At 38.4% G+C, this 72,089-nt stretch overlaps 3 protein-coding genes across 3 annotated transcripts in view; 1 reads left to right on the top strand and 2 right to left on the bottom strand.

The window, feature by feature from the left end:
- The window catches only part of LOC121522159 (von Willebrand factor A domain-containing protein 5A-like), a 34,368-nt gene extending 32,992 nt beyond the window's left edge, over window positions 1-1,376 (top strand). The window contains exon 14 of the mRNA XM_041806288.1: window positions 1-1,376. This exon is cut by the window's left edge and continues 1,883 nt beyond it. The gene's annotated coding sequence lies outside the window, so the exon portion shown is untranslated.
- A 116-nt stretch (window positions 1,377-1,492) lies between these two features.
- Window positions 1,493-26,086, bottom strand: LOC121520818 (collagenase 3-like). Its single transcript, XM_041804414.1, has 11 exons — window positions 25,838-26,086; window positions 21,056-21,169; window positions 20,788-20,915; window positions 17,385-17,533; window positions 17,069-17,194; window positions 15,496-15,657; window positions 12,213-12,354; window positions 12,001-12,125; window positions 9,808-9,973; window positions 9,575-9,678; window positions 1,493-2,057 (listed from the first exon to the last, which is right to left on the bottom strand). Exons 1-11 carry the CDS (start codon window positions 25,958-25,960, stop codon window positions 1,954-1,956), a joined length of 1,443 nt encoding a protein of 480 aa, XP_041660348.1. The 5' UTR covers window positions 25,961-26,086; the 3' UTR covers window positions 1,493-1,953.
- An 8,516-nt stretch (window positions 26,087-34,602) lies between these two features.
- Window positions 34,603-68,217, bottom strand: LOC121522152 (collagenase 3-like). Its single transcript, XM_041806277.1, has 11 exons — window positions 68,095-68,217; window positions 56,501-56,527; window positions 56,254-56,381; window positions 52,680-52,828; window positions 52,366-52,491; window positions 46,810-47,010; window positions 45,683-45,791; window positions 45,471-45,595; window positions 38,955-39,120; window positions 38,719-38,822; window positions 34,603-34,706 (listed from the first exon to the last, which is right to left on the bottom strand). Exons 1-11 carry the CDS (start codon window positions 68,215-68,217, stop codon window positions 34,603-34,605), a joined length of 1,362 nt encoding a protein of 453 aa, XP_041662211.1.
- Between the last annotated feature and the right edge of the window lie 3,872 nt (window positions 68,218-72,089).

Below are 72,089 nucleotides of genomic sequence, written 5' to 3'. Positions count from 1 at the left end.
TTGGACCGTATTTGTTGGTTGCACTGTCACTATTTAATGTTTTTGAGACGCGTGTGCTGGGGCATGTTTTCACCACTAGATGGTGCTACTGACTCATTTCTGTTTCTCAATGCTGCAAGGTGCTTTGGTCTGTGAGTATTGTGCTTTTCTGTCTGTAAACTGATAATGTGATACAAGCTACTTGAAAAATATTTTCAGTTTAACAATTCTGCATTTCTTTTTGATTGTATATTACTCTTATGAAACCTCCAAAGTACTTTATTTTTGTAAGAGATTTTTTGTTACCTTTTTGTATACTATTGATTTAACATTTTCCTGTAACTGGACAAATTATACTACTATAAGGTCACTGTATAGTAGCAAACGGTCATGTGTTGTGTTCTGGGTGGGAACAGATACCTGAGAGACTTGCTGTTAATTAATTCTGCACAATTATAGTTGTATGTGTGCGCTGTCCCATGTTTTCCAGAATAAACCAGTCCAAGTGCTCCATCCTGACTCTTGTCCACTGTATCACAACAGCAGCAAAGCAAGGTAAGAAAGGTCACACTAGCACATGGCTACTGACAACAATGCAGGAAAACTACGACATGGATGGACTTTGATTTAATCATCAGTGATATAATGAAGCTGAAACCTGGAGGACTGCAGACAGATAAGTCACATAAACACGAAGCAGCAGCCATGAGCTTTGCTTCAGCCAATCTATTGAGTAGAGGACAACACGGAAGTATTCTCTGTGAAAGTTTATCTTTCTCTTCTCCACATAACCACCATGGTTGGATTTTATAGTTTCTAGTTTTAAGTGAACAGCTGCAGTTGAGTTAATCACCTTAAGGTAGCCTCACACCTAATGACTTTTCCTCCGATGTCAAAGTTACAGACGCAATTCCAAAGTTGTACAATCATGGGAGCACTGATAGACAGACAGACAGACAGATAGATAGATCGATCTACATACAGTACCTCATTATTTACCATTTCAGAATGAAATACAAAAACTAAGAGTCATTTAATAATATCAATCTTTATCTTATGAGTAGGGATGCATGATATTGCATTTTTGCCGATATGCCGATATTTATAGATTCATTTTAGCCGATACCGATATTTAAGTATGTTTGACATAACCAAAAATTTAGTCCTCAGAACATATTTTAGGGTTTGAGGATAAAAAAAAGAAACAAACTGTTTTTCTTAAAACACACTTTTAAGTTTAAAGAATGACGATAAATACAGAAAAAGATTTTAACTTACCAAGGTCTGTTGGTCCAGCCTAAAACTCCACTAATTTATCAGTATGGCCAGATTTTATATTTGATGCATGCTGATATCCATGGCTAAAATATCGGCTGCAAATATCAGCAGAAATTTTGATATCTGCCGATACCAATATTTGCCGTTTTTTGGCTAATATCTGCCAATACCAATATCAGGCCGATAATATCGTGCATCCCTACTTATGAGCACAGAACAACATAAGTTGCAGAGATTCAGGTATTTTTAGATTTATTGATTCTTTTCATTATGTGGTTAAAATTTAGTCAAACAAGCTCTATGATACGAAGTTTCAAGAATTCAACAGATGAATGTGTCAAACACCAGCGGCTCAGACATGATCATTACAACATAAGAATAACCTCTATGCAATGTTTACTTGTGTCTACTTTTATATGTGATAACTTTAAATCCTAAAGTGCTTTTTAACATCATTATTAAGTAAGCATCTCTGATATTCATTAATTATAGCAATGCCATTTGTAGTTAATGGTAATATAAGTTTCAGATTGATTATTATTACTCCCTGATGTTTGCAAACAACTCAGCAGAAGCACAGTGTCTCTAAGGATTATTACAAAAATAATGATTAAAAAAAAACTTTTTTGTGATAGTTTTCATGCTAAATGTAGTTAAATCATTGACAATTAGACGTGTTGATATGTTTCTGCATCTCTAATAACAGCCGAGCCAGCCGTAGTTGAGCAGCACTCGCATCACTTTCCTGCAGGCCAGGTTGTACTCGCTCTGTCTGGGGCCGTTTGAGAGAAACAGATTTCCTGTGTGAGAGAAAATAAAATTTATGTGAAAATTTACAATGAAGGTGAAACTGTAGTGATTAAAGTTTTTGGCAACCTGGAAGCAGCATAAACAGTCAGTAAATACAACATCAACAGTCCCCCTATAGAGTTATCACGGCAAATCTGTCACCGAACATCTGACCTATCGCACATTTAGCAGACATACATGGAGACATAAGATGGAGATAAATACAAACAGACATACGTATGGTGCTGCGAAAAAGGAATTGCCCCTTCCTGATTTCTTATTCTTTTGCATGTTTTCATACTTAAATATTTTACCAAGCAAAGGTTAATAGTAGGCAAAGATAACCAGAGTAAATACAAATGCAGTCCTTAAATGATTTTTTCATTTAAGACATCTTTAATATCCTAACACATTTGTCCCTAATGACAAAAAATATCACCTTCCCAAAAACTGCTGAAAAATTAATGTATATGGTGTTTTTTTTTTTCCTCTTTAACCATTTAACACCTGAGTTTATGGACTCTTCTTATTTTAACCATAAAAGGCCCAGAAAATATCCTGTGAGTACGTGCTTTTGCCCATTTTTCCACAATACTTAGAACTTTTAATATATGGCAGTTATTAACATTTTACTGCGTGTTGGGACTTCCGGTTTGTAGATGAGACTGTAGACAGCTAAAACAAGGAGCTCCCGGCAAAATAAGTTTAAAAAACAGAGAAACCTTTATAACCATAACTCGACAATGGAAAAATAATTAAGATGGATAAAACACATTTTACTGCATGTTAGAGTGTTTTAAGAGTTTAAAATGAAAAACAAAAAACGGGGGAACTGTATTCTATAATCTTAGTGAGAACAGGGGAAATTACAGTAATAACCACATGCTGGCTGTGAAGCACAGTTTCTCAGCTTTCAGGACTGTTTACATTTTTCTGATAACAAAAACAGTCATGCAATTATGGTCATGCAATCAGCTGTGAAAATATCGTATATCAATATTGTTTTCCCACTTTAAACAAGTCAGTCTTTTAAAACGACTTCAGCCTGTAATATACATGTCAAATTTTAATTTTATTTTTGGGATTTAAATCTGTTACAGTTCAGTATGTTCACACAATTTAACAGTTTTTATGAAAATAATAATAATTTCCATGAAATACATTTCAATGATTATTAGATTTTTATAATCATCAGGCCCTGAGATGGGTCAGTGGTTGGCAGCAGCATTTATACTTAAGCACTGTTGTTTTCTTGCAATGTGAAAGAAAAACTCACATTTGTGGTCCTAACAACAAAAATTCCAACTTCCTAAAATCAGTGGCAATAATATTACATATAAATATTGCTTTTCCCACTTAAACCAAGTAAATCTGTTAAAACTGCTTCAGCCTAAAATATGCATATCAAATATTAATTAGATTTTGGTATTTTAACCCTTTAAAGGCCAGTATGTTTACACAATTTAACTGTTTTTAATAGAACAAAATTATAAAAATTCAAATAAATACACACACACACACACACACACACACACACACAATTAGCCAACATCAATAGCGACACACTTATTACTTCAGTAGCAAGGCACCCTTGCAGAATAGTAAAAAGTGAAATTTTGTGTCATGCTTTGAAGTAGCGCTATCTTGTGGACAAATATAAAAATTGAAAATTGAAAGCTGGTAGACCAACATGAAATCTTAACATAAAGGAATACATTAGTTTATGTAAAGATAAATGTGGGATTAAAAATGGTATTTATTAGTGGTTTTCAATTGGACCTTATTTGTCTTTTGGGGCTTTTCCTTTACCACTTTTGACGGCGCTGAGCCAAACCGAGCTGTGCTGATTTACTTTTCCATCACCACTGGCCTAGCTGCGCCATGCACTAATGGCCCTGCAAAGCGGGCCATGCTGACATCAAAGCAGTTTGCAGGGCGTGATTTGCCAGGAGGATTTACTCCTTCTGCTACTGATACCCCCCTCCATGATTATTTTTTAGTCTACGGGGAGATATGTTTTATCCCTGGCTCTGCTCCAGCTGTCTGTAACTCTGTCACAGTGGTGGTCTAATGTCTGCATTCATTGTCCGACTTAAACATTTATGACACAAGACAAAACTCGAGATTTATGTGCTCAATACTGCGGTCAGATAGTTGCACATGGCTGGAGTTCTCACACTGACGAGAGAATTCAGGAAGGACCAAGCACAGATCCAGGATTACAACTTTTTTTGCACCTATTAATAACAAAAGTTAAACCCTTTCTCCTTCTTATAGATGAATTAATTCTAGACTTTCTAGAAAATAAAATGCTGGAGAAGTTTGAAACATTCAGCTCATGACAGTAAGTCTTTAAAGCGTGCCGTTCTTAATGCCCAATCCAGAAATATGATTATGTTAATTTTCTGCTATGTAAAGACCCATAAACCAATTTTCAAAGACTGTTCTTTAACTTCTGCAGGAAATTTCTCTCTTTTTGATGATAAGCGTGAATCTTTTTTTTTTTATTGGTCACTGAACGAAAGAGGAGAGAGAGAGAGAGAATGTGAAGAGAGCAGCGTGCAGTGCTGTCGGTCTACATTTTGATTTTTGCTTTAAAACGATGTAAAGTCAAACAGATCAGACAGTGTAGAGAGATCAAGGAGGGCTCAAAACACTGCATCATCAGCTCTAGAATTTCCCTCAGATAGCTGGGTTGTGGTGGAAAAGCAAATCCCCTGCCATGCTGGGCTGCCATGTAATGGAAAAGCCCCAAGAAGGATAAAATGTGTCTGTTATCGTATAGCTTAGCCATTTTAGGCTAATTCAAGGAACTGTGTCGACAATTCTAAAAAAAAAAAAAAAAAAAAAAAAAATTAAAATGAATATCCTCTGGCAAACCAGAGCTTTAGTCTCTCAGCTAAGTCAAAAATGGCTTGCAAATAAAAAAACTGAATGGCACTAAATGCCCCTGGGATCTCTTAAGTGTTAAGGGAATAATCTATGCAAACCTAACTGTAAATAATTGCCCCCTAAACTTGGCAGCAACAATTATAAGCCTTTTTGGTAACTGGAAATAAGTCTTTCACATCGCATCACTGTGGAAGATTTTTAATTGTGACCAGCATGTTAAAGGTCATGCCACAGCATCTCAAACAGATTTCAGTCCAGACTTTGACTAGGCTTCTCCAAAACCTTTTTCACTCTCTTTTTTTAAGCTATTCAGAGGTAGGCGATCTGGTGTGTTTCAGATCATCGTCCTGCTGCGTAACCAAAGAGCGCTTGACCTTGAGGTCATGAACTGATGGCAAAACATTCTCCTTCAGGAGTTTCTGGAAGAGAACAGAATTCATGGTTCCATCAGTTATCGCAAGTCATCCAAGTCCTGAAGCAGTAAAGCAGCCCAAGACCATTACAGTACCACCACTATGTTTGATTGTTGGTATGGTGGCCTTTTTATGAAATGCTCTGTCAATTTTACTCCTACTACTTGATGCAGTCTCAAAGTTGAACAGAAAGGTTGAACTTTTGTCCTGTCAGTCCACAGAATATTTTCCATGTGAGAGGTGCCTGTGTGTTCTTTTTGGTCAGCATTGGTTTTGGCCTTGGAACTCTCCCATAGATGCCATTTTTGCCCCGTCTCTGTCTTATTGTTGAATCATGAACACCAACCTTAACTGAGTCCAGGGAGGCCTGTGGGTCTTTGGATGTTGTTCTGGGTTCTTTTGAGACCTCCTGGTTGAGTTGTTGATGCACCCTTGGAGTAATGTTGGTAGGCTGGCCACTCCTGGGATGGTTCACCACTGTTCAAAGTTTTCTCCATTTATGGATAATGACTCACTATGGTTTGCTCGAGTCACAAATACTTAGAAATGGCTTTGTAACCCTTTCCAGACTGATAGATGTCAGTGACTTGGTTTCTAATCTGTTCTTGAATTTCTTGCAATGACAACATGATGTGTTGCTTCTTGAGATCTTTTAGCCTACTTCACTTCATCAGACAGGTTCTATTCAAAGGATTTCTTAAGTAATTTTTACCAGGTGCACCATCTCAGTGACCATTTCTTCCTTAGTGACAAACATGCAGGTCAAGCCCGCCAAGGTTGAGTGCAGAGGGCCAAAAACCAAATCAGGTGTCCAGCACCCCCCGACCAGAGCTTTTATGAGTAACTTCATAGTAACAACAGGATCAGTTCCAGGAACCAGATGGATCCTCCAGGGTTTAGAAAGGTTAATCACCTGGGCCAGGATATGCTTTAAGCTGGAAATCCTTGGTATTGAAGGGAGGAGAAGTGACCTGCCCATTCCACTTCCTTATCAGGTGGGGCGCACCCAATCAATCACAAAGAACCCCATTAAGAGCTTTGGGAAAACATCTGACTGCACTCTGAAGGTCACTTCATCAATCAAGGCAACCAACCAACAACTGGAAGGATGGTTTGACAGCTGTTGCTAGGTCGTGACTCCCTAGGAAATTCAAAGCCTGGGTATACCTGTATGATCTTGTGGCCATTGCTAGCGTATGAATTCATGCTGTCCACTATGGAGAGCTTTGAAAGGAGAATCAGCTGTCACCTCTGAAGGTGGCTGGGTTTGCCCAGAAGCCTCAGCAGCACAGCAATCAATGGCAGCAGAAGCAGGCTGACACCCTCAGTTAACTTCATCACTGAGGAGCTCATGGTGGGATGAGCGAGGGACATGCTGCAGTAGAAAGAATCTGAAGACCTAAAGTTCTGCAAGGCTGGCGTTGAGGTGAGGACTGGAAGAAAGTGGCAGGCAAAGGAGGCAGAATCCTTGGTGCACCATAAGGTGGTGGTGTGAACTGTGGTGGTTGACAGAGCAGGGCTGGGCAGCACTCCAACAAGCTGTGACAGGGAAGCCAAGTGCAAAAAGAGGCCATATCTAATCCAGATGGAAGTGAGATTTGGGGTAAAGGAGGTGCACAATGCCATAAGGTGGGACTGTGGCAACAGGGTGCATGGACCAGATGGGAACAAGCAGTAGATCAGAAGATCCCATAATCTGAGCTGTGGAGAGCAGAACCCTTTCTGATCAGGTTCCTCATCCAGTCTGTGTTCTGCCCAGCCTTTCGAACCTCTGGTGGGGCAAGGTGTAAGCATTGTCGTGCTCCTTGTGCCAGGGAAGAGGAACAGTGGAGCATATCCTCAGTAGCTGTCCTAAAGCACTGGGGGAAGTCTGCTACAAATGGTACCATAACCGGGGGCTGAAGGTAGTTGCTGTGTCCATCTGCAGCCCCATCAACTAGGGCAAAAAATCTCCAACAAGCAAGGCACAGAGTCACTGTAATAAAAGCAGAAGAACAACCACCGAGACAGGCTTCTTGGGAACAGTAACCACCTGGTGGATGAATGTGCATCTGGGTAAACAACTAAGATTCCCTGGGAACATCATTGAGTCCACACTCATACCAGATACTGTGTTTTTCTCTGAAACATCAAAACAAGTGGCTGTGCTGGAGGTCACAGTACCCTGGAAAGAGCGAGTGGATGAGGATAGGGAGTGGACAGTGGTGAAAGTATGCAAATCTGGTGGAGATGTGCCACAAGACAGGGGTGGCATGGACGACGTATAATCGTTGAAGTGAGGGAGAGGGGCTGAGAAGGTAAGTGAATCCGCAAGGCCTAAAGCCTAGGCATTACAGCGGCACGCAAGAGACATGGGTATGAAGCGGTTTTAATTTTGGCAGCTATTTTTAATTTTAGTCTTAGTTTTAGTCTTTAAATGAAATGCATTTTAGTTTAGTCACATTTTAGTCTTTCTATCCTTTTTAGTTTTAGTCTAGTTTTGGTCGGCAAAAACTCAACAACATTTTAGTCTAGTTTTAGTCCACAAAAAGTCCTCACATTTTAGTCTTTATTTTTGGTCCAAGCATTTATTTTCTTGCCTAAATCTGGTACCAAATCATGGTAGTGTGTTCTATGCACCCTTCTAAACCTGAGGTTCCTGTTCTCTACAGCTGAGAGGCAGAATAGGAACAGCTGCATTGTTTTTTGACAGATTTACCCACAGTGGAGAAATATCACTGATTTTTTATGTCCGACGAAAACTACATTACATTTTAGTCTAGTTTTAGTCATCCTGACAAAAAACTGAACTTAGTTCTTGTCAGTTTTTTTCATCACAAATCTATTTTTGTTCTTTGTCTAGTTTTTGTCATGGAAAAAAAGGCAGTTGACAAACATTTTTAGTCAGAGTTTGAGTCGACGAAATCAACACTGGTATGAAGTTGAAAGAACCCTCCATGACCCCAGGCACTTTCACTCATATTTTATCGAATAATGTTGCATTCACTCAAGCTTTGCTTGTGATCATATTGTTCAAACAAGTGAAACTTTGAATTGAATTAATCAAGTTTACCCTGAGCTAACCTAAAATGCCAGACGGTTTAATATCTCCACTGCATGGACGAATTTCATATTCCTCTGGGAAACCTATGAATAGACTTTGGGAGTGGCAGGACTTCTCTAAAAATTCTCTGGAGGTGATTGAAGGAACGTTCTGTCTCATATTCATCATGGGACAACCAGAGTGCCAAAAAAATGACGTTCTGCATATGTGCTACTCTTGAGCAGCTATTGCTGCCATAGATTGTTAATGGCAGAGCTTTTTAGGGAAGAAAATTGATGCCCCAGATGGTCAGGAGATGCGCATTAACATCTTCACTGCCAAGACGAGCTTTCTGTGTGGACCTATGCTATTGTTTTAAAAAGAAATGCGGTCCAGTTCAGATTTAACTACCTCTTTCCCGTGGCTACATCTGAGCTAACTGCTACTACTGCAGCAGCCACTGGATACACTGGCAAACCCTACCTGCAATGATTGCAAACCAATGCAGAAACAGACCAGGAGGACAGTGAAAACATCATTTCTGTCATGACAAGCTTTCAGTGGTGCGCTCTACCCTTGTTTTAATAAAGAAATGTTGTCCACTTCTGACAACAGTGCAGCTGTGGCTATGCCCAAGCTAATCACTCCACTAACAATCATTGTACACAACCACTCACACAATTCACCCATTCCCCCCATAATGATCACGAACTCGTGCTGAAGCAGGTCAGCAGAAAAGCAAAAAAATCTTTAACATCATCAAAAGCTATTTGTGTTGTTTATTCTTTAATTCATACAGAAACATTCCAGTAAAACTGACACTATGCTAAAGCTACATCAGACATAATCATCGCATGGAGGCAGTCATTGCAAGCGGTCTTAAACACGACAAAACCCTGCCCATCGCAACCACCTTGTTCTTCTTAAATAATGCTGATTGGTTCGAACAGTGTTCGGTTTAGAGCTTTTCAAAATGGATTTGCCTGATGACAGACATGGAGTCTGGCAGACGCATCTGCTTTTGGAGGTTAACCCAGAGCCACCACCTTCAGGCTGTTAAATTCTCCACCTTCATCGCTATCGTTGAATCAGGTGGTGGTAGTTGTATCAAAGCTAGACTCATTTTCTTTCACTCTGCCAAAGAGCAGCTGTGGACCTCAGTGAAATGGGCTGAATGACCAAAGTGAATGTCATATCTCACCATAATTCTCAAAGGCTGCATCCACCCTGGAGCCTATGCCAGGAAAGTCCTTTTTAATGTCTCGTGGGTATCCAGGGTCCATTTGGTTACTTCCGTCATCATATCTGCAAGACAGAAAAATGCACTGTGAACAATGCTGTCAAGGTGTGTAACAGTACCAAACAATATATTTGTGCTCTTTTTATTGCATATGTTAACGATCATGAAAGATCATGGTCATTGCCAGCACTCACCTCCAATACTGGCTACCAGAAAATATGAATGTTTTTTTAGTTGTTGACTCATAAACAGCTGCATCCACTTGAGTGACTGAAGGTGGGAGGCCGAGGTTGGTAAGAGGCTGTGGATATCCTGACATTACTGTCTCTGAATCAGCTTTTATTCCCCAGTATTGAGCACCTTTAGAGGAAGAGTTGAAGGTTATTCAATCACAAAGTAATTTTCTGCAGAATGTCAAAGTGATTTTTGAATCCTGTGTTGGCTCTCTGATTGATCTGCTGACCCACCAATCAGAGAGCTCCTTCTCATCACAGCCATTGCTGGGCAACTTCTGGTTAAATCCCTGTTCAGACCAAATATTTGCGACAATTTTAGGATGCCACTGGTAAAGGTTGTTGCATTCTGAACTGAGTTGTTGTAGCTCAACTGAAGTCATCTGATGATGTTGCCATTGATTCAGCTTGAAAAGTAGCAGACAGCTGGTTGCAGGACAGTGCATGCAGATAAATTTGAAACAGGGAAACAGAAATCCATTTTGAAGACTGTTTTTATTTGACTCAAACTGACCCAATGGTCAGCTTGAATCATTTAAAAGTTAGTCTGATTATGTTTGTCTTCAATGATTTCAAATGGGTAAAACACGGGAAGAGACCTCGGCTCAGGCCAATGTTTACTTTTAAAATCAGCCCTACATTACATGTGCCCCCAAGCTGATATGACGCTCTGTCCCATATCTGTGTGAATTTGCATTCACATCTCATCCGAACCGTGCCAGAGTACACCTCCCCAAGCGGGCCCGGGCCTGGTGCCCAGGCCCAGTTCGTTTGCATTCACACTACCAAAACGAACCAGACTTTGGGCTCAAGTGCACTCAGATCCCCTAGGGCTCCTAGTGTGAAGGCCACCTTATAAACTAACCACAGTTTTGTTGTTGGGAATGTATTTGCTATATATCATGTACCTCTGCTATAAGATGAAACACATGCTCTTTCTTTTTCCCTTATCAATGATCAATATCAGCTCTCCTCATAATAAAGCTCCTCTCTGTGTACATATGAAACACTACAGAGACACAAGTCAGACTTCACTGATAGAGACAAAAACTGAGACACTGGAGATTAAATGCTTTTGTTATTTATCAGATATATTTCTTTAATGGTAGTAATTTTATACTAACACAAGAACACTAAATGTTAATGAACTGTTTATTCTGACATAAAATAAAAACTCAATGATCATTTCTAATTCTCACTCAGACAGATCTTCAACAGAGTACGCTGAGTATTTCTCCATTTTCCATAAGAGACTTCTGTTATCATTCATGGTGTAAAAAAAATTTCTTTATATGGGTAAAATCAAGCTAAATTTGACTTTATTCAGCTGAAATCTCCTGGCCTCATTAGTTACTCATTTAACTGTTACATCCACTTATTCATCTGTCTCTGTTTCTCGCTGCCTCCATGAACCGTATTCAAAGTTTTAATGTTCCTATCATCTTTGAAGTCTGTTCATTATCAATAAACGGCAATGCAGAGATTCTAACATTAATTTGTTCCCCACAAACATATGATATTAAGGTATTATTGACCAAATAATATTTTAACATTGTGCACACTCCTGGCTAACACGGGCGACACAGAGACACACACAGCTGGAGTGCAAACACAAAGCTGACGTTTATCCTCCGTAGTCAGAGAGAAGCTTTAATGCAGGAGATGTATTCTGAAACTTTTGCCCTCAACAGACTGAAGCCTGAAGTCTGCACTTCCAACATTTTAGTGTGCGTTTCAGAGTAGGTGTGTGCGTGAGCTTCGTGGTTGTGTGCCATATGCAGCATGAAAGAAGAAGAGGAGGAGAGGAGAGCAGCCGTTGTTGCTGCGTAAAAGACGCATGAACCGTCAAACAGAAGGGGAGTAAAGGGGAGAAGAGTGACAGGGGGACAAGAGATCATGATGGAAAAATTAAAAACCGAAGACTATGCATGAGTCCCAAATCATGAGTCTGAGTCCAGTCTCAAGTCTTATGCGCACGAGTCCAAGTCAAGTCTCAAGTGACTGATGTGTAAGACTTAAGTGCTATTTGAGTCCAAGTCGCAGACTCAAGTCCCCATCTCTGGCCTTTATCTAACTTTGTTAGAGTAACAGGACTTTACAAATGGTCAATTGAATATAGTAAAAATCAAAACCTTTCAACAATGCGAACATTACCTTCAAAAAGATACACCGCATTCTTGTGAGGGACCTCATATGCAGCGTCAACAATGTAGATTTCTGACCATTTTGAGTTCACCTTGGTCAAATCGATGCCTTCTGAACTCTTTCTCCAATAGTACCTGGTTTGGATTATACACTGGAATATGAGAAGATTCATGATGATATTCTTTATCAACATAAGAGCACAACAAATGCTGAAAAAGTACCCATTTTTGAAGAAGAACAGGTCTTCTCTAAAGGAGGTAGCTGCGTCAAACACAAGAGTGCGATTGCACTGCTCATCTTCAGGGCTGGGAAAAGGGTCCTCTGTTGGCCTCTCTGGTTTTGGTGTAGGCACTTCACGGGGGCCTGAGAGAAAGATTTGTAAAACCACAAAAGGGATGAAAATATGGCTGTCAGTAGGGGTGGAAAGTCACTAATTATATTTACTCAAATTACTGTAATTGAATATAGTTTTTTGTGTACTTGCTGTTTTGAGCACATTTTGAAATTGGTACTTTTACTTCTACCTAAGTACATTTTATCCAGAGTAACTGTACTTTTACTTGAGTACTATGCTCTTGCATTTGTTTGGTCTCTGTTTACTACACAGTAGCACATAATTAGAGAATGATTCCACATCACATCCAAAAAGCAAAAACTGGAGCACTGATATCTCAGGGCTAAACATTTTGAGTTGTTTGTATCTCCAATCATCTAATTTTTAACTCCATCCTGAGTGTAAGGGCCTTCAGTGTTGGAGTTATGTGACAATGTTGATCCACCAGTGTTAGTTCAGCTCTGTAAAGAGTCATGTGAATTAAGCTCCACCCACTATTAATTCAAACCTGGGGGAATATGCACCTAGGCAGAGTGTTCAGATTTGTTTTGTATGGGTTTATTTGTGTTATTTGTTAGGGTTATCCCAATCAGCATTTTTTAGCCTTCCGATCTGATTTCAATACTGAATATCTGCCAATACTAAGTCCCAATCTGATACTCATAATTACCTAGATCAGAGTTTCAATTGTTACTACGAGGTATCTCAAACGTATTCAGTTTAACTCTGTACAGCCAATACTGTTGTTAAAAACATAAAATCACATTTCTGCTCAGAATGGTATAATAGCTCTGTTTCCCTTAATTATCTGTCAAAAAATGAATTCACATATTCACTTAGTGTAGTGTTTAGTATTCAATCAGACAATCAAAATCCACCTAAAGTGGTCAGCTGAATGACCTGAGCTGTCAAAAAAGTGAACTCAAAAAACCTCAAAATCACTTAGAGGTGGTGTAACAGAGTCAATAGTCACAATAACATATGAATTCAATAAATTAATTTTAAATATTATAATTCCACTTAGAAGATAACTTGACTCTATTAGTCACAACAAAAACTAAACTCAAAAAATGAATTAAAAACATCCTAACTCCACTTTAAAGAGGTGTAAACTGTTTAACTTTAATAGGATCAAAAACATATGAATCATACGGATTCAAAACAACAGTCTTTATTAAAATGTAGCAGCTTAATCTCAGATGTAAACCAAAACATTAATACTGCAATGAACCCAAATATTAAAATACTCTTGTTTTCAGTGCAAAAGTGCAACTAGAGCTGCTACTTCACCTCCCCCCCTCACTTTTATTTTTCAGAGACTCAGCAGTGACATGGGGCAAACATCTGAGCTCCAAATATCTGTAGTGAAGCTAGCGGCAGTGAAGTTGCTTTTCTCTAGTATGCTATCACAGCGCCGATAAAGCAGTGAGTAATGTAATGTCGAGACAGCGTTGCATCGGATGCAGGGTTTCCTCCAGGATTTTTTGAAACAGTGGGGGAGGGCTTTGCCTAATCCCCCCCCACCCCCGAACATGACATACAGTAACATTACCATGACTTTTACAAAATAAAAAAAAAAAAATCACTGGGGTCTCTTAACTAAAAAATAGAACATGGATATTCCAAAGCTGTCAAAATAATGTTAAGAGTTTAAATGTCTATATTCTGAAAACATTTTTTTTTTTTTTAGTTCTGTTAAATTAAATAACTTGGACATGCCACTGAATAGACACACTCAAAAAAGATTTAAAAAATGAGAATGATATTTTTTATGCTTTTACTTTGCCTCCCTCCATTCAAACATACAAAAACACTTTAAGATCATACTAATGACAACAGCCTGGGAATACAGTTTGGATGAAAGACTCCTATAGTGGGGTTCTGCTTACATCCTCTTGCAATTATTTCATCCCAGAGGAGCCACAGGTAATCCTCAGCCTATAAAAGTTATTCATGATAACTTATAAACATCTATCACTCATGTATTCAACAAGCTAACATTAGTTTGTTCATGCTTGTTGCCAGACTGACCCGCACTCATGGACAGACACACAAACTGTCTCTCCTCTAGTCCAACACACACACATAGACACACACCCAACTGCTCCAGACAGGAGCCTGGCAGATGCTACAGATGCTGCAAGTGGCTGTTGGACTGTTTTCGCTTTCACATTTGAAGTATTTCCACACTGCTGACCTTTCAACACATGAAAGCAGTAGCTGTCGCTACTGCAGCTCTGTTGTGTTACTGGTGCGTTTACGGTCTGTCGTAAATTGTGCTCCATTTACGGCAACTGACGTAAATGATCAGCTGGGCTGATCAGATCAAATTGCCGATCGCCAATCAAGTAAAAATGGTTAATATCAGCTCCAATCTGATGCATGTGATCGGGATTGGGACATCCTTGTTTTCAGTGATCCCTGGGGTTCTTTTGCACATGTTTATGGAGGATTGTTCTTGTTGATGTGACTCATTTGCACCATGGGTGAAGTTATCCACTGAGTTAGAGAGTCTGTCTGGAACATTAGGTGATCCTAAAGGACACAAAGTGCATCAGCAACCTTTTCCTTACTATGAGGATGACTCTCTGCTTGGCCACAGATTTTCAAGAGTTAATTTCATTGCACACTTTAAAGATTGTATTTTACTGTGCAACACCTCAGTATCAACTAAGTACTCAGTAACTTCAAATGTAACACTTAAACTTGTACTTGAGTAGATTTATAGTCGTTTATAGAGTACTTTTTCCACCTCTGACTGTCAGTTATCAAAACCACAACATTAACCTCTATAAATAGATTTGCTGAACACTTCAGTGGGTGTGCAAGAATTTAGATGTGCAGACAAGATCAGCGAGATCTGCTGATGCTAAGGCTAAGCAACATCAACAAATATGTTTTAAGGGACTTTGAACCTGCCATGGTTTTTGGGGATTGGGTTGACTTTCATGTTGTTGATGTCCAAATTCTGACCCAACCATTTCAACGTCACAGCAGAACTGATAATTAATTTATCAATAATCAGTATTATAATTACATAGCTAATGAGATATTTAGTAGTTGTATATTTTACATAGAAATGTTTTAAGAGCACTGGCCTTAAACTCACTATAACTGTCTTACTTTTAAACCCAGTATTAAAATAAATTGTTGTATGGATGTATTCTTACCATAGAGGGCTTGAATCCCACGTCTATCATCATCTGGCAGCTTGTATCCATTTGTGTCGACATATTGATAACTGGGGAACAAAAGTGCACTGCTGTCCTTGGAGTGCTCCAGGCCCAGGGAATGGCCAATCTCATGGGCGGCCACCAGCAGCAGATTAAAATCTTAAAACAGCAATGACCATAAAAACAGTCACATATGTTTAGTCCAGACGACAACCAATCTTCCAAAAAGCTGGGGCACTGTATAAGACCTTAATAAAAACAAAAGGCTATTATTTGCAAATCTCAAAAAAAATAATGATAATAAATAAAAAATAAAAATAAAACAGAAACCACATAATAGATGTTAAAAATGTGGACATTTTACCATTTCATGAAAAATATTGGCTCATTTTGAATTTGATGGCAGCATCACATCTCAAAAAAGTAAGGACAGGGCCATGGTTAACATTGTGTAGCATCCCCTATTCCTTTAACAACTGTATGTAAACTCCTGGGAAGTGAGAAGAACAGTTGCTGGAGTTCTGGGAGAAGAATGTTGTCCCATTCTTGTCTGATCTAGGATTCTAGCTGCTCAACAGTCCTAGGTCTTCTTTGCTGGATCTTTTGTTTAATGATGCACCAAATTTTTGCCGTTGGTGAAAGGTCAGGACTGCAGGCAGGCCAATTCAGCACCTGGATTCTTCTACTGTGATGCTAGTGTGTTGGATGTGGTATGTGATTTCGCACTGTCTTGCCAAAATATGCAAGACCTTTCCTGAAAGAGATGCTGTTCAGATAGGGTCATGTTGTTCTAAAAATACTTGTTAGCATTGATAGTGCCTCCAGATGTGTAAGCTGACCTCGCCGGGTCATACCAGCAGAGATGCAGTTTTTGAACTGTGTGCTGATAACAAGCTGGATGATTATTTTCTGAAATTTTTCTACAACGTTCAGATGTTCTCTTTAACAGACACATGAATCTCTGCCCATTGATGCTTCTGAGAGACTGTGTCTCTCTAAAATGCTCCTTTTATACCCAGTCATGTTTCTGACCTGATGCCAATTAACCTAACAAGCTTGTGAAAAATGAAACGCATTCAGCTCACGTGTGATGTCATTCCCAACACAGACACACACAGATGCGCCAACAGTTGTAGTACTAAGATGACCTGCAAAATGTTCCTCCGTGTTTTTTTTGTTTGTACCACTTACTTTTCCAGCCTTTTATTCCCCTGTCCCTACCTTTTAAAGATGTGTTGCTGCTATCTAATTCTATGAGCTAATATTTTTCATGAAATGGTAAAATGTCTCAGTTTCTACATGTGATATGTTGTTTATGTTCTATTGGGAATACAATATATGGGTTTATGAGATTTGAAAATCTTTTCATTCTTTTTTAATGTACATTTTACACAGTGCCCCAACCTTTTTGGAACTCTAGTTGTAATACATTGTTTTCATTGGTATGCTTTTCTATTCTCACAAACCCAGCAGTTTGTAGCTCGTGGCTTTCAGCAGTTTGTAGGTGAAAATGCATGAATCACATCAGTGAACTAGACAGATTCTTAAATGAAGTGTACACACTATTTACCTTCGTTAGTAACAGTCCAGGTTTCATCTTCATCAAAGTGTACAAACCCTCCTTTGCCTTTTTGTGGATGGATTGCATGAGCCAATTCTCCGTTTTTCCCATCAAAGGAGTTAAAGTCCCCGTGTTCTGCAGCACAACATATTCAAACAATACATCATCTGATTGCATGCAAAGAGGGGAATACCTTTGAGACTGTTTGAGGTCAAATTAATCCAACAAGGAGGCAACAAGACTAACTTTAAAGTCATGTCATCTTATTTAATTTGTGAGTAGGAGTTAAGACTGTGTCAGAATATCTGATTAAAACCAGACTTACCTCCAGCTGCGAAGTAAATCTCGATGTCTGCAGTACCAGAACGGATTTGCTTGAAGTCCAGAGGGACGACATCACTGTAGAGCTGGAAGGCCTGAGCAATGGTTGCATCTGCTGTTAACCGGGTCAGATCTGGAGTGTACCTAGTGATCCTTTAAATCATACCACACAATCAGTCATCATCATCATTATTAGCAACAATCAGTACATTGACTCACATGCAGTTAGAAAAAGTAAAATTATTGTGAGTCCAAGTAAAACAGGAACTTTTAAAATACATTTAAACATCTTAGTCCAATTTAAATGTACTCAATCAGGGACTGATTTAATTTTGCAACAAACTCCTTTTCTTAGCCACCAGGATACTTTGTGTGGGTGGTGAAAGCAGTGTTTGGGTTAACGTGCAACAGAGTAATCTGTTAGAGTACTCTGATTACTTTTTTGTTGTAATGAGTAACTTTGGGTCGGAACCCGTGGCTCCAGAGCTGCATGCGTCTCTTTTGCCCCTCCCAAGTGGCGCTCTGCAGCTGTGCCAAATTTGAAATAAACATTAGACAAACATTTTTTTTTGTAATGCTAAATAGAGATAGTTTTGTATATTTCATCCAAAAAAAATGTAGCTCTTTCATTCATTTCTAACTATTTTTACAAATAGCTTATTTTATCAACTTAAATATGCATCATATCGTGCCTCTATGGTGCAGCGCATACTGGCGATTTCCTGTCTTGGGAACAAAGGTCTGAACGCAGTCTTGTCACAGATGACACCTGAAGCAGGAGTTTTGCTCATCATGCAAGTTAAGTTTTGAATTTCTGAAATCTTGTTTAAGTAAATATTATCATTCATAAGATTTGAGGATTACATAAAAATCTTTGCCATTGAATGAATGCAAGGTTGTATATGAGTGTGCATTTGTGCTGTAAAAGATGAGATTGTTGATGTTTGAGCTGAAAAGGTCACATGTGTTATGTGGAGCTGTCCATGGTGCTGATATTTGTCACTCACAGAGAGGGAGAAAGGTTGTAAACAGCTGATTCTACTCTCATGTATATTCGGAGTGATTATCATGATTGATCCGGTTTGTTCTTCTGACTGTATTTTTTAATGCAGTCTGTGACCCAGTGATCATAGATGCTATTGTTTATTGATCATGCCAAAATGCGTCTTTCCTTCTGCACACCTGTATGTGACGTAGACAGACAGACAGAAGCATTAGGGAGGGGAGGTGAAGTTGAGGTTTCATCCATAGGTGAACTCTAAGCTACTACAACATCCTGCATCAACTCTGTCTGACAGCAGGTGTAAGGAGTGTGTTTTGATGAATAAAGAAGACATGATAATGATATCAGTATGATTAAGGATAAAAATAAATTATCACTTGCTGATAATAGCACTTATAGATAAACATTAAAAATTTGTACACAGTTTCTATTGTAGTTCTAATTACATAAATGCATCAAAATGAAAATGCTGAACATGCATAGTAAGAATAAAATAACTACTAAGTGGAACGTTATCAGTGAGATCAAACATATCAGTGGATGGCCACATATCAAAATTTTAAGACCAGTTGAAAATTTGCAAGATATTGCATTTTGCACCGTTTGATCTTGAGAAGGTTCTAATTAGAGCTTCAAAATGCATAAAAGAAGAAATGGGAGTGAGACAAAAAAAAAATTGCCTAAGCAATTTATTGACAACAACAATATAACTAAAATCAGCAAAAATGTGGATTTAATGTTGTTTTGTGTCATGACCTCCTGATAGCAAATGCAAAAAAGCTTTCTGTCTTTGAATGTGGTCGGATTGTTGAGCTGCATAAGCAAGGCCTCTCGCAACGCGCCATGGCTCCTGAGGTCGGATGCAGTAAGACAGTCATTTTGAATTTCTTAAAAGATCCTGAGGGTTATGGAACAAAAAAGTCAAGTGGTAGACCCAAAAAAATTTCACTGGCACTGAGCTGGAGGATCCAATTAGCTGTCGGTCAAGACACAGGACGATCCTCGACCCATATTAAGGCCGTTACTGTTGCCAACTGCAGCCCAATAACCATCAGATGGCATCTGCGAGAGAAGGGCTTAAAAAACTACAAATGTCTTCAAAGGTCTCATCTCCTTCAATGCCACAAAATTGCCCATTTGGACTTTGCAAGGGAGAAACAAACATTGGACATTGAAAGGTGGAAGAAAGTTTTATTTTCTGATGAGAAAAATGTAACCTTGATGGCCCTGATGGCTTCCAGTGTTACTGGCATGACGAGGAGATCCCACTGGAGATGTTTTCTAGGCTGCACACTGGAGGGGGCGCCATCATGATAAGGGGGCTTTTTCCTTCAATGGAATAATGGAGCTTGAAGTTGTGCAGGGGTGTCAAATGGCGGCTGGCTATGTAGAGATGTTGCCGTGGGCATCTGTCATGACTGAGGGTCCTCGTCTGTGTGGTAATGACTGGGTTTTTCAACAGGACAACACTGCAGTTCACAATGCCTAACTGACAAAGGACTTCTTCCAGGAGAATAACATCACTCTTTTGAACCATCTTGCGTGTTCCCCTGATCTAAATCCAATTGAGAACATTTAGGGATAGATGGCAAGGGAAGTTTACAAAAATGGACGTCAGTTCCAGACAGTGAATGCCCTTCTTGAAGCCAACTTCAACACTTGGGGCAATGTTCCCATTAGCCTCCTGGAAACACTCGCATCAAGCATGGCGAAAGGAATTTTTGAAGTGATCAACAAGAACAGTGGAGCCACAGTTGAAGTATTGTATGTGTATATATATATAAATAACCAAATTATTAGAATATCCATTAATGTTTTCCCGAATGCCATTGTTCATGGGGAAAATCAAATTGTTAATAATAAAAATGCATAAACGTCATTTTAAGAGAACAAAACTTATTGAAATATATACATAACATTCAACTAAATGTAAAAAGCTCTCAAAGTAACATTTTTTTAATCATTTAAATTTTTCCACTTTTTGAAACCTTATTCGTCACTGACCCTATGATGCAGCAGAGGTAGATTATGGGCCGTAAAGTAAGCTTTAGAAGGACAGAAGAGTCAGCACATTTAAAGGTCAGACATACCGTCATGTTTTTATCACAGCTGACATGTGGAGCTTGTAGAAAAAGTTAAAGGATTTTATTTTCATGAAAAAGTACTGACCCATTAATTTTTCTCTGCAGGAACATCCCCCTTTCCATAAATTGATTCTCCCACTGTGCACATACAGTATACTAATGGGAGGTTGTTTAATTAAACTATCACCATAGGTCATCTTTACTCTGCCTGCAAATCTTTTGATTGTCTTTTGGTCGTGCATCAGCAAAAAAAAATCAGGCTGTGGTAGTAAAATATAAAGAATATTCACATGTTGCCAGATAATGTTACATTTAGTTACCTGTATGTAATCTGTTTTTTCAGCCATTTGGGTCTTCCTTCATAGTGTATGTATCGGCTGACATCTGGCACACCACACCTCGGTCTCTTCATCAGCTCAAGTGTTTCATTGTTCAACGCACCAGTCACCTGATGGTCAGAGCATAATAGTGGGAGATTTTTTTTAAGTCAAAGTTAAAAAACAATTCTACACATTTTGCCAAATAATTTCTGGAGTGAATCTTAGTGTTGAAGGTAGTAAGCCTAATTTCTTTTCTTTGTTGTTGTACCTCAAGGCCATAGAAAGACTGCATGGACTTCAGATTTTCAGTGAAGCTTCTCTTCGAGATTCTTCGGGGTGAGGGGTTTGTCAGCCAGTCATCACTGTACCGACTGATAAATCTCTGTAACAACAGAGAAAGCAAAATCGTATTAAAAGTGATTATTATTTTCTACTTATCTGATGACACCAGTGTTTGAACCAAAAACATCGGTCTGTAAATGGAAGAGTTCCCATTTGAGACGTATGTTGTTTCCTTTTATCAGCATATTTCAAAAGATATAAAGACTAGGCATTATTGCATACGTGTACAGTGCTTAACAAATTTATTGGACCACCCTAACCCTAACCAAAGTAAGGTTTATGCCACAGCTGCCCTAAATTAACAGCACTGGTAATTACCAAAATCAGTTTTTGTTTCTGCAATGGTTAATACAACAATATGTAGAAGCTCTTTAACCCAAATGATATTTTTAATGCTAAAATATAATCATTATTGTTATCCATGAATTTTCAAATTTACTGATTTGCAAAAACCTGAAAAATTAGTAAAGCACATCATTATTTCTTGATTAATATGTCACATTATAGTTATTTACTTGCATTCCTGAACAGAAAAATGAGTTTTAGTGGTTGAATGTTATGCTTGATTCATTTCTGACTTCTCAGAGAAGCCCAGTGAGCTGGCTCAAATTTGGGTGAATTCAGTTTGAAATTCCTCATTCCTGTTCAAAATGGTCAAACGTGGAGAGCTCACTGAAAATGAAAGAGTCTGCATTAAAGCACTTCATGATGCTGGATGGTCTTTGAGACAAATATGACAGGTGGTCTAATAAATTTGTTAAGCACTGTATATAGTTTCTCTTGATTTGAGAAAATATACATATTTGTCTAAAAGCTACAATAAGGAATGATATGGAATCTTTGAACTGAAACAACCGATTTCATTTCAAATGTTTGGATTTGCCCCCCCCCCCCTTATAAGACACTCTAGTTCAGACACTGCATGTTGTATTTACTTGGGTTATATTCATGAAATACAAACAAACGTTTGATGATCCAAAACATTTAAGTGTGATGAATATGCAAAATCTCAGGAACCAGAAAGGGGGCAAATACTTTTTCACAGCACTGTATGATATTAAACAGTGTCCCTGAGCTGGAGATCAATTCAGGAACGAAAACAAATGTGAACCGTCAGATACAGAGTGAGTGGAGAAGACGATATTTAACTGCATGTAGAATAAATATTAAGAGGAATTATGAAGGGGAAAATGTAATGTATGGAGCTCTTTTTATTTGACTGTTTTCAATATCATTTTAACTCATATATATATCTATATATATATAGATATATATATAGATATATATATATATGAGGGGCTGTCAATAGATTAAAATTTTTAATCGTGATCAATCTCACAAATTTCATAGGTACCTGGAGATTAATCGCAAATTTATCACACTTTCTTTTTTATCTGTTCTACTGTACCACACAGGAATATTGAATATTTCTCATTATTTAAATACTCTTATCAACACAAGTGAACAAAAATGCTTTCTTTATGCAAATGTTTCTTCATATCTTCAACCCAAAACAACAACTGATAAAGTCGAGTAAATTCTCTAGACTAAGCTCAAAGATACTGAATGATCCAAAAATCTTCTGAGAGCATAACATGGTAAACTCAAGCCCAACAAGGACAACAGATGGAGATACTGACCTACAGTAACATTATTGAAAAATACCATAATGTAGTGTTCAACTTTAGGCTTGTAGAAGTTAACTCCTCTGTTCTCAGCAGCAGAAGGGCAGATCTAATCATCACACATGGACATACAGAGCATGGTCAGTCAAGTTTAAATCACTTAAAGATCATTCCTGGATCCTTCACACTAAAGCAGAGAATTTCAGCCTCACATAGGGAAAATAAAGGCTCACAGAAACATCCCTGAACACCAAGAGGACTCACAACAGGATGATACAAAAAGAGACTAAATACAGTTAGAGAATTACACTACAGATTACTGGAAGAAGTCTCCACTGAGAGCTCAGCAGTAAGGCACAGACACATCTGATGGTGTTTCACTGTTCTGATGCGTGCAGAGGTGTGTAAGTAGGACACATCTGCCCTACCCATGAGAAAAAGCAAGTCATTACATAAAAAAGCCTGTTATTATTTTTTATTGTTTTATTTTCAAATTTAAAAATGCACAAATGTAAAATACAGTCATGGATGAAAGTATTGGCACACTTGAGTTATAGCTTGGATTTGTAGTTTTTTTCACAATTTAGTTGACAACATATATGTTGAAACTTATGAAAGTAAAGAAGATGGATGGTCCAGGACACCTCTGAGAGAAAAAATGGTAAATTTCCATCAAGAAAAACCCAGAAAAGGTGAAAAAAAGACCTCAGTCTCAGCTACAACTCCTGGCTAGCTTAAAAGCTAACAACAACTGCCAGTCACTGCCACAGAACACTGCCTGATCAACAGGAGACTACTGAATGCTACCTGCTGAGATAGCATGGGGTGGCATGTAAGAACACAGAGGCCCGGCACTCCATCACTAGCAGCAAAACAAAGCCCCACACTTACACCAGAACTGACAGAACTGACAGCATGCCCACGGAGTTTACATTTTTCCCAAGGGAGACTCGGAGACTGAAAGAAGAAGGACGTGGAGCAGCAAGACACCTACAGCCAGTGGGGAGGAGGAAGAGTTGGCATTGTGCGAGAAGGTGGAAGTGGGTCAAACAAGCCGGGCTGCAGGCTAGGCTAAGAGGGGCCCTTCACAAACCTGCCTTACCAAGCTTCTTTCTCCTGGGTGCCTGCTCCTTCACCAGCAGGATGGATGACGTAAGGCTGCGGATCTCTAACCACCGCTTGGATGACTGTTTGTTGCTACAGAGGAGACTGCCAAACGTAATTTCATTGTGTTTTTACAATGCAATGACAATAAACATCTATCTATCTATCTATCTATCTATCTATCTATCTATCTATCTATCTATCTATCTATCTATCTATCTATCCATCCATCCATCCATCCATCCATCCATCCATCCATCCATCTATCTATCTATCTATCTATCTATCTATCTATCTATCTATCGGCACCCCTGGAATTTTTCCAGAAAATACACAATTTATCACAGAAATTGTTGCAATTACATATGTTTTTGGTGTACATATGTTAATTCCCTTTATGTGCATTGGAAACACACACACACACACACACACACAAAGCAGAAGAAAAAAGCCAAAATGTACATAATTTTACACAAAACTCAAAAAATAGGCCGGACTAAATTGTTGGCACCCTCAGCTTAATATTTGGTTGCACACCCTCTGAAAAAATAACTGAAACCAATCACTTCCTCTAACCATCAACAAGCTTCTTATACCTCTCAACTGAAATTTTGGACCACTCTTCTTTTGCAAACTGCTTCAGGTCTCTCAGATTTGAAGGGTGCCTTCTTGCAACAGCAATTTTGAGATCTCTTCATAGGTGTTCAATGGGATTAGATCCAGACTCATTGCTGGCCTCTTCAGAACGCTCCAGCACTTTGTCTCCAACCATTTCTTGGTGCTTTTTGAGGTACGTTTCAGGTCATTGTCCTGCTTGAACACCCATTACCTCTGATGCAGACCCAGCTTTCTGGGGTTCCCCTCATCAGATGACCACGTATGGTCCCAGCTGACACTTTTGCACCCTGAGTCTGCAGGACAGCCTGAATTTGTGTGGAAGTCGACTGAGGATGTTTATCCACCATTCCAACTGTCCTGCGTTGCATTCTTTTGTCAATCTTTCTCTTCCATCTGTTTCCAGGGAAATTAGCCACAGTTTATCATGTTTTAACCAGCCAAAGAGGCAGTTAAGTGTGTTTTGGGAGCCAAGAGGGCATTTTGGCGCGTGTTTTGGCTCCAAAGAGGGCATTTTAGAGTGCATTTTGCCTCCCAAGTGGGCATTTTCAACATTGTGTGCACTCCTAAACCTTGTGGAAAGCCTTCCCGGAAGAGTTGAAGCTGTTATAGCTGCAAAGGGGGGACCGACGTCATATCAAACTCAAAGTCAAAAGGCATATTTACTAAATAATAGCGGTGTCACAAAATTTCTTGTCAACACAAAATAATGTCTTGTGAGACTATCAGGCTGAATTGCATGGCTGCATCAGTGGCATGTGAACACGTATGGATGAGTAGGAATAGGTTCAGTTAATACTGATGGCAGCTTTCACCATCAGTGAGTGGATGGTTAAGTGTCACCTGTGTTGTACGTTGATGCATCAGATGACTAAAAATGTGCTATACAAGCTCAAGATCACTTTCCAAGTCTATTAACCAACTGGCAAGGAGTGAGGTTGTTTTGTGCAATTTAGATAGCCCTTGCTCTAATAAATAAAAAATGAATGAAGATCATTAAGTTTCTGTTCTTTTTGATACCACCAATCAATAGGATAATGGAGATTTTTTCACCCGGAAACACATGGTATCAGGAGCATTGAACATTTTAACATTAATGACAGGAATGTTGGCAGTGTTTGTGCACAGTTTAGACAATATGTAGGTGTGTATTTGAAATGATCGTAGTCCAACACTGAGTGTCCAGGAGTTCTATTTTAACCTCTGTATCAAGCAGGTTCCAACATCATTTGATTTTTACCAGAATTATATTAAAGTTTATCATTATTCTGACAACTGTGACGTGTACTGTGCATTACCATTTAGCTATAAATATCAAGATAAGATTTTTCTGTATTAAATATTTTGAATTGGTGCTGAATTACCTCAGCCAGGACTTCGTCCTCTGGTGAAACTGGTGAAGAAACAGGTGCTGCATGGAACAGGGCTGGCCAGCCCAGCAGAAGGATCCAAAAACCAGCAAGAGACCTCATGCTGCAGTGGTTCATCCTTTACATCCGATCTCCTTGCATAAAGGAGGCCTAGATGTATTACTGTTGTTAATGAATCCTGAAAGAAGTATGTCGTGTCCTCTTGTGCTTTCTGATAAAAACTGCAAACATCCTCCTACACACTGTTTGATATTCACACTGTCTGTAAACAGTGACCCCTCTGATCACACAGTGGGAGGAGATAGTGATCAGTGACCAGGTCACTTAACAGGCAATGACACATTTGTAAGGCAGTTTGTTTTTTTGTTTTTTTTCCAGAAGGTTTTCGGTGTTTGTTTTTTAACTCACCATATTAATATAATTTATCACATGTGAAAATGATAAGGAAATTGAGTAAAAACAATGTGGATGAAGCCAAAATCAGAAGTTATAATAACCCTAATAACTGTATGTGTATAGCACTTTTTAAAAACAGGGGTTTACAGATTGCTTTGACAAATGTGACAATTGTTGAGCAAAGCATTAGGACACAACAGCAAGGGCCACACACCTTTTCTCCTTGGGCAGGCTGTTACAAAGTCGAGGGGTCCTGATGGAAAACACTCGTAGCATTAGTAAAGTAAAGTTGCATTAGTAAAGACTGGTGGTTACAAAGAACAAACTTGCAGACTTTATTTTTGAACACTATGTCATAACATCCAGACATTTATCAACATTAGGTTGCTTTTTGTGCTACCTTTCTCTGCTTCCATAACCTTTTCTGTACTGCAGTCACAGTCAAGTACACATCCTGATGTCTTGAAATATGCTTTCACTAATTAACCACCGCCCCCTACTTTAAAGTAGACAAATGCCCCCCAAATCAGACTATGTAGTACAAACACATTTCTATGTTGAAATATACCAGGCATTAAATCCCTATTCTCTAACTAACCTGCCTGATTCTGGGGCCAAATCACACTACTGTGCTCTATGCACCCTGAAAACCCTGGGATCTTTGCCCTCTGCACTGTCATATCTAGTTATTTATTCCTTATTTATTTATTCGAATCCGGCCCAAGGCCCTCCACCCCATGCCTCTCCCCACTCACCTCCCTGTTTCCAACTCTATCCACTATCCTCTCTTCTATCAAATAAAGGCACAAAATGCCCAAAAACAAACCTTAAAAAAAAGAAAATGGTAATTTTTTTAAAAATCAAAAATGAACTGATAAATATCTGTTTAACATGCATTATATTTGCTAATAATGGCTTACAGATGGATTTCTAAAAAATGGATGAAACATAAAATGATCCCTGATTCCTGAGTCATTCTGATTTCAGTTAATATGACCTCCGAATGCTGCAAATTCAACAAATGATCATTTTCAGCTCTGTACAACCTATAAAATGTTTTAAAACTGTCGTATTTAATAATGTGGAATGGTGCATTTTGAGGTTTCTATTTTTTTTTTTTTCAAATAATGTTTATCATTATGAAATTTGTTCAAAAACATTTGAATTACGCTCTAATGGCTGATGACTTGAAAAATACTCTGACTGTCATTTGCATTAATATTTAGGAAATATACAAGAAAAACATTATTTGCATAATAATGTGGAACTCTGTGTATTCTCTGGCCTTAATCTGGTACCAAATCAAGGTAGTGTGTTCTATGCACTCTGCCAAATCAAGGTCCCTGCTTTCTACAGCGGACAAGCAGAATAGCAGATGCATTGTATTCTGACAGATTTACCCACAGTGGAAAGATTTCACAGATTTTGAGTGTCTGATAAAAACTAAATTATATTTTAGTCTCATTTTAGTCATCTTGATGAATACTAAACATACTTTTGTCAGTTTTAGTCATTAAAGATCTATTTTTGGTTAGTCTTAGTCTAGTTTTTGTCATGGAAAAAAGGCTGTCAGTGAGTATTTTGTTCTGTTCTAACCCCGTCCTTCTGCTTCCTCCTCCTCAAATGTTCAGTCCTTTTAACTGTTATTAACCTATTTCTAAGCTCATCTTGGAGAATATCAATTCCCTGTCTCTCCTCCACTTCCCTATAATCGATCTGGCTGTACTTTCTTAACCTTATTTCTATCATTAGCTCTGACTCTTTCTATGCCATATGCATAAATAACATCCCCCATCTTGTTTGATTTACTGCTGTTTCTTTAATCCCCTCTATCAACATTACAAGGTCCCTGTTTACTGTCGCCCACTCTTTCCGATCACTTGCCCAAGGCCATTTCACTCAAACTTTGTGCTCAAAGGTTCTTTCTTTAACTGGAGGCCTGGCCTCAGTGTCAGCCACCTTCCCACAATGCCATCCTCCTCCTCCCCAGTGCCAGGGTTACTGATATCCTGCCAAATGTGGTTTTCTACCTGCTGCTGTACTTTGACTGACTTCTTGGAAAGTACTAAGAAATGCTGCAACCCTTCATTCCTTTCACCACACACTTCATACGTACGCCCCTGATGGGTTCTAATGCCTTTGATTGTTGTTTCCTTCTGACAGCCACTGGGACAGACCTGGAGGTTTGTTTCCTCTCTGTTATTCTCCTCCTTTCCTCCACTGATGTGTTCACTCATGGGGCCTGGACACTGACTGACGGCCAGAGATGCCAGCTGGACTTTTTCGTGAGGACTTCCCTTCTGAAGAATTTTGAGAATCATTGGCTAGACCATGTGTCTAATGCTAGCTCTGCTGGTGAATTTACAGCTACATCATGTGGAGGAGGAGGGGACAGAGCAGGAGAGGCTGGTGTGTGACGAGGGGTGGAGGTGCATGCAGGTGAACATGGGAGTGGAGCAGTGAGAGATCTGTAGAGTATCATAATATAGGCTAACAAGCATTATTACACTGTGGGTCCCCTTTATTCATTAAGAAAAGATGGTCAGAGATTAAATCTGTAGCTCTTTTATGAGCTGAAGAATAAAGAGATGTTCAAGTCCTCTCACCACCTTAAAAGTCTTCCATTTTTAAGTGACAGTCCTGAATTCAGACTGTTTTGTTTAAAGATTTATTTTTGGCCTTTTTTTGATAGGACAGTGGATAGAGTTGGAAACAGGGGAGAGAGCGGGGAGAGACATGCAGGAAATAGTGCCAGGGGCTGGATTTGAACCCGGGTCACTTGCGTATATGGCATGTGCCTTAACCACTCGACTACCGGCGCGCGAGACTGTTTTTTAAATTTTGTGTTCATGAGTTTTGAAAAGCAGCTTCAAATTTGTGTTTATTGACATTATTCTAGTAATTCTACTGAACTGATGACAGTAATTTCTTACTGTCAGCATTTATTTTACATTTGGGCATTTTTATTTAAAAAAGGATGTTAATGATAACAGAGATTTTTTTAAGTAATGACACTGTTTTTGATGTGTCCACCATGCTCACCTCTGACCACAAGGCAGTCAGTCAGAACAGAGTGGAAACACCATTAGATGTGTCTATGCCATTCACTGCTGAGCTCTAACTGTGAGTTTACTGTGTTGCGCTCTCAGCATATTTGTGGAGCATTCAGTATCTTTGGGCTTAATCTAGAGAGTTTTTTGGACATGATCTGTTGTTGTTGTGGGTTTTTGCCATAAGCAAACATTTGCATAAAGAAAGCATTTTTGCCCACTCGTGTTGATATGGGTGTTTAAATCCTAAGAAACATTCCTATATGGTACATTTAGTTCAGAAAAAAATATGACCTAAGTTAGAAATGTAAACTTGAAACTGGAACATTCTTTCACTGTGTTTGGGAATGCTCTTTAGTCAGACTCCTCTGGACTCAGATTCTTAACATTTTAACTAATTGGTACAGTTTAGAAATTCCTTTAAACCCAGGACTTTGCTTATTGAAGGATTAATTTCTAATACCTAATATATCCTACGTGAGTTCTCTATCATTATTGTGGGAACTAAAACAGCCTGCCGGGTTATTCTGAGACACTGGAAGACATCAAAGGTCCCACAAGTGAAGGAGTGGGTCAGTGCAATGACTGAAACTACATCTTATGAATGCATGCTGGGTAGGTTAAATGATTGTGGGGGGAGGGGGTGACCCTTTGGGACAGCTTCTGAGATCACATAAAGGTGGAGGATAAAAACTGACGTGCTGATCTCCTGTCATGAAGGGTCTTGCAATTTTAGAAAATCCCTGTAACTTGATTATGGTTAATGTTACGGTAGAAATATTTTCATTTCTATATGTTGACATATACAGTGCTTAACAAATAGACCACCACCCAGAGTAAGGTTTATGCCACAGCTGCATCATGAAGTGCTTTAATGCAGACTCTTTCATTGTCAGTGAGCTCTCCACGTTTTACCATTTTGAACTGGAATGAGGAATTTCAAACTGAATTCACTTTTTAAACCCAAATTTGAGCCGGCTCACTGGGCTTGTCTGAGAAGTCAGAAATGAATCAAGCATAACATTCAACCACTAAAACTCATTTTTCTCTTCAGGAATGCAAGTAAATAACTATAATTTGACATATTCATCAAGAAATATTAATGTGCTTTACTATTTTTTCAGTTTTTTTTTTTTTGTAAATCAGTAAATTTGAAAATTCATGGATAACAATAATAATTATATTTTAGCATTAAAATATCATTTGGGTTAAAGAGCTTCTACATATTGGTGTATTAACCATTGCAGAAACATCAAAAATGATTTTGGTAATTACCAATGCTGTTAATTTAGGGCAGCTGTGGCATAAACCTTACTTTGGGCGGTGGTCTAATAAATTTGTTAAGCACTGTATGTTCAACCTCACTAGGATCTACTGCAACGACATCAGAATGTCATGTGGACAAGATAAGTGCAGGCGGGTGGTATCTAGAAGAGGGATGGTGATCACCACTGAAGGGGCTGAACTACCAGAGGACTACTGCAGATGTTCAGGACAGCTATAAATTCCTGGGGATCTAGTAATCTTGAGGAGATGGCACTGAGGTCATCCACAGCCAAATACTTCCAAAGAGTCAGGCAGGTCCTGAAGAGTCAGCTGAATGGGAAGAACAAGATCATGGCCATTAATACCTATGCTCTACCAGTAATCAAGTACCTCACTGGTGTAATATCCTGGTCATTGGAAGGGATGAAAGTCATTGATATTAAGATGAGGAAACTCCTTACAATGCATGGAGGGTTTCACCCTAAGTCCAGCATCCTGAGGCAGTACACTAAGAGAAAGGGAGGAGGGAGGCTAAGGCAGCAGGCCTCCAGGAGTACATCAGAAAGATGGCCCCCAGTGAAGACCTGCTAAATAAATGCCTCAGGCAACAGATGCCCAGTAAGGAGGAGAAGTATCATGGCAAGACATGCCCCTGCACAGCATGTACCACTGGCAAATTGAAGAAGTGGCTGGCATGGGGAAAACATACCAATGGCTGGAAAAGGCTGGACTGAAAGACAGCAGAGAGGCATTCATTTGTTCTGCATCTCACAAATGTTCCTCTGTTTGATCCAAAGACCTCAAACTTGGACTCCTCTGTGCACAACACCTTGTTCCGTTCTTTTTCAGGTATTCACATTGTCACGACAGCGAAACCTGATGGCAAAGGCCAAAAAGCTTTCCATCTTTGAACGTGGTCGGTTTGTTGAGCTGCATAAGCAAGGCCTCTAGCAACGCACCATCACTGCTGAGGTTGCAGTAAGACAGTCATTTTGAATTTCTTAAAAGATCCTGAGGGTTATGGAACAAAAAAGTCAAGTGGTAGACCCAAAAAAATTTCACTGGCACTGAGCTGGAAGATCCAATTAGCTGTCGGTCAAGACACAGGACGATCCTCAACCCAAATTAAGGCCGTTACTGTTGCCAACTGCAGCCGAATAACCATCAGATGGCATCTGTGAGGAAGGGGCTTAAAAAACAAAAAACATTTTCAAAGGCCTCGTCACCTTCAACGCCACAAAATTGCCCGTTTGGACTTTACAAGGGAGCACCAAACGTGGGACACTGAAAGGTGGAAGAAAGTTTTATTTTCTGATGAGAAGAATGTAACCTTGACGGCCCTGATGGCTCGCATCATTACTAGCATGACGAGGAGATCCCACTGGAGATGTTTTCTACAGACACAGTGGAGGGGACGCCATCATGATCTGGGGTGCTTTTTCCTTCATTGCAACAATGGAGCTTGAAGTTGTGCAGGGGGGACAAACAGCAGCTGGCTATGTGGAGATGTTGCAGCGGGCATCCCTCATGACTGAGGACCCTCGTCTGTGTGGTAATGACTGGGTTTTTCAACAGGACAGTGCTGCAGTTCACAATGCCTGACTGACAAAGGACTTCTTCCAGGAGGATAATGTCACTCTTTTGGACCATCCTGCGTGTTCCCCTGATCTAAATCCAATTGAGAACATTTTTGGATGGATGGCAAGAGAAGTTTACAAAAATGGAGGTCAGTTCCAGACAGTGGTTGCCCTTCATGAAGCCATTTTCACCACTTGGAGCAACGTTCCCACTAGCTTCCTGGAAACACTCGCATCAAGCATGCCGAACTCATTTTTGAAGTGATCAACAAGAACAATGGAGCTCCTCATTACTGAGTCCTTGTTTGAAACTTTTATTTCTGTTTTGAGGGGGATTTCAGGGTATTTTGAACTAAGGTCTTAAAAATGTGATCAGCTGATGAAAAGCTAATTCCAGTTTAATTGCTGTTTTCAATAAATTGCTTGAATTTATTTTGTCTCACTCCCATTTCTTCTTTTTGCATTTTGAAGCTCTATGTAGAACCTTCTTAAGATCCAACAGTGCAAAATGTCAATTCTTGGAATTTTTCAGTCATGGACAAAAGTGTTTGCGCCCCTGGAATTTTTCCAGAAAATACACAATTTCTCCAGAGATTGTTGCAATTACAAATGTTTTTTGGTATACACATGTTTATTACCTTTATGTGCATTGGAACAACACAAAACAGCAGAAGAAAACTCCAAACTCCAAAACTCCGTCAGAGTTTTAACGACAAGATATTCTTAGATCGCTAGTGTCTAATCTCCATCATGAAACATGGTTGTTGATGAATATAACTACTCTAGTTTTCCGCTAATCATCGGATTATAATCAGGTAAGTACTAAACTAAGCGAAATTCATACAGTATAATTTACATTTGTAACATCTGATAAAAAAAGATTATAATTCTGAAGGCATGGCGACTTTTTTTTTTGGTGTGGCAGTGCGCCACGATCAATTACATGTAGCAGAAACCCTGTATATATATATATATATATATATATATATATATATATATATATATATATATATATATATATATATTAGGGGTGTAACAGTATTTGTATTCGTCATGTACTGTCATGGTTCGGTACACAGAGTAATACGACATATACGTCTGAGTATTAAAAAACTGTTGAGTTGTCACTTCAATCCAGGTGGCAGCAATGAGCCTAAAAGCTGCCAGCAACCGTCATTACAGAAGAAGGAGCAGTTACAAAAACAAACGAAGAAGAGTGATGGCACATGTGGAGTTAGAAGTGCCGTCAGCTTCATTTAAATCACCCGTATAGCAATGATGCTCTGGCTCTGTGAATCATATTAACTTTACCTTCAACTATCAGCCTCAGAGGACTGAGAGAAGGACTCTGCAGCTGTGTCACAGGTAAAGTTATCCTCAGATTTCACATGGCTTTAACCTCTTTATCCTCAAAGGTGGGCTGTGAAAAGTTCTTCCAAACTTTGTAGTAGGTCCCATTGGTTAAAAAAGTAGGCCAGTGCTGTAGTCCGTTTTGAAACAGGCAAAAAAAGATGCTAATTTCCATACTTAAGCTAACTTGCGGTTGTGTGATGATGCATTCAAGTTAGCTGGAAAATTTTAGTGTTTAAAGAATGGATAAAAATATGTCAATATATCAATGAAAATAACCTATTTATTCAAAAATTTATTTATTAATATTTTTAATCATTGAAGATCTTTTGGAGGGAGGTCGCAGCATTATTTATAATTTAAATGTAATTTATTCAGCCAATTTATTTTAATACAATTTAATAAAAAAATTAAACTTAAATTTTATTTATCCGCTCCATCACTGTACCAAAAACGTACCGAACCCTGACTTTAAAACCGAGGTACGTACCGAACCGAAAATTTTCTGTACCATTACACCCATAATATATTTATATATGTATACACACACACACACACACACACACACACACACCGTGTTCAGGTCTTTTTTATGTGGTTAAAACTGAGTCAAAAAAAGCTCTATGATACAAAGTGTACAGAATTCAAAAGACGTCACAACCCAACATAAAGGATAAACTCTTTGCAATGTTTATTGTGTCTACTAAGGTAATCATGCAGAATATTTTCAAATGTTCCGTATTAAAGAGAATCAGTGTTATTTCTTGAAAGTTCTTGCATAACAGTTTTAACAAATAATCATAACTATAACTTTAATCCTTCAAAAGTGTTATTTAACATCATTATTAGGTAAATACCTTTGAATAGATAGAATAATTATTAATAATTAATAATTAAATTAATCAATACTATTTGCAGTTATCAGTAAAGTCAGTCTCAGATTAGTTAAAATGATTTATATTGTATGAATGATTATTACATTCTGATTTTTGTAAACACTTAAGCAGATTTAGCATTTCAAAGAATTGTTATCAGAATAATGCAACATAAACTTTAATTTTTGATGGTTTTCTTGCTAAAATCATTGACAAATCAGATGTGCCAATGCATTTTCTTTTGCTCAATAACACTCGAGCCAGCCGTAGTTGAGCAGTACTCGAATCACTTTCCTGCAGGCCGTGTTGTACTCGCTCTGTCTGGGGCCGTTTGACAAAAACAGATTTCCTGTGTGAGAGAAAATTAAGGTATTAATTTTGCACATTTGTCACAGTAAATATATTAGACAAAGATAACCCAAGTAAATACAAAATGTAGTTTTTAAGTAGTAATTACATTTATTAAGGGAAGAAAGCCATCCAAACCTACCTGACCCTATGTGAAAGAGTAATTGCATTTTTCAATTTTAACAGGTTTACCAGAACATATGATGAAACATAGAGATGGGAGACTTGTCCTTCAAAATAAAAGCATATTGTGGAGTTTTGATACATTTTATTCCAGAAATAAGTCCATAACCCATTGGAAATGACTTCAAGACCCATTTTTAGGTTCTAACCCACCAGTTGAGAACCAAGGCCTTAAACCTAATAACTGCTTGTGCCACCCTTGGTGGCAACAACTAACCAGGCACACCAAAAATCTTCAATACTAAATCATTTGGGAAAGGACAGAGGCTTTGGAAAAAGCTCGGAGGGTGACTGGATGAACACTCTGTCACATTTTTATGGGCCAATCAGCGCAACAAAACGTGACGTAGCCACTACCAATGTGCGCTTGCGCAGCTACCGAGGAATAACGCAACCATGTCCTGAAGCAGCAAAGCAGCAGCAGACTATCACAATACCACCACCTTATTTAACTGTTGGTGTTCTTTTTATGAAATGACGGTTAGTTTTACTCCAAATGAATTGGACGCACAGCTTCCAAAATGTTCAACTTTTATCTCTTCAGTCCACAAATTATTTTCCATGTGAGACGAGCCTTTTAGTTATTTTTGGTCAGCAGTGGTTTTCGTCTTGGAACTGTTCCATGGTTGCCATTTTCTGAGTCACTGATGCACCCTTGGAGTAGTTCTGGTAGGCCAGTCACTCCTGGGAAGGTTCACCAGTGTCCCAAGTTTTCTCCCTATATGGATAATGGCTCTCACTGTGGTTCACTTGAGTCCCAAAGTGATTTGTAACCCTTTTGAGACTAATAAAATGTCAATAACTGTGCTTCTAATTTGTTCTCGACTTCTTCAGATGGCACCATAATGTGCTGCTTTTTGAGATGTTTCAGCCTACGTCACTTTGTCAGACAGGTTCTATTTAAGGGATTTCTTAAGTGATTTCTACAGGTTGCACCATCTCAGTGACCCTTCTTTCCTTGGTGACAAACATGCAGGTCGAGGTTGAGTTCAAAGGGCCAAAAACCAAATCAGGTGTCCAGCAGCCCCCCATCAGAGCTTTTATGGAGGACTTCACAGCAGGGTCAGTTCAAGTAACCAGATGGATTCTCCAGGGTTTGGAGAGGTTAATCACCTGGGCCCGGATGTGCTTTAAGTGGGAAAATCAAAGTACTGAAGGGAGGGAAGGTGACTTGCCTGTTTCACTTCTTTATCAGAGGTCTCACATGCAATCAGTCGCAGAGAGCCCCATTAAGAGCTTTGGGAAAACATCTGACCGCACTCTGAAGAATACTTCATCAGTCAGGGTAACTAACCAACACCTGGAAGGCTGATTGACAGCTGTTACTAAGGGTGTATTCACACCTGGCTGGTTTGGGGCAGTTGTTCTGAAACAATGAGCGAAATCAGTCGTGGCTCTGTGAGAAAGCACATCTTCGTTTTAACAAGTGCATCAGCACATTAGCGAACACTGGTACATTAGCCAGATGAACGCTTTAAAAAAAACTAGCCATGCACGCTGCTGATGCTCCATGGCTGTTGTTTTCCCTGTGGAAAGCGGTTAAGAACCTGAATGAATGAATGAAGATAAGGAAACTCCCCCGCCTTCCGAGTAAGATTTCTGACCAATGAGAGACGAATTGGAGCGCACGTGGCATTTGTTTACAACTTTGGACCGCAAGAGACTTTTGCCATGTGAATAGAAACGAACCAAGTGACAACTGAAACAAACGTATCAGTTATGCCCCTGAATCGGAACAAAGCAAACGAGCCACAGGTATGGATACACCCTAAATCAGGACACCAAAGGCCTGCAAATTCACCACGCTATGAAATAATCACGGAACATTACGAGACAGAGATGTTTTAAAGTTAAATGCAAAGCTGGAACTACACTCAAGACATGGCTGCTGCACTGTGTCACTCCGCCCAGTGGTTTACTCAAGAAATAGTTCAGAGTGTTTCCTTCATGTGTCGTAATGTTACATAACTATATGTTATTATTTCAAAGCGTGGTGAATGTGCAGGTCACAACTTGTCCACAAAAGTGTTTTGGAGTTGTTGGACTGTGTATTTGATAAGTTTGATGAGGGAAAGCAAAAAATACTGTCTGCTAACATAGCGTTAGCTGTGCAGCTGGTATATCGGTCCCCCCAGATCTAGAAACAGCTTGCACCAACAACTAAAGGAAATGAACCTATTACTAAGACTATAGGAATTATGGCTATGGGTGAATTTGCCAAAATGTTGAATTATCCCTTTAACTAGAGGCTGTTGACAAGTTTTCCCTGGCACAAAGTTTTGTCATTCTTTATCTGAAGAAAGTCCTTGTAGCCATCAGGGTGACAGTTTTTAAGATGTAGAATTAAACTGGCGGCGGTAAAGGTATGTTGCCAAGCTCCTCCACGCATCACATACACTTTACAAGCAATGCAAACAGCTACTTTGCTGTCTTGTTCCCATCCCTCAAACATCACACACACAGTCGACATGTTGAGTTTGTTGTGCGCTGAATTATGATGTCACTTTATCAACCATACAGATCAGCGTAAATTTTATTATTGGCCGATACCAATAATTAACTTTTTAAGCTGTTTTTGGCCAATACGGAAATACTGCCAATGATATCATGCATCTCTAGATAATTTCTGTCTGTAGTCCCAGACCAGGTTGATGGTATATACAACAAAGAGTCCATTGAAAATCTACATAAAAACCAGACAACTACAAGATACCAGACAACATAGACAGGATGATAAAATACAAAGACCAAAATATAACAATACAGTAGGTTGCTGCATAACCTTAGCTTAAGACAGACCAGGAATAAAGTGACCATTACAGTTAAACTGCATAAGGCAGACGGTGTGCTGATATTTTGCACATATCTAGTCTGTATATGATATTCTGCCCAGCCCTTCAAACTTATTCTTTTGGGGTAAGGCATTAGCACCATCATGGTCCTTGTACGAGGAGAGAGGAACACTGGAGCACATCTTCAGCAGCTGTCCTAAAGCACTGCTACAACCAGGTGCTGAAGGTAGCTGCTGAGTCCATCTGCACCATCATCAACCAAGGGAAACATCTCCAAACCAGCATGAATCACTTTCATAAGTGCAGGAGAACAACTAGCCAGAGAGGCCTCTTGGTAACAGCATCTGACTGGCAGATGAATGTGCATCTAGGAAAACAACTTAGATTCCTAGGGAACATCACAGAGTCCACACTCAGACCAGATATTATGCTTTTGTCTGAAACATGAAAACAAGTGGCTTTGCTGGAGGTCACAGCACCCTGGAAAGAGTGTGTGGAGGAGGGTATGGACAGGGGGGAAAATCTGGTGGAGGTGGGCCACAGACAGGGGTGGCATGCACGGTGCATTCTCATTCAAGTGGGGGAAAGGGGCTTGGCAGGTAAGTCAATGTGCATAGCCTACAGCCAAGGCATTTCAGGGGCACGAAAGGCACATGGGTGTGAAGTTGAAGAACAAAAACCCTCCATGACCTCAGGTACTATCACTCATATATGACCGACCAGGGTTGCGTCCGCTTCTCCCACAGAGAAGCTTGAGTACTCACGAATCAGGCTCGAGTCCACCTCCCTTCAGCTCAGGTCTTACTTATGTTCACATTGTTCAAATGAGTCAGACTTTGGGATCAAGTGTACCCTGAGACAAGTTGTGTCCTAAATGTGAAAGCACCTTCAGCTGTTAAGTTCTTCACCTTCATCGCTATCTTTGAATCAGTGGTGGTAGTTGTATTAAAGCTTGACTCATTTTCTTTCACTCTGCCAAAGAGCAGCTCTGACTTCAATGAAATGGGCTGAATGTCCAAAGTCAATGTCATATCTCACCACGATTCTCAAAGGCAGCATCTACTTTGGAGCCTATGCCAGGAAAGTCTTTTTTAATGTCTCGTGGGTATTCAGGGTCCATTTCATTACTTCCATCATCATATCTGCAAGACAGAAAAATGCACTGTGAACAATGCTGTCAAGGTGTGTAACAGTACCAAACAATATATTTGTGCCCTTTTTTTTGCATTACATGTTAACAATCATGAAAGATCATGGCCATTGCAAACACTCACCTCCAATACTGGCTACCAGAAAATATGAATGTCTTTTTAGTTGTTGACTCATAAACAGCTGCATCCACGTGAGTGACTGAAGGTGGGAGGCCGAGGTTGGTAAGAGGCTGTGGATATCCTGACATTACTGTCTCTGAATCAGCTTTTATTCCCCAGTACTGAGCACCTTTAGAGGAAGAGTTGAAGGTTATTAAATCGCAAAGTGATTCTGCAGCGCGTCAAAGTAATTATTGAATTGACCCAATGTTGGCTCTCTGATTGATCTGCTGATACACCAATCAGAGAGCCCCTTCTCATCACAACTATTGCAGGGCAACTCCTTGTTAAGCCCTGTTCAGACCGATTTGAGCTGATTTAAGAACTTCGCTGGCAATGGTTGCAGCAGTCTGGACCAAGTCGTTGCAGCTTTACTCTAATTAATTATTTTCAGAAGACAGCTGTATTATAACAAGACTGAGCTATTAAAGCATTTTTGTGTTTATCTGTGCCAAGAAATTTTGCTGCCACACTACAATGGTGATGACAAGCAGAATTTAGTGATGAGTCATATACAGTGCATTCAGAGGATTCAGAACCCATTCCCTTTTTTCAATTTTCTTATGTTACAGCCTGATACTAAAGTAAAAAAAAAAAATCCCTTCTGTTCTCATTAATCTAGACTCACTGCCTCATCATGGCAGTAGAAACAGAATTATGTTGTTTTTGCAAATTTATAAAAAATTATAAAAAAATGAAAAACTGAAATATTACAGTATTCAGGGTATTCATCGTTCAGTTCCTTTGCAAAAACATAAGGTGTTTCAATGGATTTAACTCATAGGCAAAGCCAAGGAAGAAACTGGAACACACAAATCTCTTAATGCATTCTAATCAGGTGCAGAGGACTAACGTTTTGACATGCACTGTGTCTTCATCAGAGTCGTTTGTCTAGTGATGCACCGACCAGACCTCGAAGTTCAACTTAATATAAAGTAGTTTAACCAGATCAATTAAATAGTGGATCCCTCCCTGCTGTAGACTGGGGACAAAGAGGCATGACACTGTCAGCGTTTGTGCTCCAGGTCCAGGATCAGCACATCTGGCAGAGCAAGGTGACTCTGAGGTCTCTAATTTTCATGTTCTCTCTGGTAGTCCACAGCAGAACTTAAACTATCAATGACATTTTTATGTTGGGATTCTTATACTCATGGGACTGCAGAGTGTTTTTCTATGTAAGGACAGCTGACAGAACCATTGGTGTGATGTCAGCGCAAATAATCAAAATATTTAAATGACTATTTAATGCAAACTGTCATGGACTGAAATATTTAGTTAGGTCAGCACTTTCTGATCACACATTAAAGCAAATGTTCAAGTCCTACATATTTCCTGGCCTGAGTGATTACATTTCTGAGCAGTGCATAAGAGCCACCAGCAAAATAATAATAATAATAACAATAATAGTAATTAATTAATTAAATATAAATGAATAGATAAATAAATTTTCCAGACACTGCAGGAATCAAACCCTGTACTGCCTGATCCTGAGGTCATGTCAGTGCCATTTAGCCATCCCATCTACTCATAACTTCAGGTGTCTTAATGTTATTTAAATGTATTAGCATTATTCAGTGCCTTTTAGCGTATCTGTTCAAGGACGGCTCTCTTTCCCTTCATCTGTTATAAATATAAATGTTACAGACCACTCTAACAATATTATTGCTAACATCACCCGGCTCATAAAGTGTTATATTGGTGATTTCTGTCAATTCAAAAACTGCTGATACAATTTTGGAGAAAAGGAAGTCATTATTTTCTTCACTCTTTCAATGAAAATAATAACGATAATACAATAATATTTCTGCTTTCACGCTGATGTTATATGAAGCCTTTATTAGGTCTAAACTGCTGCCTACTGTGTGATGCCTATGCTATGAGGAAAGCAGCCTTTCCTGGGAGCCTGCGCTGAGGGTGATAAACCCACTCCTCACGTTTAAGGATCTGAGTACATATTTGCAGATCATGCGCGGTAGAAGTGTTGCACAAGTTGTGTGTGTGACACCCAACTGAGAGGCGGTTTTCAGTTGTAACTGATGGCTTGTTCACCTGGCATGCCAGATGGATGTTTCACACATCCATCTGGAAAACCACTCATAGACAGCATTTGGGAAAGGGCAGAGCCTTTGAAAAAAAAACTCAGAGGGTGACTGGATGAACATTCTGTCACATCTTTACGGGCCAACCAAACAACAAAACTCATGACGTAGCTGCTACCAAGCTGCGCCCCTACAGAAGGAGTAAACTTTATACAGCACTGAATAGTGTGAACCATGATGACTGGAGACATGTCAGTACAGACTTTTGGCATTTTTAAAAAGAAAACAACTCACTGCTGTGCTTTATTCTTTAATAATTATAGACCGATATCCAATCTCTCCTTTCTCTTTAAAATCCTAGGAAAAGCTGTCTTAAACCAACTGCTGTCCCATCTTACTCAAAACTGAATTTTTTTCAAAAATTCCAGGCCGGTTTCAGAGCCCTCCGTAGTACTGAAACCACTTTATTGAAAATAACAAATGACCTCCTTCTAGCTTCAGACTCAGGAAACTGCTCTATCCTTCTGCTCCTTGATCTAACTGCAGCTTTCAACACAGTTGATCATTCCACCCACTTAAACAGGTCACACCTGGCTCTGCTTTCAACTGGTTTTCATCATATCTATCCAAAAAAGCATCTCAATTAATAACTAGTCCTCCTCCTCTGTCCCTTTATCCTGTGGCGTCCCTCAAGGTTCCATACCTGGCCCAATTCTCTTCTCCATCTACATGCTCCAGTTAGGTGAGATTATTCAAAAACATAATATCTCTTTTCATCTTTACACAGATGATACCCAGATCTACCTTCCGCTTGACCACAACAAATTACACGACCTCAATAACTGTCTCCATGATGTTAAAACCTGGATGGCAACCAACTTCCTTCAACTAAACAGGAAAAAAACTGAGATAATCATATTTGGTCCACAGCATCTCATTGACAGTATCTCATCTTGGTCCACTATCCCTCTCTGTAAAACCACATGCAAAAAACCTTGGTGTTATATTTGATTCAGGTTTAAAATTCGACAAACAAATCACTCGTGTAGTCAAGGTTAGTTTCATGCAGCTCCGTATTATCTCCGAACTCAGACCAATTCTCTGCACCTCAGACTTAGAAAAGATAATCCATGCACTCATTTCATCCGGTCTTGATTACTGTAATTCACTATATTTTGGTATCACACACTCCTGTCTATCCCGGCTTCAACTCGTCCAAAACGCAGCAGCAAGAATCCTCACAAGGTCAAAAAGACAGCCCACATTACACCCATTCTTTCTTCACTGCACTGGCTACCTGTCACCTACAGAATCAATTTCAAAATCCTTCTGTTTGTCTTTAAAGCACTAAATGGATTGCCCCCCCAAAACACACATCACTGATCTCCTGTCTCCATACCACACCGTCAGACAACTAAGGTCATCCAACAAACACCTCCTGTCCATCCAGAGAACTAAGGCAAAAAGTTATGGAAACAGGGCATTTTCTATCTGTGCCCCAAAACTTTGAACCCCTCCCCCTTTTTCTCCTAATATTGTTTAGTATTGTGATCAGAATTGTTCTTGTTATAATAATTACTATTATGAGCAGTTGTTACTTTTTATTGCTTTTAAATTTGACTCATTTTCTTCTGTTTCTTTTTATTCTTTTAATGCTGTTTTCTGTAAAGCACTTTGGATCAACTGTGTTGTGTGTAAGGTGCTATATGAATAAAGATGATTTGGTTTGATTTGATATGTATTTCCCTTCAGCATAGAACAAATATTAGCATTTCTGCTGCATCATAACAAAGATTGGTAGTCTTTAATAGCATCTACATCAACAGATATGATGTTATCAGAGTTTTTCTTTTTTTTTTTACCACAGGCATTTTTAAAAGTGTTTGTTAAAAATAAAAGGACCATACTGAATTGATTCAATGCCAAAATCTTCAACTCATACCTGCAAAGAAAACTACTGACATTTTTTTACACTTCTACGATACTTGACCAGCCATCTTGCTGGAAAATTTCCCAAGAACACACAGTTTAGAAATCTAAGATTGAAGGACTAAGTATGCACTTCATCCTAAACCTTCATTACAACAAGAATCAGGACACCGCCCCCATATACAGTGCTTAACAAGTTTATTAGACCACCTGTTATATTTGTCTCGAAGACCATCCAGCATCATGACCTGCTTTAATGTGGACTCTTTCATTTTCACTGAGCTCTCCACGTTTGACCATTTTGAACAGGAATGAGGGATTTCAAACTGAATTCACCCAAATTTGAGGCAGCTCACTGGGCTTCTCTGAGGAGTCAGAAATGAATCAAGCATAACATTCAACCACTAAAACTCATTTTTCTCTTCAAGAATGCAAGTAAATAACTATCATTTGACATATCAATCAAGAAATATTATTGTGCTTTACTATTTTTTCAGTTTTTTTTTTATAAATCAGTAAATTTGAAAAAATTCATGGATAACAATGATAATTCTATTTTAGCATTAAAAATATCATTTGGGTTAAAGAGCTTCTACATATTAGTGTATTAACCATTGCAGAAACATAAAAAATGATTTAGTAATTACTGTAGGCGTTTCTAGCCCATTTTTGGGGGTGCTGAAGCACCCCTAAATTGAATACCAGCACCCCTAAACTTTGAGTGATTTTTATTATTATTATTATTTACTATGTCCTTTTTTTTTAACAAGCAAGAACAATAGATAAACCATACAGTACTTGATTGAAACATAATAGTTAAACAACAAAAATACAGCAGCCCCCCCCTTGCCTCAAAAATGGTTTGATCCACGCCATCCCTCCCACCTCTCCTCAACTCACGCTCAGAGCGCTCTGTCTGCACAATGCGCTGCCTCCCAGTGGTATGCAGTTATGGTGAAAGTACCTGGCTTAAACCAGCATATGTGGCACATTTCTTAACCTCTGCCACTCAGTACCAACACAATATAATCATTACCAGTCCTCATTTTTGATGCATTTAATCGTAGTTCACTGTTGATGTTGTTAGGTAGGAGTTAGCTAACGTTTTTTCTAGCTAGGAAACGTTACAGGTGGTCAGACTGTACCACTGTCCTCTGTTTGAATTAGAATGAGAGAAGCTAGCTGTTGTGTCATGTGCATGTGTTAATATTAAGCCAAGGTGCTACTGACTAGCTAACTGACTGGATGCCCATAAACATTATAACTCCTATTGTGTGTGTGCGTGTGTACGTGTGTGTACAGATAGACAGTCTAATCATGGATATAAGATTGTTTTTTGAAACAAGTTTCAGTTTATATCTCTTATTAGATATAAAATGCATTGTTTGGTTATTTGCCTTTTGGTTGACAGTATAAAGAGAGAGAGAGAGGAGCAGAGAGAGGACTTTATATATTAGTATTCTTATTAGTATTTTTTCATATTTATGTAGTTTTTAATGTAACTGTGTACAGTCTATTTGTGTATGATTGTCAGTCCAAAGAAGGAGAGATGAAAAAGGGGAAGGAGAGGAGAGAGTGCAAGATCAGGAAGAACAAACTAAGAAAACAAACAGAGAATAGTGGCATCACGCAAAACAGCAACTTTTAAGCTGACAAAGAAAAACATTCCATTCACAATTTAATCTTACATAGATGTCATGGGAGTTATGTGTTCTCCCCACATTTAATGCTTTCCCCAAGCACATGGACACTTAACATTTATCAGTGGACTTCATTCTAAACAGGACATCTTCATTACATTTTCCTAATTGACTATATGCTTTACTGTTTGATTAATTTCACTATACAAGGAGGACAAGAACAGGGAGAGACTCTGGGAGATGAGAGAGCAGACCAGGGAAAGAGTAGGCTAAGGTCAGTTTTTGGTATTTTTGGTACTCACTATAGTGGGCTGCTTTACTCCAGAAACACGCATACTGTTAATGTGTATGTTAAGGAGCTGCTGTATCAAAATGAGTTGTCTTCCCCCTGAAAGTAGGGTAACGATATGTTTATTTTATGATTCCAATCCATTCCTCTTTTGCTGTGGCTCAACTTTTAAACAACCGTTATCAGATTTGATGGTTTAGTCACAGACTTTCCCAAAAAGTGTTATGCTTTTCTTTCACAAATGTGAGAATTAAATTACATTAAAATGTACGAAACAGTTAAATTTATCTTGCCTAGCTGGGCAGCTCAGCACCCCTAAACCTCTGATCGTAGAATCGCCCCTGGTAATTACCAGTGCTGTTAATTTAGGGCAGCTGTGGCATAAACCTTACTTTGGTTAGGGTGGTCTAATAAATTTGTTTAGCACTGTATGTGAACACGCAAGATGTAGGGGTAAAGCTAAGTGGTAGGGACAAGGGGTGTATTGGGACTGAGCTTTTGTCTAACTTAGAGTATCCAAGGAAGGCAGAACTTGACAAATGGTTAATTAAATATATGAAACATCAAAATAATAGAGCATTACCTTCAAAAAGATACACCACATTTTTGTGAGGAACCTCATATGCAGCGTCAACAATGTAGATTTCTGACCATTTTGTGTTCACATTGGTGAAATAGATGTCTTTTGAACACTTTCTCCAATAGTACCTGGTTTGGATTAAACACTGAAGTATGAGAAGATGCATGATGATATTCTTTATAAAAGTAAGAGAAGAACAAATATTCAAAAAGTACCCATTTTTGAAGAAGACGAGGTCTCCACGAAAGGAGGTAGCTGCGTCAAACACAAGAGTGCGATTGCACTGCTCATCTTCAGGGCTAGGCTCCACTGGCTGACGGGAGCCTGAGAGAAAGATTTGTAAAACCACAAAAGTGATGAAAATATGGCTGTTAGTCATCAAAACCAAACATAAATCTCTATAAATAGACTTGCTGAACACTTCACTGGGTATACCTCACTGTTCAACTGTTCATTTACACAAATATCTTTTTAACCAATCGTATTTCTAGACCTAAAGAATTTTGGCAGGTAGACGTGAACAAGGTGACCTGCTGATGCTCAGGCTGAGAAACATCAAGAAAGGTGTTTTAGGGGACTTTGAATCTGCCATGGTTGTTGGTGGTTGGGTACACTTCCATATTGTTAATGTCCAAATTCTGACCCAACCATTTCAATGTCACAGCAAACATTATTCAATATTATAATTAGAAAGCTAATTAGATATTTGACAGTTATATACAGTGCTTAACAAATTTATTAGACCACCCTAACCGTAAACAAAGTAAGGTTTATGCCACAGTTGCCCTAAATTTACAGCATTGGTAATTACCAAAATCATTTTTTATGTTTCTGCAATGGTTAATACACCAATATGTAGGAGCTCTTTAACCCAAATGATATTTTTAATGCTAAAATATAATCATTATTGTTATCCATTTATTTTTTAAATTAACTGATTTACAAAAAAAAAAAAGAAAAATAGTAAAGCACATTAATATTTCTTGATTAATATGTCAAATGATAGTTATTTACTTGCATTCCTGAAGAGAAAAATGAATTTTAGTGGTTGAATGTTATGCTTGATTCATTTCTGACTTCTCAGTGAAGCCCAGTGAGCTGGCTCAAATTTGGATATAAAAAGGTGAATTCAGTTTGAAATTCCTCATTCCTGTTCAAAATGGTAAAACGTGGAGAGCTCAGTGAAAATGAAAGCATCCGCATTAAAGCACTTCATGATGCTGGATGGTCTCTGAGACAAATACGACAGGTGGTTTAATAAATTTGTTAAGCACTGTATATTTCATAGAAATGTCTTCAGATCATTTGCCTTAAACTCACTATAACCGTCTTACTTTTAAACCCAGTATTAAAATGAATTGTTGTATTGATGTTTTCTTACCGTAGAGGGCTTGAACCCCACGTCTTTCATTATCTGGCAGCTTGTATCCTTTTGTGTCGAAGTAATTATATTCCTCGTACATTAGTGTGCTGTTGTCCTGGGTGTGATCCAGGCCCAGGGAATGCCCAATCTCATGGGCGGCCACCAGCAGCAGATTTGCTTCTTAACACAGTAATGACCACAAAAACAGTCACATATTTAGTCCAGAAAACAACCACTCTTCCAAAAAAGTTGGGGCACTATATAAAACCTTAATGAAACAAAAGGCTATTATTTGCAAATCTCAAAAACCCTGTTTTATTAAAATAAAACATAAACCACATAATAGATGTTTAAAATTTTGGACATATTACCATTTGATGAAAAATATTAGCTCATTTTGAATTTGATGGCAGCATCACATCTTAAAAAGTAAGGACAAGGTCATAGTCAACATTGTGTAGCATCCCCTCTTCCTTTAACAACAGTATGTAAACTCCTGGGAAGAGAGGAGAACAGTTGCTGGAGTTCTGGGAGAAGAATGTTGTGACATTTTTGTCCGATCTAGAATTCTATCTGCTCAACAGTCCTGGGTCGTCTTTGCTTGATCTTTTGTTTAATGATGTTTGCTGTTGGTGAAAGGTCAGGACTGCAGGCAGGCCAGTTCAGCACCTGGACTCTTCTACTGTGAAGCCATGTTGTTGTGTTGAATGTGGTTAAAGGGGACATATTTTACCATTTAAAGACAAGTTTATATTGTTCTCAGATGTCCCCAAAACTTGCCTGTGAAGTTTGTTGCTGAAAAAACACTCCAGTATAGGATTTTTTCATGTCTACAAACCCCTCTGTGTCAGCCCTTCTCAAAATGAGCCGTTTCTGTGGCTTTAAATGGTAATTAGCTGTCTGACCCCACCCCTTTCAGAAAATGGATGCAGCACTCCTGATGTTACAGACACTTCTATCCAAAGTTTAGGACTTGACTGGGATTAAAACCATCAATCTCCCAGACCGTAGTCAGCAGGGTAACCCACTGAGCTATCCAGCATCTCAGCTTGTAACTGAGAGGAAGATCAGTAGAGGAGGGTGGAACTTTCCTCCAAGTTGGGGAGGGCCAACCAAACTTGGGGGTGGGTGCTTAAGCCCCTGGTGAGGTCACTAGATCTACAATCTGAGAATAGCTTGTTTTAGCACATTTTCTGAAAGGTGGAGAAAGAGAGGGGGGGAGGGAATGGATTTTTCTGGTACTTGAGGGGATTGTGGACAGGCAAGGGGGACATATTTGTGTTAGAAAAGCCTGAAAAAGTGTTTTTTTGCATATTACGTTCCCTAAGTATTGTCTTGAACAGTGGTTCTCAATCTTTTATCGGTCATTTACCCCCTGTGAAGTATTTTTTCAGCCAAGTACTCCCTAAACAGCTCAAAACTTTTGGCCAAAAAGAAACATATTAAATAGCGCTGTGACAACTGTCTGATTTATCAAACTTTGTAACTGATAAACAAGTATAAGTTACAAATATTTTTTCAAACATTTTAAATGTTAGAAATGCTTGACTAAATTCATGGCACATTTTCTCATCACTAAATGTAATGGAATTCAAATTAAGGTGTTGAAAACAGTGAGTGGAAGACATAAAACCATTTAAACCCAGAGTGTGCAAAACTCTGCTCGGCTGCAGTGGTCTCTCTGGAACAATTTGGAAATAAAAACATAGAGCTAGAAAGAACTAAAAACCTGTAAATAATTAACTAATTATAAAACGACAGCTTAGTGCCCCTTTTTGGGATCATAATAAAGATCTCTTCTCAAACTGAAATCATGAACTAGTCAGCATTTCCTCACAAAAATAAATCATGAAGCTTTTTATGAATGGAGTGACGTGAATACAGTGACTGACAGGCATGTGCCAGTGTGGGTCAAACCATTCTGCCATGGGGGAGACTCAGGAGGTTTTAGGGTCACTAAATTTAATTAATTTACAAAATATAAACTCCGCTTCATTAACTTAAGTCCTTACACTCTATACACATTTTTTTCGCAATTACTCACACTAAATATTTACATTTCGAACCTGTAGCGAGTCAATGCAAGCTTTCACACCTGCTACATCATTTCACAGCGTGACATTGCTGCAGATATTTTTTCAAAGTTTCGCTCCGATGAGTGCACTTGGTGGTGGTGGTGCCCATTTTTAAGGCAGACAGAGGAACAAAATTGTTCTCCTCTATAACACCACCTGATATTTGTCCTCTCCTCATATCTGTCTGTAGTCAGTGCTTGTGTTTTTGCCTCATGTAGCCTGGTAGAGAGGGAGACAGGCAGCAGGCAGCCCGGCATGTCCACATGAGCGCAAATGCGCTACTCGCACAGCTGGAGCTGTTTCTAAACTAACGGGACTTTATTCCAGTGAAATATTTACCAACACAGTCTCCTCTGACCTCAGACATACTACTTATAAATGCTACGGATCAACCAGCTCACTGAAATTACTCCTCTGACCACTCTGGAACACAAACAGGTGAGCCAATCTGTGCGTAGTGTGAGTTAACTCCTCTCACCGCGACCCTCAGCTGTGCCCTTATTACTCTTATTAATCATATTTGACATAGGATGAATGAAAAGTCAGTCCCTCCTCTTACAGACTTGGCTGGCACAGTTAATGAACAGTGAAACTAGACTGACGTCCTGGCTGTGCATAAAAGTGCCAAGTTATGCATGGAGTGAAGGACGGGGAGGGAGAAACCTTTTATCTTCCGCTCCAATGAATATCACTGTTTTTTAGAGGACAGAGAAAACACACTGCAGACGTTCGCAGCACGAATGTGATTTTAAAATGTATATAATATACTTGCAACATCGTGTTGCTCCTGACGTGCATAGAAAGGCGATATTTTCTGAAATAGCCAGAATATATTTCAAAATCTCACATACCCCTTGGAGTGCCTTCACGTACCCCCCAGGGGTACACGTACCCCCATTTTAGAACCACTGGTCTTGAATATACAAGGCCTTGCCTGAAAGAGATGCTGTCTAGATAGGATAATGTTGCTCTAACAATTCTAAATACTCGTCAGCATTGATAGTGCCTCCAGATGTGTAAGCTGACCTCACCACAGGCACTAATGCAACCCCATACCATCAGAGATGCAGGCTTTTGAACTGTGTGCTGATAACAAGCTGGATGATCCCTCTCCTCTTCATGTTGAGGATTGTTTTCTGAAAATTTTCTACAACGTTCAGATGTTCTCTTTAACAGACACATGAATTTCTGCACATCAATGCTTCGGATAGACTGTGTCTCTCTAAAATGCTCCTTTTATACCCAGGCCGGATCCCAAATCCCTTATAGATCGGTCCTCGAGCCTATGGATTTGCTTGAACCGGAAGTAGTTTCTGATCCGCCATCTTGACGGCCGTGCCAAAGCCCTTAGACGGGTCTAAGACCCAAGCCATGAGACCGAGGACTGAGATTTGAAGACCGATGAGCAAAGACACATGAGAGCAGGCTACCTGGATCTCTTTTTACTCAGAGGCACGCCCCCTTATTGGATATCACTCTCTGATTGGACACTGCTACATAGTGGATGTCAGTGAAACTATACAGCAGCAGCAGCAAAAAATAGTGGAGGAGAAACAGAGTTTATTACAGATGATAAACGGACTCAGCGGACTCTAAACAGAATATAAACATCAGAAGTTTAGAAAAAGCTCATTAACTGATGGGCTGGGATTTAAAATAAGTGTTTAAAACAAGAATTTATAGTGAAATATTGAGAATATATTAAATAAAATAAATGACAAAGAGTGAATCAGTATGGGTTTTAATATTTGATTTGTTTTGATTCACCTTCATCCATAAAACATGTTAAAAGCTCATAAAATCTAAAGATTCAGATATAAATCTTCCCTTTCCCCCCAAACACTGACATCATTTAGACGTTTATTTCTACATCTGTCATAACCTTTAGTGAAAAGATAGTCGTAGGAAATTGAGCCATGTTTTGTCCGTCTGTTTTAGTCCAAATTTAGCCCAAAAATAGTCGTTTAAAATATGACCATATTGCGACCTGAAAATTACATTATTTTACCTTTCACTTTTCAGTTAAATCTAGACATTTTTTTGGAGTGGAGCCGTTTTTTTAACGTCTTTTATAACTAATATTTGCTGGGTGGTATAGTAGTCTATTTAGTGGTTATTTCTGTTTAGATTATGAAGAGATCAGATTTATATCTGATTCTGTTGATTTTATGAGCTTTTAACATTTTGATGCTGAAGTTGAATCAGAAATCAAATCAAATATTAAACTCCATACTGATTCACTCTTTAATATTGATTTTATTAAATATATTCTCAACATTCCACTGTAAATGCTTATTTCAAACACTTTTTAAAATGCCAGCCCATCAGTTATTGAGCCTTTTAAACTCCTGATGTTTACTGCAGGTTTCTCTTCATGCAGGTGTTTTCTGATCCACACTGAGACCAAACACTGTAAATGTAGAGATTTTTTTAAATAAATACAATACAAATTATGCAGACACAGCTGTTTCTGCCTCCTGACAGCTGATTGATGATGATCAGCTGATTGATGATCAGCCGCACCGTCATCATAAACTGACGTCGCTTCACGTGACGCTGCAGAGGGAAGGACATACCGTGGACCGTTAAACATCAGTCTTATGGCTTCAGTCTTCCGTGTCGATTCCTCGGTCTCTCCATGAGTCTCTGGTGGGCGGAACTAAGACTCAAGGAAAAGACTCACGCCAAAGACCCAAGCCTTATAATAAGGGAAGTGAGAAGCACCCCCAGTCATGTTTCTGACTTGATGCCAATTAACCTAACGAGCTTGTGGAAAATGGAACGCATTCAACTCGGGTGTGATGTCATTCCCAGCTCCAATATCCAACTTCTGTGGTAAATGGAATGCAACAGAAGTCCCTGAATAAAGACTCAGCAAAACATTTTGGAATTTTATAGAAAATCTGTACATAATGATTTTTACATCACCAGTTTTGAACCAGTACACCCAAGAAGTCTTCTGAGACATATCAAGGACAAATGAAGCAACTGTTTGGCATGCAAATCGACACAGACACACACAGATGTGCCAACAGTTGTAGCAGTAAGATGACCTGCAAAATTTTCCTCCATGTTTTTTTTTTCTAAGTACCACTTACTTTTCCAGCCTTTAATTCCCCTGTCCCTACCTTTCAAAAATGTTTTGCTGCTATCTAATTCAATCAGCTAATATATTTCATTAAATGGTATAATGTCTCAGATTCTAAATCTATATGTTGTTTATGTTCTGTTGTGAATACAATATGGATTTATGAGATATAAAAATAAAAATATTTAATTCTTTTTTAATGTTCATTTTACAAAGTGCCCCAACCTTTTAGGAACTGTGGTTGCAATACATTGTTTTCATTAGTATGCCAGCGGTTGGTAGCCTGTGGCTTTCAGCAGTTTGTAGGTGAAAATGCATGAATCACATCAGTGAACTAAACAGATTCTTCAATGAAGCGTATACACTATTTACCTTTTTCACTAACAGTCCAGGTTTCATCTTCATCAAAGTGTACAAACCCTCCCTGAGCTTTTCTTGGACGTTGTGCATGAGCCATGGTTCTACCTTTCCCATCAAAGTTGTAACCGTCCGCGTGTTCTGCAGCACATCAAATTCAAACAATACATCATCTGATTGCATGCAAAGAGAGAAAGGCCTTTGACCGTGAGGTCAAATTAATCCAACAAGGAGGCAACAAGACTAACTGTAAAGTGACATGTCATCGTATTTAATTTTTGAGTAGGAGTTAAGACTGTGTCAGAATATCTGATTAAAACCAGACTTACCTTTAGCTACAAAGAACATCTCGATGTCTGCAGTACCAGAGTGGATTTGCCTGAAGTCCAGAGGGATGACATCACTGTAGAGCTGGAAGGCCTGAGCAATGGTTGCATCTACTGTTTCCTGGGCCAGGTCTGAAGTGTAATTAGTGATCCTTTAAATCATACCACACAATCAGTCATCATCATCATTAAATGCAACTATCAGGACATTAACTTACATGCAGTTAAAAAAAAGTAGAATTATTGTGTGAGTCCAAGTAAAACAGGAACTTTATATACATGGAATACATGGAAACATGTTAATCCAATTAAAATGTATTAAATCAGAGATTGATTTATTCTTGCAACAAAGCCCTTTTCTTAGCCACCAGGATCCTTTTTTGTGGATGGTGGTAGCTGTGTTGGGGGTAACGCATTACAAAGTAATCTGTTAGAGTACTATGACTATTGTTTTGTTGTAACGAGTAACGTAATGCATTAGTTTTACAATTCAAGTAATCAAGTAATACCGTTATTAGTTACATTTTCATGAAAATAATTCCGTTACTGAAAGTAACTGATTATTTGTCCTGTTTTTCCTGTTTGTCCTTCTTGCTTCCTGTACACACATTGGCACGTAGCGCCGTGCCAGCGGAAGGTAAACATTCTGTGCCAAAGATACGCGTGCATTGTTAGCTTGTTGAGCAACAAGATGACAGACAGGACAGCATGACATTGGCTACATTTACATGAGGGCTTTAATTCCAAATAAAAGTTAAATCCTCTTTAAAAAGACCTTGTAAACACCTAATTCCGAATGAAAATGACCATTCCGAATTAAACTTAAACAGGAAGTAAGTGGGTGGTTTATTCTGATTTTAAATCCTAATTAAATAATAATAATAATAATAATAATAATAATAATAATATAATAATTCCTCCATCATGTATGCGTTCATTCTGCGCATGCTCGTCCCCTTGTCCTGTCGCGATGATGCACATATTCCGTGGCTAGCGGGCACATTTTCCAGGATGGCCGCCGGAAGCAAGCGTTGGACTCGAGCCGAGACTATTTATTTAATAAGAGCGAAAGCGCCAGTTTTATCAGAACTTGATGACATTTCTCCATTTAAAGAAGAACAAAAAACAGCAGTGAGTTTATTTCTTTAAAAAATGACAAAAGTTGTGTACCGACATGTCTACAGTCGCCATGTTTCGCGTTATTCCTCAGTGGCTGCGCACACGCACCTTGGTGGCGGCTACGACACGTGTTTTGTTACTCTGATTTTCCCGTAAATGTGACAGACGTTCATTCAATCACACTCAGAGTTTTTTTTTCAAATCCTCTGCCCTTTCCCAACCACTTAGTATTGAAGGTTTCAGGTTAAACAACAACAGCATCATGGTGAAATGTAAATTTAAAAGCTCTGTTTGCTTTCATTGAATCAGCTGTTCCAATTACGTGCTGTTATTACACACAGGGTTTGTGTGATTCTCTATGCTTCTGTTCTGAAAAAGTGAAAAAGTGATTTTTGCATAATATGTCCCCTTTAATACATAATATCATAATTTAGAAATGCCTTTTTATTTACTTGGGTTGTCTCTGTGAGATGATCCAAAACATTAAAGTGTGATAAATATGCAAAAAAAAAAAAAAAAAAAAAAATAAGGAATTGGAAAGGGGCAAATACTTTTTCACGGCACTGTACATGTACTGATGAGTGTAGGGGCCCTTGCCTAACCCCAGGATCAGCTAGGAAGACATCAGAGGTGCAGCCCCCATACTTCACAGCGTTCTCTGTACCAGAGTGTAAGGAAAACATCAGCTGAAAGAGCGAATGTGGGATCACATGAAGCTCCAGAATCCTCTAGAGGGCATCTCTGGAAGTCAACATAGGCTGCAAGCAACTTTGTTGAATCCCCGAAAGTGCTCAGTGACGTTTGCCAGGATGTGTTCCACCGTAGACTTATTCGGTGTTAAGCCTGACTGTTCAGGCCGCTGGTGTTGGAGCAGCTGGTCCTGTTTAGCAGAATCAGTTCAAGGACCTTACCCGGGACTGTGAGACTACCCCTGCAGTTGTTAGACCCTCACACATCATCCTTTCCCTTCAGGACTGGAACAACAATGCCCCTGCTCCAGTCAGTAGGGATGATGCCTCTTCTCCATACAGGGCAGATGAGAACATGGAGGGAGGTTCAACACCTGCCTTGAGCATCTCAGCCTGGAACCCACTGCTGCTTTCCCGGACTTCAGCTTGTTCAGTCTCCCCAAAAGTTGGTGGACCACAGTTTACAAGTGGTTCCACCCTTACTGCACCTATTACTGCATCCATTTTCAGCTCACACCTGAGAAGATCTGCCCTGTACACTCCTCAAAGTAGTCAGACCATTGTTCCTTCTATTGCAGCTGACTCCTCTGTCAGGATTGTGCCATCAGGTGCCTGTACTTCAGGTGACCAACAGAGTGTTAAGCAGACTGGAGAGTTAAGAAGTTCTACATGAATGTCTACAAGAGTGCAGTGTGAGCAAGGAAGGCAGAATGTGTCAGCAGTGGAGCAGATGACTTCAGTCATTTATTCATTTTCATAACGTGTGAGCCTCAGCCTTGAGAGAAGGTATATCCACGACCAATAATAACAACAATGAATCATCCAACGCAATACCCCTGCATGCAGGTGGACAGAACGGGCTAAGCCAACAGACTTCTTGAACCTGCATGCGTTACCCTTGTGTGGTGTTCATATTTTTGTTGTTCAGCCAGTGTTGGTGGGTCTGGTGGACCTGTTGCATTTGTGGGTTTTTAATTCAACATAATCAAACAATTTTATGTTAAAATACTCAACAGATGTTTACTTCATCCCAATTACAAGCAATATAAAAAAGATTTATGTTTAATATTTGCCTTTTGCCTTGTTAGATCACATTTATGAATTAAAGTGGTACCTGTTTTCAGTTTGTTTTTTAATAAAATGTGATATAATCAAGATATGAGAGGAAAAAATTCTACCAATTTACAAATGAAGCCAAAGTTTTGCATAACTATTGCAATAAAAATGCATAAATTTCATTTTAAGAAAACAAAACTTTTTTAAATATATACATAACATTCAACTAAAGTTAAAAGGAGCTTACATTTACATTTTCTAACTCATTTAAATTTTTCCACTTTTTTAAAACCTTATTCGTCACTGACCCTATAATGCAGCAGAGGTAGATTATGGGCCGTAAAGTAAGCTTTAGAAGGACAGAAGAGTCAACGCATTTAAAGGTCAGACATACAGTCGTGTTTTTATCAACGCTGACATGTGGAACTTGTAGGAGTAGATAAAGGATTTTATTTTCTGGTCATGAAAAAGTACTGACACATTGATTTTTCTCTGCAGGAACATCCCCCTGTCCATACATTGATTCTCCCACTGTGCACATACAGTATACTAATGGGAGGTTGTTTAATTAAACTATCACCATAGCTCATCCTTACTCTGCCTGCAAATGTTCTGATTGTCTTTTGGTCATGCATCAGGGAAAGAAAATCAAATTATGCTAGTAAAATGTAAAGAATATTCACATGTTGCCAGATTATGTTACATTCAGTTACCTGTATGTAATCAGCTTTTTCCCCCATTTGGGTCTTCCATCATAGAATACGTATCGGCGGACAACTAGCAGACCACACCTCGGTCTCTTCATCACCGGAAGTGTTTCATTGTTCAACGCACCAGTCACCTCAAGGTCAGAGCATAATAGTGGGAGATTTTTTTAAAGTCAAAGTTAAAAAACAATTCTACACATTTTGCCAAATAATTTCCGGAGAAAATCTTAATTCCTTTTCTTTGTTGTTGTACCTTAAGGCCATAGAAAGACTGTATGGACTTCAATTATGAAAGGAGAAAATGTAATGTCTGGAGCTCTTTTAATTTGACTGTTTTCATTATCAATGACAGAGAAGATTTGGCAAATTTTTCATGGGTGCAACCCACATACTCAGCTCTGCTGCTCATCCCACAAATAAATGTTCCTTACAAATGTGGTACCAATTAAAAGGAAAATAAACAGGCTTTCCAACTTAATAAGATTTATTACCAAGAAGCATCGTTACAACAAAGAAATAATGTACCAAACACAAATTTCCTGACTTAACAGATTTATTAGACCACCTGTCATATTTGTCTCAGAGACCATCCAGCATCATGAAGTGCTTTAATGTGGACTCTTTCATTGTCAGTGAGCTCTCCACGTTTTACCATTTTGAATAGGAATGAGGGATTTCAAACTGAATTAACCTTTTTAAACCCAATGTTGAGCCGGCTCACTGGGCTTGTCTGAGAAGTCAGAAATGAATCAAGCATAACATTCAACCACTAAAACTCTTTCTCTTCAGGAATTCAAGTAAATAACTATAATTTGACATATTAATCAAGAAATATTAATGTGCTTTACTATTTTTTTCAGTTTTTTTGTAAATCCGCAAATGTGAAAATTCATGGATAACAATAATAATTCTATTTTAGCATTAAAAATATCATTTTGGTTAAAAAGCTTCTACATATTGGTGTATTAACCATTGCAGAAACATAAAAAATGATTTTGGTAATTACCAATGCTGTTAATTTAGGGCAGCTGTGGCATAAACCTTACTTTGGTTAGGGTTAGGGTGGTCTAATAAATTTGTTAAGCACCGTATATATATATATATATATACATACATACACACACTGCCTGGCCAAAAAAAAAAAGTTGCTACCAAAAAAGGTCACACACTCTAATATTTCGTTGGACCACCTTTAGCTTTGATTACAGCACGCATCCGCTGTGGCATTGTTTCGATAAGCTTCTGCAATGTCACAAGATTTATTTCCATCCAGTGTTGCATTAATTTTTCACCAAGATCTTGTATTGATGATGGGAGAGTCTGACCACTGCACAAAGCCTTCTCCAGCACATCCCAAAGATTCTCAATGGGGTTAAGGTCTGGACTCTGTGGTGGCCAATCCATGTGTGAAAATGATATCTCATGTTCCCTGAACCACTCTTTCACAATTTGAGCCTGATGAATCCTGGCATTGTCGTCTTGGAATATGCCCGTGCCATTAGGGTAGAAAAAAAATCCATTGATGGAATAACCTGGTCATTCAGTATATTCAGGTAGTCAGCTGACCTCATTCTTTGGGCACATAATGTTGCTGAACCTAGACCTGACCAACTGCAGCAACCCCAGATCACAGCACTGTCCCCACAGGCTTGTACAGTAGGCACTAGGCATGATGGGTGCATCACTTCACCTGCCTCTCTTCTTACCCTGATGTGCCCATCACTCTGGAACAGGGTAAATCTGGACTCATCAGACCTCATGACCTTCTTCCATTCCTCCAAAGTCCAATCTTTATACTCCCTAGCAAACTGAAGCCTTTTTTGCATGCCAATGATTTGACCCTTCTTAAACAGACTAACATCTTTTCCACGACCACAGGATGTCTTTCGCCATGGTTGTTTAAGAAATGAGAAGTTACTCATTGCATCAGCTGGGGTTAAATAACTTGTTCCTATTGGATAATCACCCATGCAGTAATTATCCAATAGGAGGCTCGTACCTATTTGCTTAGTTAAATCCAGGTGGGGACTTTTGTTGTTGTTTTTTTTTTTGGCCAGGCAGTGTGTGTGTGTATATATATATATATATATATATATATATATATATATATATATATAAAAGGGGTGTCAATGGATCAAAATTTTTAATCACGATTAATTTCACAAATTTCATAGTTAACTTGAGATTATTCACAAATTAATCACACTTTATTATCTGTTCTAAATGTACCATACAGGACTATATTTCAAGATTGAAATATTCTTAACAACACAAGTAGACAAAAATGCTTTCTTTATACAAATGTTTGGTAAGGCCAACAACCCAAAACAACTGATAATATCCAGAAAATTCTCTTGACTAAGTTCAAAGATAGTGAATGCTCCAAAAATATGCTGAGAGCATAACATGGTAAACTCAAGCCCAAGAGAAACAGATGTAACATTACTGAATGATACCACAGTGTAGAGTCAAACTTCACACTTCTAGAAGTTAACTCCTCCGTTGTTCTCAGCAGCTTAGCACAGAACAATCTAAAAATCACACATGGACATAAAGAGCATGGTCGGTCAAGTTTAAATCACTCAAAGATCATTCCTGAACCTTCACACTTAAAGCAGAGAATTTCAACCTCACATGGGGGAAATAAAGGCTCACAATCATCCCTTTACAACAAGAGGACTCACAACAGGATGATACAAAAAAAGAGAGACTAAATACAGTTAGAGAATTACACTACAGATCACTGAGAGACTAAATACAGTTAGAGAATTACATTACAGATCACTGAGAGACTAATACAGTTAGAGAATTACACTACAGATCACTGAGAGACTAAATATAGTTAGAGAATTACACTACAGATCACTGAGAGACTAATACAGTTAGAGAATTACACTACAGATCACTGAGAGACTAAATACAGTTAGAGAATTACACTACAGATCACTGAGAGACTAAATATAGTTAGAGAATTACACTACAGATCACTGAGAGACTAATACAGTTAGAGAATTACACTACAGATCACTGAGAGACTAATACAGTTAGAGAATTACACTACAGATCACTAAGAGAGACTAAATACAGTTAGAGAATTACACTACAGATCACTGAGAGACTAATACAGTTAGAGAATTACACTACAGATCACTGAGAGACTAAATACAGTTAGAGAATTACACTACAGATCACTGAGAGACTAATACAGTTAGAGAATTACACTACAGATTACTGAGAGACTAAATACAGTTAGAGAATTACACTACAGATCACTGAGAGACTAAATACAGTTAGAGAATAACAATACAGATCACTGAGACTAAATACAGTTAGAGAATTACACTACAGATCACTGAGAGACTAATACAGTTAGAGAATTACACTACAGATCACTGAGAGACTAATACAGTTAGAGAATTACATTACAGATCACTGAGAGACTAATACAGTTAGAGAATTACACTACAGATCACTGAGAGACTAAATACAGTTAGAGAATTACACTACAGATCACTGAGAGACTAATACAGTTAGAGAATTACACTACAGATTACTGAGAGACTAATACAGTTAGAGAATTACATTACAGATCACTGAGAGACTAAATATAGTTAGAGAATTACACTACAGATTACTGAGAGACTAATACAGTTAGAGAATTACACTACAGATTACTGAGAGACTAATACAGTTAGAGAATTACATTACAGATTACTGGGAGACTAAATATAGTTAGAGAATTACATTACAGATTACTGAGAGACTAAATATAGTTAGAGAATTACACTACAGATCACTAAGAGACTAAATATAGTTAGAGAATTACATTACAGATTACTGAGAGACTAAATACAGTTAGAGAATTACACTACAGATTACTGAGAGACTAATACAGTTAGAGAATTACATTACAGATTACTGAGAGACTAATACAGTTAGAGAATTACACTACAGATTACTGAGAGACTAAATACAGTTAGAGAATTACACTACAGATTACTGAGAGACTAATACAGTTAGAGAATTACATTACAGATTACTGGGAGACTAAATATAGTTAGAGAATTACACTACAGATCACTGAGAGACTAAATATAGTTAGAGAATTACATTACAGATTACTGGGAGACTAAATATAGTTAGAGAATTACATTACAGATTACTGAGAGACTAAATATAGTTAGAGAATTACACTACAGATCACTGAGAGACTAAATATAGTTAGAGAATTACATTACAGATTACTGGGAGACTAAATATAGTTAGAGAATTACATTACAGATTACTGAGAGACTAAATATAGTTAGAGAATTACACTACAGATCACTGAGAGACTAAATACAGTTAGAGAATTACACTACAGATTACTGGGAGACTAAATATTAGAGAATTACATTACAGATCACTGAGAGACTAAATACAGTTAGAGAATTACACTACAGATCACTGAGAGACTAAATATAGTTAGAGAATTACACTACAGATCACTGAGAGACTAATACAGTTAGAGAATTACACTACAGATCACTGAGAGACTAAATACAGTTAGAGAATTACACTACAGATCACTGAGAGACTAAATATAGTTAGAGAATTACATTACAGATTACTGGGAGACTAAATATAGTTAGAGAATTACATTACAGATTACTGAGAGACTAAATATAGTTAGAGAATTACACTACAGATCACTGAGAGACTAAATATAGTTAGAGAATTACACTACAGATCACTGAGAGACTAAATACAGTTAGAGAATTACACTACAGATCACTGAGAGACTAAATACAGTTAGAGAATTACACTACAGATCACTGAGAGACTAATACAGTTAGAGAATTACACTACAGATTACTGAGAGACTAAATACAGTTAGAGAATTACACTACAGATCACTGAGAGACTAAATACAGTTAGAGAATTACACTACAGATCACTGAGAGACTAAATACAGTTAGAGAATTACACTACAGATCACTGAGAGACTAATACAGTTAGAGAATTACACTACAGATCACTGAGAGACTAATACAGTTAGAGAATTACATTACAGATCACTGAGAGACTAATACAGTTAGAGAATTACACTACAGATCACTGAGAGACTAAATATAGTTAGAGAATTACATTACAGATTACTGGGAGACTAAATATAGTTAGAGAATTACACTACAGATCACTGAGAGACTAAATATAGTTAGAGAATTACACTACAGATCACTGAGAGACTAAATATAGTTAGAGAATTACACTACAGATTACTGAGAGACTAATACAGTTAGAGAATTACACTACAGATCACTGAGAGACTAAATACAGTTAGAGAATTACATTACAGATCACTGAGAGACTAAATATAGTTAGAGAATTACATTACAGATCACTGAGAGACTAATACAGTTAGAGAATTACACTACAGATTACTGAGAGACTAAATACAGTTAGAGAATTACACTACAGATTACTGAGAGACTAATACAGTTAGAGAATTACACTACAGATTACTGAGAGACTAATACAGTTAGAGAATTACACTACAGATTACTGAGAGACTAATACAGTTAGAGAATTACACTACAGATTACTGAGAGACTAAATACAGTTAGAGAATTACACTACAGATCACTGAGAGACTAATACAGTTAGAGAATTACACTACAGATTACTGAGAGACTAAATACAGTTAGAGAATTACACTACAGATTACTGAGAGACTAAATACAGTTAGAGAATTACACTACAGATCACTGAGAGACTAAATATAGTTAGAGAATTACACTACAGATCACTGAGAGACTAAATACAGTTAGAGAATTACACTACAGATTACTGAGAGACTAATACAGTTAGAGAATTACACTACAGATCACTGAGAGACTAATACAGTTAGAGAATTACATTACAGATCACTGGGAGACTAAATATAGTTAGAGAATTACATTACAGATTACTGAGAGACTAAATATAGTTAGAGAATTACACTACAGATCACTGAGAGACTAAATACAGTTAGAGAATTACACTACAGATTACTGAGAGACTAAATACAGTTAGAGAATTACACTACAGATCACTGAGACTAAATACAGTTAGAGAATTACACTACAGATCACTGAGACTAAATACAGTTAGAGAATTACACTACAGATCACTGAGACTAAATACAGTTAGAGGATTACACTACAGATCACTGAGACTAAATACAGTTAGAGAATTACACTACAGATCACTGAGACTAAATACAGTTAGAGAATTACACTACAGATCACTGAGACTAAATACAGTTAGAGAATTACACTACAGATCACTGAGAGACTAAATACAGTTAGAGAATTACACTACAGATCACTGAGACTAAATACAGTTAGAGAATTACACTACAGATCACTGAGACTAAATACAGTTAGAGAATTACACTACAGATCACTGAGACTAAATACAGTTAGATAATTAGTCTACAGATCACTGAGACTAAATACAGTTAGAGGATTACACTACAGATCACTGAGACTAAATACAGTTAGAGGATTACACTACAGATCACTGAGACTAAATACAGTTAGAGAATTACACTACAGATCACTGAGACTAAATACAGTTAGAGAATTACACTACAGATCACTGAGACTAAATACAGTTAGAGAATTACACTACAGATCACTGAGAGACTAATACAGTTAGAGAATTACACTACAGATTACTGAGAGACTAAATACAGTTAGAGAATTACACTACAGATTACTGAGAGACTAATACAGTTAGAGAATTACACTACAGATTACTGAGAGACTAAATACAGTTAGAGAATTACACTACAGATTACTGAGAGACTAAATACAGTTAGAGAATTACACTACAGATCACTGAGAGACTAATACAGTTAGAGAATTACACTACAGATTACTGAGAGACTAATACAGTTAGAGAATTACACTACAGATTACTGAGAGACTAAATACAGTTAGAGAATTACACTACAGATTACTGAGAGACTAATACAGTTAGAGAATTACACTACAGATTACTGAGAGACTAAATACAGTTAGAGAATTACACTACAGATTACTGAGAGACTAAATACAGTTAGAGAATTACATTACAGGTTACTGGGAGACTAAATATAGTTAGAGAATTACATTACAGATTACTGAGAGACTAAATATAGTTAGAGAATTACACTACAGATCACTGAGAGACTAAATATAGTTAGAGAATTACATTACAGATTACTGGGAGACTAAATATAGTTAGAGAATTACATTACAGATTACTGAGAGACTAAATATAGTTAGAGAATTACACTACAGATCACTGAGAGACTAAATATAGTTAGAGAATTACACTACAGATTACTGGGAGACTAAATATAGTTAGAGAATTACATTACAGATTACTGGGAGACTAAATATAGTTAGAGAATTACACTACAGATTACTGGGAGACTAAATATAGTTAGAGAATTACATTACAGATTACTGGGAGACTAAATATAGTTAGAGAATTACATTACAGATTACTGGGAGACTAAATATAGTTAGAGAATTACACTACAGATCACTGAGAGACTAAATATAGTTAGAGAATTACACTACAGATCACTGGGAGACTAAATATAGTTAGAGAATTACATTACAGATCACTGGGAGACTAAATATAGTTAGAGAATTACACTACAGATCACTGAGAGACTAAATATAGTTAGAGAATTACACTACAGATCACTGAGAGACTAAATATAGTTAGAGAATTACACTACAGATCACTGAGAGACTAAATACAGTTAGAGAATTACATTACAGATCACTGAGAGACTAAATATAGTTAGAGAATTACATTACAGATTACTGAGAGACTAATACAGTTAGAGAATTACACTACAGATCACTGAGAGACTAATACAGTTAGAGAATTACATTACAGATCACTGAGAGACTAAATATAGTTAGAGAATTACACTACAGATTACTGAGAGACTAATACAGTTAGAGAATTACATTACAGATTACTGGGAGACTAAATATAGTTAGAGAATTACACTACAGATCACTGAGAGACTAATACAGTTAGAGAATTACACTACAGATTACTGAGAGACTAAATACAGTTAGAGAATTACACTACAGATTACTGAGAGACTAATACAGTTAGAGAATTACACTACAGATCACTGAGAGACTAATACAGTTAGAGAATTACACTACAGATTACTGATAGACTAAATACAGTTAGAGAATTACACTACAGATCACTGAGAGACTAATACAGTTAGAGAATTACATTACAGATTACTGAGAGACTAATACAGTTAGAGAATTACACTACAGATTACTGAGAGACTAAATACAGTTAGAGAATTACACTACAGATTACTGAGAGACTAAATACAGTTAGAGAATTACACTACAGATCACTGAGAGACTAATACAGTTAGAGAATTACACTACAGATTACTGAGAGACTAATACAGTTAGAGAATTACACTACAGATCACTGAGAGACTAATACAGTTAGAGAATTACACTACAGATCACTGAGACTAAATACAGTTAGAGAATTACACTACAGATCACTGAGACTAAATACAGTTAGATAATTAGTCTACAGATCACTGAGACTAAATACAGTTAGAGAATTACACTACAGATCACTGAGACTAAATACAGTTAGAGAATTACACTACAGATCACTGAGACTAAATACAGTTAGAGAATTACACTACAGATCACTGAGACTAAATACAGTTAGAGAATTACACTACAGATCACTGAGACTAAATACAGTTAGAGAATTACACTACAGATCACTGAGACTAAATACAGTTAGAGAATTACACTACAGATCACTGAGACTAAATACAGTTAGAGAATTACACTACAGATCACTGAGAGACTAAATACAGTTAGAGAATTACACTACAGATCACTGAGAGACTAAATATAGTTAGAGAATTACACTACAGATCACTGAGAGACTAAATACAGTTAGAGAATTACACTACAGATTACTGAGAGACTAATACAGTTAGAGAATTACACTACAGATTACTGAGAGACTAAATACAGTTAGAGAATTACACTACAGATCACTGAGAGACTAAATACAGTTAGAGGATTACACTACAGATCACTGAGACTAAATACAGTTAGAGAATTACACTACAGATCACTGAGAGACTAAATATAGTTAGAGAATTACACTACAGATCACTGAGAGACTAAATACAGTTAGAGAATTACACTACAGATTACTGAGAGACTAATACAGTTAGAGAATTACACTACAGATTACTGAGAGACTAAATACAGTTAGAGAATTACACTACAGATTACTGAGAGACTAAATACAGTTAGAGAATTACACTACAGATCACTGAGAGACTAAATATAGTTAGAGAATTACACTACAGATCACTGAGAGACTAAATATAGTTAGAGAATTACACTACAGATCACTGAGAGACTAAATACAGTTAGAGAATTACACTACAGATCACTGAGAGACTAAATATAGTTAGAGAATTACACTACAGATCACTGAGAGACTAAATATAGTTAGAGAATTACACTACAGATCACTGAGAGACTAAATACAGTTAGAGAATTACACTACAGATTACTGAGAGACTAAATATAGTTAGAGAATTACACTACAGATTACTGAGAGACTAAATACAGTTAGAGAATTACACTACAGATTACTGAGAGACTAAATACAGTTAGAGAATTACACTACAGATTACTGAGAGACTAAATACAGTTAGAGAATTACACTACAGATCACTGAGAGACTAAATATACTTAGAGAATTACATTACAGATTACTGGGAGAAGTCAAGTCTCTGCTGAGAGCTCACCAATAAGACAGACACAACTAATGGTGTTTCACTGTTCTGATGTGGTCAGAGGTGAGTAAGGTGGACACATCTGCCCTACTCATGGGAAAAAGCAAGTAATTACTTAAAAAATGTCTGTTATTATTTATCATCTTTTTTATTTTCAAATTTAAAAAACGCCCAAATGTAAAATAAATGCTGACAGTAAGAAATTACTGTCATCAGTCCAGTAAATTCACTGGAATGTAAAAGTAAAAGAAGTCTCAGTGGAGAACCTTTATGGTGTAGTAAGAGGAACTAACCATCTTTTCATTCTTCAGATCATAGAAGAGCTACAGATTTAATCTCAAACATTTTTTATTCATAAATAAAGGAGACCCACAGTCTAATAATGCTTGTTAGCTTATATTATGATACTCTACAGAGCTTCTTCACTCTCAGGCTCACCTGCAACACCTCTGCTCCTGTCATACTCTGCTGATCTGTCCCCTCCTCCTCCTCCTCCTCATGATGTAGCTTTATATTAATCTGCATCTGACCGTCTCCAATAGAGACTGCAGAGTCTTTGATGGCATCTTGATTGTCTGTTTTTTGAATTTGGCATTTATTTACAGTCCCAGTCGAACATTTAAGCGCGTTTGGTTCGTTTTCTCAGAATACTTTCACTTTCAAGCAGGAGCTGCATGGGGATGGGAGAGGGGATATACAGACCTTTAGGAGAAGTGATTGGACCAGTCAATAGTCGATATAAAGGGGCATCACCACTATGGAGCAGGTACAAAACAGAACTAGATAAATGAATAAATCAAACTGGCCAAAAAGTGTGTCGGCCCACCAGGAAATGACCGGTATGCCAGATAGTGAGTCTATTGGTTGTAAACAATCCAGCATGGCTAGGGGGGGCGGCTCTCTGCATTGGCGGTGTGCTCTGCCAGCGAATGGTACGGGCTATTTACGATTCTACGAACTCCTGGTAACTCAGTTCATGTCCACAGTAGGAGCCTCTGCTCGATCTGACATGATCTTAAACTGAACCTGCCATTTAAAAGTCTCTGTCCTGTATCCATTTCTGCTTACTTGCACTGCATCACGACGGCGCCACTTCCCGATCTGGTAAACTACAGGATGGGTTGAGGGTCACACAGAACGCACATGCGTTAATCATGCAACAAAAAAATTAGTGGCGTTAAAAGAAATCTGAGTTGACACGATATTAACGCGTTAACTTTGACAGCCCTAATATTGGGCTGCTTACATTAACACATTAATGCTTGTGATTAATATTGAAACCTTAACACGTTAAGAAAATAATAATGCAATTTAATCATATGACTATGTTTGACCACAACTTGCTCCTGTAGTCTTCCAGTGCGGATGTTTATGTGCCTGGGGATGAAGAGATGACAGACAGGTCAGACACAGCCAGCAGTGATGAGTGAGGAGACAGATCCAGGTCTGCTTAATGGCAGTTCTCTCTTTAAAAAGCTGACGGATGTTAGTCAAGATAAAACCAAAATTGTGGCACATGCTGCAGTGATGAACTGTCTTTACACCAAAGCAATACTCTGCTAAGACCACTTGTAGTTCAAATATTTGTCCTTGTTTTGTCTTTCCACCAAACTATAGAAAGTATCGATAGTGGTATCGATAAGGACTCAGATCAGCCATTCAATGTGCTGTACATAGAATTAAAAGTAAGAAAAACCCCCACAATAACAATCTTTAAAAATCTTTAAACATAAAAAGATACTAAAACTATTTTAAAAAATGCTGTGATCACAGCATAGTGATGTGATTAATTTGATTAACTTTTTAAATTAACACATTCCAACACTGAGTGTCCAGGAGTTCTCTTTTAGCCTCTGTATCAAGCAGGTTCCAACATCATTAGATTTTCACCAGAATTATATTAAAGTTTATCATTATTCTGACAACTGTGACATGTACTGTGCATTATCATTTAGCTATAAATAAGATTTTTCTGTATTAAATATTTTGAATTGGTGCTGAATTACCTCAGCCAGGACTTCGTCCTCTGGTGAAACTGGTGAAGAAACAGATGCTGCATGGAACAGGGCTGGCCAGCCCAGCAGAAGGATCCAAAAACCAGCAAGAGACCTCATGCTGCAGTGGTTCATCCTTTACATCTGATCTCCTTGCATAAAGGAGGCCTAGATGTATTACTGTTGTTAATGAATCCTGAAAGAAGTATGTCGTGTCCTCTTGTGCTTTCTGATAAAAACTGCAGACATCCTCCTACACACTGTTTGATATTCACACTGTCTGTAAACAGTGACCCCTCTGATCACACAGTGGGAGGAGATAGTGATCAGTGACCATGTCACTTAACAGGCAATGATACATTTGTAAGGCAGTTTGTTTTTTTTCCAGAAGGTTTTCGGTGTTTGTTTTATAACTCACCATATTAATATAATTTATCACATGTGAAAATGATAAGGAAATTGAGTAAAATCAATGTGGATGAAGCCAAAATCAGAAGTTATAATAACAATGAGAACTTTATTTGTATACCACTTTTTAAAAACAGGGGTTTATGGATTGCTTTGCCAAATGTGACAATTGTAGAGCAAAGCATTAAGACACAACAGCAAGGGCCACACATCTTTTCTCCTTGGGCAGGCTGTTCCAAAGTTGAGGGGTCCTGATGGAAAACACTTGAGTAGCATTAGTAAAGTTGCATTAGTAAAGACTAGTGGTTACAAAGAACAAACTTGTAGACTTTTTTTTAACACTATACCATAACATCCAGACATTTATCAACATTAGGTTGCTTTTTGTGCTACCTTTCTCTGCTTCCATAACCTTTTCTGTACTGCAGTCACAGTCAAGTACACATCCTGATGTCTTAAAATATGCTTTCTCTAATTAACCTCTGCCCCCTACTTTAAAGTAGTCAAATGCCCCCCAAATTAGACTGTGTGGTACAAACGCATTTCTATGTCGAAATATACCAGGAATTAAATCCCTATTCTCTAACTAACCTGCCTGATTCTGGGGCCATATCACACTATTGACCTATGGCTAAGCCACGCCCCCTCCACTCACTCGGACAAACAATGAACATTCACTGACAGACGCTACTGCAGTTGTCACAGTAGGAGACATTTCACAGGAGGCCATTGATGATTATTGGAGACCGAAAGATCACATATCATCTAGAAGTTACCAAAAAGGGCTAAACTACAAATTGGAGGGATATATTAATCATTTTATTGTCGAGAAGGTCGATAAAAAGCTTCAGTTACAAGCCAAAATTTACAGATCCCAGTGCAAACGTGATAAACCGCATCTCGTTGCCATCACAACCTCAGACCACAAGATAGAGGATCAGCATCAAAGTGCCATTGAAGTTAAGGTTTTTGGCTCAGAATAGAGAAAAATATAACGGCCTTTTTACCATTGTTACCAAGAGTTTCTCCCCATTAGTTTGGTGCTACAGTATTTACATTGAATCATTCAGCATAACGTTTGCCATCCTCGGCTTTTACAGATAAGTTAACGAAGCTAAGCTCTAGAGTTAATGTTAGTTTAACTGGAGCCCTTTGGACAACAGCTAACAATGATGTACGATCACCACAGAATAAAAACTAGAACAAAAAATGCCAATGAACTCCCAACAAAAAACTTGACACAATGAACAATGTAGCTAGGAGCTAACGTTAGGCTAGCTTTAGCTAATGTTAGAGATGTTTAAGATAACTTTATATTTCTTTCCAGCAAAGTGACAATATGCTGCCTCAAATATGACATTGGCTTACCTTAGAACAGATGTAGACATCCTTGTTAATTTTATTCACGCCAAGTTGATTTTGTGGTCTACCGCACAATTATATCCAAAGAAGACACTTTTCTCGGTTTAGATGTGGCTTAGGAAAGGGTAAAAAGTACACTCCGTTGCCCAGACTCTCAGGATACCTTGTGTTGGAGTCGCATGTACCCCATGAACACCATTTGACCATTTTTGAACTTAGGTCATTTTCACACCTGATAGTCCGGGGACTCGGTCCGTTTTGGAACAGACATTGCCATGTTGCACTTTCCTTTGGTTTGGTTTGCATTCACACTGCTCTCTTGGCCAAGCGGACCAAACCGTCTGAACACCTACAACCTCTGCCCGCTAGGGGCGCTGTCGCCACAAACAAACAGCGACCAAGAAGAAAAGAAGGCATAGAAGAAGGTGAAACTCCTTCCACCGGTCTTTCCTTCCACATAAACAATTAAAAACCACAGAATTTATGCTGTCTTGTGGTTTCTGCTCTTGCATTTTGGCATTATGAGCAGCCGGCAAGGTGGTGAGCTGTCCAGCATGTCGTCCTTCACATGAGATGAATAAATCAGCATGGACTACGAAGTGTTGCCATGGCTACCCAGATGCCAAGGGAGTTACCAACATGTATTTGAGTGTATTAAATCACATACAAATCTGTGTATTATTATGCTTTATGCCTCATCCTGCCTTTGGTTCACAAGTTGGTCTGCTTTGTGTTCACACCTCCAACGAACCGCACCAGGGTTTGTTAAGGAGCGGACCGAGACCACCTGTTTCAGGCGGTCCAGAGTCCGCTTGTTTGGTCTGCACCAGAGTTTGTGTGAGCGTTCACACCACTCGAAACGAACCAGACCATCCGGGAAAATGGACCAGAGTTCGGTTAAAGCGGACCAAACAGCTCTGGTGTGAACGCACCCTTAAAATCTCAAAAAAACCTCATAAAACCAGACCAAAACTGATTTTCTCCTATTAATTTCAATGGACGTCCAGACAGCAGTTGTCCGAGTGTATGGAACGGCTATGCGCACTGTGTTTGGCTCATCGCGTTTGAGGGCGGGACTTAGCCATAGGTCAATTGTGTTCTATGCACCCTGAAAAACCTGGGATTTTTGCTCTCTGCACTCTCATACCTAGTTATTTACTCCTTCCTAAATAACTAGCTAGCCTATGTGACATGATGCTAAAGAAAATCTTCCCCTCCACATTCAGGAGTGAAATGGTTCAAAACTGGTTAAGTTCAGAGCACTTCTTCTCCTAAGGAATCAGGACTGCCACTGCTCTACACCAGGCTTTCAGGATAGATTGTTTCTGCCATACTAACCCTAGTAAACAGAGAAATCTAAGACATCAGGTATGCTTTTAAAAATCTGGTAGGGGACTTCATTTGCCCCTGGAACAAAGGAAGCCTTTGCTCACCACACTACAGTCTGCACTTGCCTTTCCTTCCTTATCATGGAAAAAAAGGCTGTCAACGAACAGTTTTAGTCATAGTTTTAGTCGACTAAATAACACTGGCCAGATGGGGGAAGATATGGGGGGCCTGATGCGGCCCCCAGGCTGCCAGTTCATGATCACTGTCCTCTATCCATTAAAAACTCTATCTGTTCTTAAGGTGGGATGTCACGTGGAAGGCCCAAATCTCTATTGTTCCCTGGAATCAGAGCAAGTCTTTCTTAAAGAGGGGGTATTATAATTTTAAGATTTTTAAAACATAAATATAAAATCACAATGTTGGGTGTCCATACTCCACGTGTGCAAATTTTCAAACCGCAAGATAAACGTATGCGGCAGTAATCTTGGAATTAGCGTGTAAACTGATGAAAACGGTTCGTTGAAAATCTCTCCGAGATTCTCCCGAGACGAGATTTCGATGAAGCAAACAGGGAGCAAACTGATGAGGTCATCGCAATATTATCTCCTGACTGGTTCGAGGTTCGTCTGTGCTGCCGGCAAAGCGGAACAGACCGCCCCCACGAGGCCTTTTAGCCATTTAGTAACACAGTAATTAAACACTTACCAAACAGATACGTCCTGCTCTAGCCTTCGCTGCTGGTGGTTTATTCCCCCTCTCTGATGTAAAGCCTTGAAAAAAGGCATAATACCCACATTTTAAATGCTTCTTTTTCTCGTGCACGGATACCTTAAGTTGCCCTTGCCTTTAACAAATTTAAATGGATCCCTTTAAACTGTTCTAACCTCGTCCTTCTGCTCCCTCCTCCT

The sequence above is a fragment of the Cheilinus undulatus genome, linkage group 2 (assembly GCF_018320785.1).
Source record: "Cheilinus undulatus linkage group 2, ASM1832078v1, whole genome shotgun sequence".
Classification (NCBI taxonomy): Eukaryota; Metazoa; Chordata; class Actinopteri; order Labriformes; family Labridae; genus Cheilinus; species Cheilinus undulatus.
The sequence above is the reverse complement of the archived record's forward strand: the minus strand, read 5'-3'. Positions and strand labels throughout refer to the sequence as shown.

Excerpts from the sequence above, each read along its gene's own strand:
- LOC121522152 (XM_041806277.1), bottom strand. The coding sequence starts at position 68,217 with ATGAACCACTGCAGCATGAGGTCTCTTGCTGGTTTTTGGATCCTTCTG. Across the intron at positions 56,382-56,500 it reads AGTCTTTCTATGGCCTTAAG|GTGACTGGTGCGTTGAACAA; the intron begins GTACAACAACAA and ends TCTGACCTTGAG. Across the intron at positions 45,792-46,809 it reads ACAATTCATTTTAATACTGG|GCTCCCGTCAGCCAGTGGAG; the intron begins GTTTAAAAGTAA and ends TCTTTCTCTCAG.
- LOC121520818 (XM_041804414.1), bottom strand. The coding sequence starts at position 25,960 with ATGAACCACTGCAGCATGAGGTCTCTTGCTGGTTTTTGGATCCTTCTG. Across the intron at positions 17,195-17,384 it reads GATTTACTTCGCAGCTGGAG|AACACGGGGACTTTAACTCC; the intron begins GTAAGTCTGGTT and ends GTTGTGCTGCAG. Across the intron at positions 2,058-9,574 it reads TGCAGCCTTTGAGAATTATG|GAAATCTGTTTCTCTCAAAC; the intron begins GTGAGATATGAC and ends TCTCTCACACAG.